The sequence below is a fragment of the Arachis ipaensis genome, chromosome B1 (genome assembly GCF_059453495.1).
Source record: "Arachis ipaensis isolate K30076 ecotype BB chromosome B1, ASM5945349v1, whole genome shotgun sequence".
Lineage (NCBI taxonomy): Eukaryota > Viridiplantae > Streptophyta > Magnoliopsida > Fabales > Fabaceae > Arachis > Arachis ipaensis.
In genome coordinates, this window is record NC_142436.1 from 18696340 (window position 1) to 18757287 (window position 60948).

Genomic DNA, 60948 nt, shown 5'->3' on the forward strand with positions numbered 1-60948 from the left:
ATTTTGTAGTGTTTATATTGATGATTATTCTCGTTTTTCTTGAGTATGTATGATTATCAATAGATATGAATTACCTCAAATTTATATCAATTTTGTTGCTAACAAAAAAAAATCTATCCATTGGCCTTTTTCCTAATGACGATGATAATACAGGGACTCCGACAAGTACTCCTGTTAAGCTTTGTGACTAGGCACCTTATTCCACTCACATAGTAGAGTAAGGAATTCATCTCCATAAAACCTAGATCTTACAAAAAAAAAATTCTCCACAAATCCAACTTGATGGCAGACAATACATGAAAAAATCCATGCATTAGATAAATGAAACATTTGTGACTTAGTTGATCTATCTTTTTATTAGAAAGTTCTGGAAAGTGAATGGGTATACAAAATCAAGACTCACTTTGATGGTTCTATTGACTAGTATAAGACACATCTAGTTGCTCATGGATTCTCCTAGGAATATGGTGTTGATTATGAAGAACTATTTTTTTCTGTTACTTGACTTACATCTGTTCAAGCTCTCCTTGCCATTTCAGTATGAAAATAGTCTCTCAATCAAATGGATGTGAAAAACTCCTTCCTCAATAGTGATTGAAAAAAAAAAGTCTACATGAAACCACCTTTGAAATAATCTTATTCTTCTAACAGAAGTTATCTTTTTCGTAAGACACTTTATGATCTCAAGCAAACTACTCGAGAATGGTTCAGAAATTTAGCACCATTGTTTATAATATCAATTTCATATGAAATTTTCATGAGAATATTCTCTTTTCTTCACAAGACTAACTACAATGTTGTCCTTTTGTTGGTGTATATTGGTGGCATGATCATTAACAAAATGATGTTACTGGTGTCAATGATCTTAAAATTACTCTCCATATTCATTTTGAGAAGAAAGATCTTGGATCTATTAATAATTTTCTTCTCTTGAAATTATTTCATCGGATGATGACATTTATCTTTTTCAAGTGAAGAATGCACCTAATTAATCTTCTTGCTTGAGTTGGGCTTATAGATAGTTGCACATAATTTATACCTATTGAGCCTAATGCTCGTTTACTTCTATGGTTGATACCATATATGTTGAGCAATCCTACTCTCGTTTACATGCTTTGATATAACTTATCTTGTTCATATTATTAGCCAGTTTTTATTAGTCTGATCCCCACACTACTCATTATGCTATTATTTTTTAGATTCGTCGTTACATTAAAAGCATTATGTTCCATGTCCTTCATTTTTATGCTTATTCTTCTTTAATCCTCCAAACGTATTTTGTTGTTGATTAGATAGGCAATCCTATTAATATGTGTTCTACTACCAGCTTTTATTTGTTTCTTAATTACAGTCTTATTCTTGCGATCCAAGAATGACATTTATCGTTCAATCAAGCATAGAAGTGGACATGGTGGTCATTCAGTCTTCTCTAACTGAATTAATTGTGATATTAAAAGTGCTATTTAGATTGCTTATAATGACATTTTTTATAAGCACACCAAACACATTAAAGATAATTGTTTCTTTGTTTCACAATAGTTTTTTATTGGTATTATTTGCCTAATCTCTATTGAAATTTTAGATCAGACAGATGATATTTTCGCAAAATTTTATTCTCATCCTCCTACTAAATTTTAGAATTTAGTGTTCAAATTCAAGATAATTTCATTAGTTTTTACCAAAGATTAAAAGGGTTTAGGGTCTAAGAAAGAATATTAGAACTATTAAAATATTGTTATATTTATTAGCATAATATTCTCGTTAATAATATAATATTATGTATTTATTATTTTGATAATTCTCTGATTTATTTATCATCCACAAATTGATAGGTTATACTTTATACATATTTTTTGATACAATAAAAATATATAGACCCCTTTTTCTAATCACTTTTTTTGGTTTCTAACGTATTTATCGTTAAAATATGAAAAAAAATTTAATATTTATGTGCATATTTTTACTTAATTATTTAATATATTGAATGAGATACTACACCATGATATTAAAATTTTAAGTCTAAAATTCGATGGTTATTATCTGAGTTTTTTTTAAAATACTTACTATTTCAAAGCATTCTAAAAAGAGTCTGTAATTTAGAGGAACATATTAAACACAAAATTATTTTTTATCGCTTTTTAATAAATTAAATTTTTTTGAAAAATAATTTCAATCTAAATAATAGTCCCTTGAACAAGAAAAGAGAAACTAAAAATTAATTTATTTTAACATGAAATTAAAACAAAATGTGTCGCCATAATTATAGTGGCGGAGCTTGAAATAAAATTTTTGGAGGGCAAAAATTTAACATAAAAATTTAATAATAATATTTATATTAAAATAAAATTTATAAATACAATTATTCTTTAAGTTTGTTATTAATAAGATAATAAAATAATATAAAATAATTGTATAATAGTACTGTTCGAGTCTTTAGTGACTTAAAATCTTCAATAATTGAATCAGAAGTAAATTTTTCAGCAACTTATAATATTTATTAAATTTTTTTATCAATTTATACAAAGACAATAATGTCAATACTTATTGAATATTTTAATATTTTTCATCATATAAAAAATTAAATTAAATAAACAGTAAAATATAAAATAATATTAAATTAAATAAATAAAAATTCCTAATTTTTTATATTTGAACTCAAAGATAAATGGAGTGTTCCTTGTTGAATAGAAAGCTGCGAAATGCAACATGTTTTTAATGTTTAAAATTAAAAATTATTGTGCAATAAAAGTAAGAGATGAGGATCAAAGTTTGGTGTTTTAAGTCATAGTAAAGTATTTGAACCAATTGAATGATTTTTTAATTTTTTAAAGTACTACTAATTTTTTTATAAAAAGTTTGGAGGTGCCATGGCCCATTGTCTTAACTAAATTTCGTCTCTGACCACAAAAATATATGATTTTAAAAAGTTAATTATTTTGTATTTTAAAGATATATTTTAATAGTATAAAATAAAAATTTGAAAATTTTAATATATTTATTACATTAAAAAATAAGTTTTTGCAAATTTTTTGTAATAATTTTAAAATATATTTTTTTGTGACTTTTAAAATATGTTATTAAAACAGATAATAGTGGGACCTTAAAAATAAATAAAAGAATAAAATCACGTAAAAAAATTTGTATAAAATAGACAAAGGCAACGTGTAGTCGTGTAGCAAAAATCTAATAATCTATGCACCAAAAGTAGAAAGTGGGCTCCAATTTGTTTTTTTTTTTTCTTTTTTTTCTTTTTTGTCTATAAGTGAGCTACGTTCTATTGCTTCTATAAATATGGAACCTTCTTCTCAACAACAAAAGCACTCACTAGTCCCTCCAAAACTCAGCAGCAACTCCCTTCTCATTTTCCCACCAACCAAAAATAGAAGTTAAAAGGAAGTTCTCATTCGAATACTGTATTATTGCATATATATATATCTCTCTGTTCCACCAGCACACTAACAACACAAAATTACTCAAGAAACTAGCTAACTCCACTACTAACAATGGTCGACGTGGACCGGAGGATGACGGGTCTGAACCCGGCTCACGTAGCCGGTCTAAGGCGACTCTCCGTCCGAGCCGCCGCCCCTCTTTCACCATCCGCCACCCTGCGCAACGGCCTGCTCTCGTTCTCTTCCCTCGCAAACAAAGTCGCCACCCATCTCCGCAACTCAGGTATCCAGGTCGAGCCGGGTCTTACCGACTCTGAGTTCGCCATCGCGGAGGCGGAGTTTGGCTTCACCTTCCCGCCAGATCTCCGCGCCGTCTTGGCCGCCGGACTTCCCGTCGGCGCCGGATTCCCGAACTGGCGCGCCTCGGGCATCTCCCGCCAACTCCTCCGCTGCTCGCTGGAGCTCCCAGCTGCTGCGGTATCCGTCCACGTGGCAAGAAATGCGATGTGGGCCAAGACGTGGGGCCCAAGGCCCAACGAGCAAACGAAGGCGTTATGTGTGGCCAGGAACGCGCTCAAGAGAGCGCCGATTCTTGTCCCAATCTTTGACCATTGCTACGTTCCATGCAACCCTTGCCTCGCTGGGAACCCTGTCTTCTTCATCGACGAGGAACGCATGTTCCGATGCGGCTTCGACCTCTCGGATTTCTTCGAGCGGGAGTCTCTGTTTCGAATCTCCGACGCTGGGAATATGTCGTCACGGCGGAATTTCAATGTTTCCGGCGGAAAGAAGCCGCGGTGGATAGATTTCTGGAGCGACGCCGTCACGGATTTTCGTAGAAAATCGTCGTCGTCGGCGACGATCGCTTCGCCGAAGAGGTTTTTGGACATTCGGCGGTGGAAAGTGCCGAAGGGCGTGGAGCAGTATATAGAGCGAATCGGGTCGTGTTTGAAGGACGGTGGATGGAGCGAATCTGAGGTATCAGAAATGGTTCAGGTTTCAGGTTCCGGTTTGGGTTTGGATTCAGGTTCGGATTTGTGTTCGGGTTTGGATAATCAGGGAGTATTAGATGCTTTGTTGTTGAAAGCAGATAGGTTCTCAGACTCGCTCCGGAATTCTGGGTGGAGCTCCGAAGAGGTTTCGGATGCTCTGTGGTTCGATTTTCAACCGGGGAAGGACCAGAAACCGGCTAAAAAGCTGTCATTTGAACAGGTTGAAAGGATTGGGAAACTGGCGGAATCGGTTTCCCGGTCACTATACGTGGAAATAGATTTAGGATCAGTTAAATAGTGGGATTTTTTTTGCCCCTTTTTTTTTGTCTGAGGCAGCGGCCAACGGCCAACGGTGGTATGCATATTTCCTTTTGTGAATATTTTTCGGGAATGCGAATCCATTGTTGGGCAACCGGGGTGTGTCTTCAAAACATACGTGGAAAGGAAAAGTATATGTAACCAAAAAGTTACCGGCCAAAAACTAAATAAAATTACATTAATTTATATTAATAATTAATTTTAAATTTTTTAAATTTAAAATTTAAAAAATTTAAAATTAATTAAATAAACCTAATTAAAACCTATAAAAACAATCTTCCTCTTCTCTCTCACATTAACCTACTCACCTCCAACAATCACACACACAAATTTCTCTCTCACCGTCAGGCCCTCTCCGCTTCTTCACTGCGATCCACTCGTCTTCTATCACCGCGACCCATACCCTCCTCTCCTCCCCTTCCTCCGCCCTCTACAATTTCGTCATCCTCTGCCGCCTCTCCCTCGCCCCTGATTTCCACACCTTTCCTTTTGCGTTCAAAGCATGGAGAGAGGAGGCTAAAACAAATACCAAAGGTGATCCTTCTTTTTCTACCTAGAGAAATGTTAAGTGACCCAATAAATAGTTTTTCAATTGCTTACTGGAATTTGTTTTGGTATCACCATAGGTACGAGAAGAGGCACTCAAATATTGCAGCACATATATCTCCATGCTTCCGTGTGAAGGAAGGAAATCATGTTATCATAGGGCAATGTAGGTTGGTATTCGATACTTCAATCTTATGATTCTTTGTGGCTTAGGAAAGTTTTTTCTGTCATTTATTTTATCGAATTCTTTTAACAGGCCATTTCAAAGACAGTGAGGTTTAACGTGTTGAAAGTGATTCCTGCTGGATCGTCCTCTGGAGCTTTCACACTAGTCGCACGGTAGCAGCATTATCACGATGTTGCTCTCTGCGTTTTGGGATATTAGCCGCCGTTTCGATGATTAAAGAGATTGCAAACTACACAATTACAGAAATATAAAAAAACATTCATTTAATATGAAAAAAAGCATCCTAATACTTAACAAAAGAAATATCCAGTTATATTTTAGCAAAAATAATTAAATATCTATAAAATTTTAAAAAAAATAAAATTCTTAAAGAAATAGAGATTCACATTTACAATACAAAAAAAATAAAAAAATATATAAAAGAACATCCATTTAATATGAAAAAGAAACATCCTGATACTTAGCAGAAGAAACATCCATATATATTAACTCAGAGATTTTAGATTCATCCAAAGATATTTTGGCTGATTTTTGGCTAATACCCTTTTGGTTCCCTAGCATTGCTCATGTGGAAAATGATATAGCAACGTATATGATCATCTTTTTTTTGTTGGGGAATTATAAATAATTTTTAGAAATTTTATGATGGAAATATCATATGCTTATGTTTTTAAAGTTTGAAAAGTTATTTTTAATTAAATTTAATTTTAGAGAATCAAAATACTATCATTTCAATTTTTATATTTTTTTTGGATATATTTAGGTTTAATTAATCTGTTGATTCCTATAGTTTTGTGAAATTTTTAATTAGGTCCTTATACTTTTTTTCTTTTTAATTGAGTCCCTGTACTAAATTTTTTTTTCAATTAAGTCTCTCTTAGTAGTAATTGGCTTAATTTTATAGGGACTCAACTAAAAAAAAAGAATTAGTATAGGGACCTAAATAAAAGGAAAAAAAGTGTAGGGACCCAATTAAAAAAAATTTTGGTGCAAGGACTCAATTAAAAGAAAAAAAAGTATAGAGACCTAATTAAAAATTTTACGAAACTATAGGGACCAACAGAATAATTAAACCGTATATTTAATTCCCATGAAAATGAAATCATTATAACAAAGTAATACTTAAACCATACACAACTTATATGTAACCTAAATGAAAATGTTGATACTCAATAATCAATGGCTAGAGGAGCTTAAATAAGTACTAGTGTAAGATTTTAATTTAATACATACTTTTGACTCTTATTCGGTAATTTTGGACTAAATTTGTTCTTATTTAATAGTATTTAGATAATCAATCATGTAAATATATAAAAGATGTAATAAATTGATCTTTAAATAGTCTGGTGAGTTTTTGAAACGAGAAATAGAATCTGCAGATAAAGAGAAAACCACTTAAGTGTAGGACCATCTAAAAAATAGAAAAATAATGACATAAGATCATATCAGAAACACCGTTTACAATCATTATTGAGCGAAATCTTTTGATGTATTTTTTTGGATTACCCATGCCATCATAGAGAGTCAGAATTATTGGTAATGCAAAATTTTTAGGCAGTATGAAATTCATGACATTTGCCATGAATGATCCAACTCCGTTGTCCGATTCGTCATCTTCATTGTTTTGTTGATCTCCCTTTGATTGCTGAGTTTCAGAGACATGCGCTGGATCAGAGTTTTCTTCTTCGTCATCTTGTCGTTCATTGTGGTCATCGTTATGAGCAATCCGGATATTGATTTGTTCAGCTATCTAATTTGCCATTTTTTGGTTTTCTTCTGCCATGCACTGATTAGCTTGTTGTAATTCTGTTATCATCAGAAGAAATTCAGAAGGTATGGAAGGAGGTTGACCAGCCATTAGCAGATTTGAACATTTTAGGACCTAAAGAAAAAAAGGGCTTTTGTTTCTAGGCCTCATGGTGGGCGCCAACTATTCTTATGGAGGTTGGCCGCTGTATAGTTCGTCTGGCGATGAGCATCTGCAAGCTTCCATCAGGATGAGTTATATTTCGGCAATGAGAGAATAGAGAATGGATACTTGCAAAAAACACTCCAACGCTTAAATTAGTGAGTGAGTAATAAACTTTACAAATTATAATGTGTCTTAACGATTTTCTTACCTTTCTTATATTTGGAATGAAAATATATTCAGTTATATTTTCGAAAATTTCGTTTTTTTTATGTATTTTTCTACTATATTTATATATTTTTACTTCTTTTAATCTTCAATATCAATTTATTTTTTGCTTAATTCAAAATATGAAAGGTTGGAAAGAATATGATTAGTTTTTAGAATATGATTGGATTGAATATTTTTAAATTTCACCATATTTTAAAGATTTAACTAACTTCGATTCAAAAGATACATATTAATATTATAAATTAAAAAAAGTATTTTATTAAAAATATTAAAAAAATTAAAAGATAAAATACTATTTTAATCTTTAAAATTTGAATCAAATTTTAATTTTGTTTCTAATATTTCAAATATTTTATTTTTGTTTTAAAAAATTTTAAACAAATTTAATGTTGTGATACAATTAAATTTACATAAATAATTAATAGAATGAATGACGTGAGCATCAACAATATTATTGTTAAGTTATATTTGCTTCCTCTTCTCAATTTTTTTCTTGTAAAAAATTTTAAATCTTATCAGTCAATCATCAATGCTCCAGAAACAAAAAAAAAATTGTTTAAAAGATAAAAATTTTTAGAATTGAAATATAACGTTTAAAATGTTTTGGGATAACACTAAATCAATTGAAATTTTTGGAATTGAAATATAACGTTTGAAATTTTTTGGGACTAAAATATGACATTTATTTGAAACGTTAGGTACTGAATTAAAATTTCTTTCAATCATTGGAGATCAAAATAATACTTTACCCAAATTAAAATTTTTATTACGTTTTTAAAGTATATGTTAGTTAAATCCTATTTTAAATATAAAAAAATTAAGATATTGTAATTAAATTATCTTTAATTTGAAAATATATTATTTGGTTGAGGTAATTATATTAATTTCATTTTAAAAAAAAAGTTGTTTATAAAAAATAGATAATTTATTTATTAATTTTAAATGTTAGTTGATGTATATAAATACGTTTTAAAATAAGGTAAAAAAATAAAATAAAATTAGGTAACAATTAAAATTCCATAATTTTTGTAATTAAATTCCTCTTGAAATTTCTTAAAATTTAAAAATACTTTCCGATAACACAAATTTTTTAGTTTTAAAAATTTTAAATGGTCTTAAAAGAATACATGGTGTCCTTAAAAATACTCCGTCTAACCGGTGCACGTGTATACAGGGATCTCTGTAAATTGCAAAAGCTGAAGTTCCCGATCAAAACATTCATGGTGCATGCTGCTGCTAACTATGCGCAACACGACAATCCACATGATACAAATCTGGGGACATGCCACCAACAAATACAAATATTTTTATGCATTATTATGTTTTCGGAGAAACTTCCAAGTTCTTTTTTTTTTATTATTTATTTTGATCTGTGAATTGCCATTCTCACCACTCAAAAGGGATAAGAGAGACACAACCGAAGGGGGAAGGTGTGAGGGAGCAAAGGCTATTCTTTTGATGAATTAAACTAAAACAAAGATGAAAATGCACATTTGGAATTTGGAAAGCAAAGGCTCTTCCAAATTCACATTTAGCCTTAATAAGCTGTTCGATTTTCATGAATTCCTTTTTGGTTTAAGTTTAATGGAAGAAAGTCATAATAATAAGTATTTAATAGGATAAATTAATAAATAGATCTAATTAAATAATTTTTAAATTTTATTGTACTAAAATCAAAATATTTAAGATAAATCTAAAAAAAAGTCAATCTTGTTACGTTAACATCTTTTATAATGGTCATTGTTTTGATACTAATATTTTTTTATAAAAATATTATTCTTACACCAAAATCAGCACTAAAATCAACTATCAATATATTTGTATATAAATACATGTGTAGTTTAATTTATTTTCAATTTAATATATATTTTATACTGATAGCTAATTTTAGTAGTTGATTTTGGATATACGTAGCATAGTTGATTTTTTGAATAACCAAATACAAGTTTTTTTTTTTTGTTTTATTAATTAAAAATAATTTAAATATACAATTAATTTGTAATAACTCTAGTTTTGTACCAGTGCCAAAAGTGTTTGGTATAATTATATTTTTATAAAAATATTTTATAAAAAAATAAAAAAATTATTTAAATCCGAAGATTATTATTCTTTTTGTTTTGAATTTCTCGAAGCTGAAACAATTTCTTTGGAATATGAGAAAGGAGTAGCGTACGGCATGCACGGTGTACTTGTTTCTGGACGTTCAGCTTTAGATATTTAATTTGTTGTCTTGCCGCTGAAAACTTGACATGCTTTTGCAATTCGATCGGTGTTTTTTTTATATTTGATTATCGATGAACAACACTATCTACCACTATGATCGAGAGTGGAATATGGTAAAACATGGATCAAAACAATCCAAAAGCAATTGAAATCAGCAAGGAGTAATTTTTTGTATGAGTACAAATCTAAGAATTTCCACTCTCCTTAGTCTATTTCCAGTTCCATTCCTTTTATCCTAAACAAAAATGTAATTATATATTCATATATGAAATAGGTAAGTAAGAAGTCTCAAGTACTGGTCCCTCAAATTAATGTGTTTGCTTAGTTAAGTGATAAGTAAATAGTTTTTAATTTGTAGTTTGTACTGGTCCCTCAAATGATGACAAGTTCTGGAATTTTTATTTTAAATAAATAAAACAAATATTTTATTTACTGAAATAGGTAATTTGTAGTTTTATTATCGAAATTTATTTTTTTACTTATTTCATTTACAGTGTAAACAATTTGATTACACGTGATACGTGGGATAGAGTGAGATCCACGTATCTCGTTTACAGTGTAAACAAGATATAGTACGACACAAATCAATCAGCTATAAAAGAATATACAAACCATTGGTATTCTCCACAAACATCTCAATCATTCTTCTCATCCGTTTCTTCGATAAATTTAGTGGAAATGTCTAGTGTTAGTAGTTATTTTGTTGTGACGTTGTATTCTAACTGTTACATGAGAAACAGTGATACTGGAGTTATATTTGAGTGTGAAAATTCTATTCTGCTGCGCACTCGGAGAGCATATTCTTTGTCTGAGTTAAAGAGTTTGATATTGATGCACGTCAATGGTAATGACAGAAAAGAGGTTAGAAGAGTTGGTTATCGGATGCTAGTACCGATGGAAATAGAGTATTTCGGTTTTGTCTGTTTTGACTCGATAGCGATGAGCATGTGCGGCTCATGTCAGGTAGGGATGTAAAAGGATCATCCCAAACCTGATGCGTCTGTGAGCCTGGAAGTGGTGGTGGTAGTGGTGGTGAGTCCTCCGCTCCGGCTAGTATGTCACCATGGTCCCCTTGTCTCGCATACTCCGCCTCTTTCTCAGACTCAACATTTAGTCGCTCTGCAGCTGCTCCACGGTCCCTCACACCCCTCTCCTTCCTAGTCGGCCTCCGGGTGTCTGCTCGAATCTTCCTGGCACGCCTACGACGATCAGGAACACCCCGGGGAAGGTCAAGCACGTCCTTAGACTGACTGACGGTAGGCTGCATGTCATCAGGTAGTGTCGAAAGCCTAAGATCATCAAGCATGCTGGTACCAGTCCCAGTACTCCTATGTAAGCTAATAATCTGTAAAGGACTGAATAGAGATTATATGACCCTCATCAAACTTATGCCTCCATCCATTGTACCACTGCTCATGACGCTTAGGCCACCACATGTGTTCCCCCCATCTTAAGGTCGTCAGGAACCTGTCGACATTCACCGGGTCTCCAAGCACTGGCTGCTCCCTAGCGAACTGGCGTTTCACCGGATTAACATGGTGAAACTCCACAATGTTAAAGCAGACGAGGTGAACAACAATCATTCATCGGAAGACCTTCTGCTCGTACTAGTCCCAACTTTGTTGGGCCATACCTATAACCTGTTCACATATGCAACAACCACATTCTCTCTTTTTATGCAATAAAAAGTTGAAAAATGTTACCTCACAGCCAGAGGAACTGTCCAGACCTAATATCGGGTAGACACCACTGAGGAAACCTATGGTATATCCACGAAACTAGGAGCGGAGTGCATTCGGCTATGTTCATGGTATCTCGATGTGCTGCATGGCATAAAGAGTGGTACATCCATGCAAGCACAGCGAATCCCCAAGACGTACCACAAAACCTCTGGATATCTGCCAACAGTGGTAGCCATCTTATATATGCACCTGATTGTTTGACTTGTCAGTCATAAGGTAACCACCAATTAGCAAAAGGATATAACACCTCGTGTACTGTCGGAAGGTGGTTGCATCGGCAATAGCTGCAATATGTCAGACTCAGTCTCGAAGCCATGTCATCTTTATGGAAAACGATTCCTTCCTCTGCGCACTCTGTTGCTAAGCATGAGGAGGTCTGGCACCTAGGAGCTCCCCTACCCACTCCTAGGTGAGGTGCTGGTACCACATTTGAAAGTCAAGCAAGCACGCACCCACTGGATCTTCTTGCGTAACCCTAGATGGTACGCAACGTCCTGCAGGGTGATCGTGCACTCATCCCAAGACAGGTGAAAAGTATGAGTCTTCGGACACCATCGCTCTACAGATGTAGTAATCAGGGAGTTGCTAAAGACAAAGTCCCTGAGCTACACCATGTTGCCGAAGCCAGTCTCCCTCAAGTAAGGGACAATGGCGTCCGGTGCAAGAGTGTGGCTCACTCACCTAGAGAGTAGTAGGCGTGGCCTCTATTAAAAGATAAATGTATTTCAATAACAAATCTATTTCAATTGTAAAGGATTTTATTTCGACATAAAAAAGATAAAAATTAATGATAAACAATTATTTCACATTTCAAAATAATTAACTATAAAAATTCAATATTTAAATAATTTATCAAACATCAATGCAACATATTGAAAATTAAAATTGACAATATAAAATTTGTTTTAAATACATGAAAAAATAGAATCATTTAATAAATAAATCAAAACTAATAATTACAATTAAATTAATTAATAATCTCAATTAATTTAATTAATTGACATTTACTAATTTTTACATTCCACACAACCTAACAAATTCTAATAACATGACAACCTAATCTACATGTATAACAACATTGAATCTATAAAAGCATCCTAACTATAATTACATGCTCAATTACTTAAAAGAGGAAAAGGATCAAAACTAACCTCGAAATCGATCGCTCCCACAATGTGCCAAGTCGTGTTCAGGCAATTGATGTCTCTGTCTTGTGCGTTCACGCACGCCATAAAGTCTGAGTATCTCACAAATATCTAGAGAAATGTTCGAGAAAGGGAGAAATGAAGGTAATAGACAAGAAAAGTGACCAAAGAGGCGCTATGAACGAGTTCCTTATTAGGCACGTCTAAGTCTTATCTCGTTTACAGTGTAAATGAAATAAGATTGTGCATATCTCGTCTACACTTTAAACGAGATTAGGCACGTTTCACAACACGTTTGCAAATGTGATACAGGCAACAACAATTGTGTCTCATCTTGTTTATAGTATAAACAATATATGCACAACCTTATTTTGTTTACACTGTAGACGAGATAAGTAAAGCAAAGTAAATCGGTAAAAATACTATAAATTATTTATTTTCGTAATTAAAATATTTATTTTATTTATTTAAAAAAATCAGTTGTGTGGTGCCACTTTTAAAATAGGGGTATGGTGCTATTGTGATAGTCTATCATAGACGTTCAATGGTAAACTCTTTTTATTACTTATAACTTTGTGGTCTTCGATAACCATGCTGTGGATCGTGCGGAATGACTCCACTTGCAACACATAACATTGAAAAAATTAAAAAATGTGTCGTCAATCAAATATGCATCGCCAATAGGATACACAACTAAAATAGGAATTGTTACCTTTGAGCAACTGGTACGTTAGCCGCTGGAAGGTACTATCTCGGAACAGGCGCAATACACATGGCATTTGCTCCCATGCCCAAACAAACAAAAGATTAAGAAGGCTATCCATATTTTTGCAATCATACCATGATGCACAGCACAGTGCCCTGTAAAGATGCTGAGACATGCTTCCCCCAATTGTAAGTGTGGATCCACTAAAAATCGTAGAGCAATAGTGGATATTTCTCGTGGGCATAGGTCGTTGACTTATCTGCAAATAGGGTCAAACCTAGAAATAAAAAATCTGGTATCTGACGTATCTCTAAATAGAGTCCAAGTGTCCAACGGCTCTATGTCTCTGATACGGCGAACCCATGCCATCTTTATATAAGATTTGGAGAAACTACTCACAACGGGCCGGTTTGCTGCCAAAAATCGCAATGCTCTGGCTCTGCAAGAAGTCATGACTGCTATCTATTTAGTCGCTCACAACCTCTTCGTCAATCAGTAAGCCAAATATATGAGCCACGTCCTCTAATGTAATGGTAACCTCACCCACCAGTAATACAAAGGTGTGAATCTCTGACCTCCATCTTTCTGCGAGAGCAAATAGTAAAGGGTAAAATCTTCTGATCACCTCAATTCTTGAAACGTGGTAGAATTCTGTTACTTGTAAACCTCTAGTAATTAGTAAATAATCAACCAATAAGTTAATTATTATTTAAAGAAATTAGAAAATTAAATTTGACAAGTTAGCAGAGTAGAAATAATTAAAATATAAATTTTAACATTAATTTTAAAGATTTTGGCTCAAAATTGGGGCAAACGGACCAAACCGATTGGATCATGCCCAAACTGGGCCCATGGCCGAGCATATAAAATACTAAAGCAAGCTCTTTTCCTTTTCATTTCAAGGAAACATGGTGAGGAAGAGAGAGCTGCATGCCAAGAACACTCAAACCCTTGATTTAACTTCATTTCCAAGTAACTTTCAATTCGGAGCTCCGATTGATGAGCCGTCAGCGGCCACGTGTTCGTCTCAGAGTTCTCTTTATTTCTATTCGAACAAAGTGGTAAGAAAATCTATATATTATGCCCAGTTTCTTTCTCCCTTTCTGAATTCGCGTTTTAGTGTGAGTATTGAGTGATTTTGGTGATTTTGATGATTTAGGGGTGCTCTAGCGGTGGATATTTATTGGATTTTGTCCAATTAATCCGTGGGTAAGGTAAGGAATCATTACTTTCCTTCTAATTTGACAATTTCATGAGATTATGGTATTGAAGATTTGTATGTATATGGAATTATATGACATTAGGATATATATATATATATATATATATATATATATATATATGAAATTGAAGTCAAATTGGCGAAGTGGTATACTTGAATTGGAGCTTTTGGTGGCTGGAACCCATAGCACTTGATTTGGAACCTTGGAGGCTTGAATTGAAGTGGTTGAGCTTAGGGAGAAATTAGCCAAGGTATGGTTTAGATTTCTCGTATTTAATATGTAATGTCTTATGAAAACTTAGGCTAGATGACCATAGGATAAGAATGAATGTATGAGTATCATAATTGTTTAGTATCTTTAATAATAGTTGTTGATATGGATTGAGAAATTGTTGGTGTTTATTGAATGTGATGGAATTAGAAATGATGAGTGATGGTTTGATGATGAGTGGTAAGTTGGTAATAATGAGTATGTATATATGTATGATGGAATGTTGATGGTTGTTAGGATAATTGTGAAGTTTATGTATGATAGTTTGGTAAAAATGAGGAATGGTGGATGATGGAAGGGTGTGATATTGTGTTAATGTGATTGATATGTTGTGGTGCTGAATTGTGGTGAATTATATATGTAGAATGTTGAGGTTTGAGTGGATTGTTAATGAAAATAGAGGTGAGGGATTCTTGTGTAAAATTGATTTTTGGCCAACTTCGGCGAGTCATAACTTGGCTTCTGAACCCCCAAATTATTTCAAATCTATTTTATATGAAAATTGGGTCCGTGAAGTTTATGTCGTTCGAAGAACAGAAGAAAAATGACTTAAAACGAAAAAATTATGCACGTTGGAAGTTTAGGATTCAAAATTGAAATTCTGTAGGTTTTCAGACTTACCCAAAATTTTCGATAAAACATAGGCCTACGCATACGCGTGTCCCACGCGTACGCATGACCTGGGATTTCTGTGTATGCGAATCTCCTTTACGCGACCATGCGTTTTTGTTTGACATGCATGCGTGCGCGTAAAGGGGACTGCATATGCGAAATGGGTCAAAGTGCACGCCCACGCGTATGCGTGACTTTTCAGTAAATGTACTACCATGCGTACGCGTGACCCTGTTTTCAGTAAATGGGATTTTAGTATTTTAAACATGATTTTAAACCTTTAAACCTCTATTTTTACTTCATTAGACCCTAAATGGTAGTTGAGATATAGTGAAGAGGTTAATCTAGGAAGAAGTAGCTAACTTGGGATTGAAGAAAAATAATTAATAGTCGGAGAAGATGGTACTCGAATTGATAAGATGATGAAAGTGGTGTATGAAGCAATGAAGAGAGTAATGTAATATTTAGAATAAGGAAATATATGATTAACGATTAAATGATTATGATTTATTGAAGAATTGTGGTAATGTTACTTTTGTTAATCATCTTGATTAGGAAGTGATCAACATCTGATTCTTATTAAGTTCTTTTTTTTTTATGCTTTTTGTTAGCAGGTTTTGACACGTGGGTAGCTGCTACTTTTGTTAATCATCTTGATTAGAAAGCTACATTTAAGGTAACATACTAAAATGTAAGTTATTAACATGAGAGAAGTTCAAAGGATAATAACATAAAGCTATTCTTTTTTATTAATTTCTTTTTAGCAAGTTAATTAATTCAGTTTCACTGAGGTTGTATTGGCCGTGTGAAATTCGGTAATTTTTGTATTACTAAATTGTATCCAATAAAAAATAATATTAAGCAGATAATTTAAAATACTTTTAAGAGTAAAAAAAAGAAAATTATATTTATAATTTTTGAATATTCATTCTGGTCTTTTATATTTTAATATTGATCTAATTTTGTATATTTTCTTTTTTTCATATCGTTTGTAATGCATATTCTAATTAACAAGTTTATAATTCATGATTGTTTGTTTAAATTATTATTATTAGTAGTGGTTAGCTTTCTGAAACTTCTCAACATTATAATTAGCATTAGTAGAAATTTAATTTACTAGAATAAATAACGATATTTTTGTTCATCTATTTCTTCTTTTGTTTATCAATGGTTGCTGTTCCTTCTTTATGTTTGTTCTTTATGTTTCTGGATTCAATTTTATCACCTGTTTTTCTTGAATTTGTTGAAATCTCCTATTAGGGTTTACTTTATTATAATGCTCTCTTTTGCAGTAAAAGACAAGATATTTTCTTTGTTCTTGAATCTTTATACCAAGTTTCTCTATCTAATAAGGCTGAATGGCGATCGATGACAATAGAGAAGATCCAAACAGGTATATGGTGCTGAGCATTAGAGAAGATGTTTTCTTTGCTGCATTTTCAATTCCATTGAAGTCTCATTTACTTTTCCATTCAATATATTTCAGATTAACTTTTGAAAATTTTAATGTCAATTAAATATCGATGTTATGTCATTTATAGTTTTTTTTATAATTCTTTCTCAGATATTTTTCATGTTGTAATTTAATTTTATTGGCTTCTCATTTATATGTAGCCAAATTTCAGAAGTTGTCGTAATCTGTAAAATATGTTGTATAGTAGTTTTTCAAAGTGGTTTCTTGGGTATTTTTCATTAATATGCTTTTAATTTGTTACTTTTTTTGTTTACTTAGTTAGTTAGTTTCTTGGTTAAAAGTCTCAGTCTTAGATTCTAATCGTACCATTATGTACTAATAGGAGGTTTTTAGCAACCCAGCAATATTGGCCCAACGGAAAAGAACTGATTTTTAGATTTTGCCTTTTCAGTAAGAAAGTAACGAAATATATTATAGAATATTATATCATGCATGTTAACCGATTAAAGATGTGGGTTAAATCTTTAACTTCGAATGGTTTGTTTTTAATTTATATTCAGTTAGTGGTCTTTTCTACTTTCCTCCTCTTGATAGTTTCTTTTCTCTGTTAGATGAGTTTGATTAGCTAATTCTGAGTTCCTGATCTTTCTAATCTCAAATGGGTGTAGACTACAATAACTCTAAAAAGATTAGTTTTGATAAATTATCAATGTCCATTCAAAATAAATAATATAATCTTTACTAATCATACATATATTGATACTGACTTTAAAAATTCAGCATTTATTAATATATGAAAAGATGATTCGAAGTTCATGTACATGATTTGGTTTCAGAATCCATCAAGATAACAGCAATTTCTTTTTCATTGTTTCTTTCAAAACTTCAGTATTTTTTCTTGGACATTCAAAAAGACCTCATATGTGTTAGTTACTTAGTTACCTATTTTTGTGATGCTCATTATAATGTCAGTTCATTTACGTGATTATTGTTCTCTTGTGTTGCTCAATTGGTAATAATGGTAGATTTAAAATACCTCTCTTTGCTAAATAATTAGGTAAAATTATGTGAAGCATTTTTAGCATGTTTTGTTACAGATGAATTAACTTTGGAAAGAAACTTGAATATAGGGTGAGAGAGCTTTTCCCTCAACTTTTGTTTCAACTCATGGCGAAGGATTAGGGCCAATGTTCTATGTCATTGACGAGCTAGATAATTGTTTAGTGCTGGAGGTGATAAGAAAGAATGATCAGTTGCTCATAACTAACTACTCATTTGAACAGATTAGAACTTTCTATTTTATCGATAGAGGGGCATCTGTTCAATTTAGGTATGTCGATTTTGGAATTTTTTTTATTTCATTGTGGAATCACGACAACCAACCCATCCAAGTTCACCTTGAGCCTGACTACTATGTGCCTGAGCTAATGGACCCAGAGACACTTGATAATGTATCAAGAGTGTTTCACATAAAGTATACTAGGATTGATGAGGACTCATCAGCTGATGTGATGGTTCTATCTGAGTCTGAACCATCTGATGATCAGTTTTCATCAGATGGTGATAAAAACAATGATCAAGATGAGACACTGGTAGGGGATAATCCGCATAATCCGATAGATTTGTCTAGTGGAAGCACTTTATCATTGGAGGTCAACGAACAAAGTAACGCGACAAACGAATTGTCTGATCATAGGTGATGCTAAATGTAACTTTTTTCCTTATGTTTTGGATTTTAATATCATAGGATAGCTTGCTATTTTTTAGTGTGGTGACTAACATATTCATATTATCCTGAATTAGATACACTCCAGAGGTTTATTATGAAAAGATCATCACAGCTTCGGATCTAGGTCAATCTATATTGGTAACTTGATCTCAAAAGACTGAAAATAGTGATTTCTTTTTTTTATTTCTTGCAAGCTTATTGAATATTCTTCCTAAATCTGTTATTCATTGTGTATGAAAATATTATGTTTATCTTAACTATGAATTATTTGTTGCAGTATTTGGCTTTGAAATTTGCTGCGTATCTTAAACTATCTAGAGATTGTTCGATTTGGACGATCACTGGTCCAGATTCCAATGTAGAGAAGAATGTATTCTTTTTCCACTTACTGAAAAGTGGAGGAAGAGGCAGAGAATGGAAGTTTGGGGTCGGGTGGAATGAATGTTGTAGAGTATACAATTTAAAGAAGGGGGACATCATTACCTTGAAACTCGGCTCGATAGCTAACCGCCAGATAGAGTTGTCGATTCAATGATGTTAGGCTTCCTATGTATAACTCTATTTGATAGATATTTTGAAATATATGTTAAGTTGTTTTGGACATATTTTGTTTTTTGATTAATGAACAAATTTATATATGTTGTAAATATTTTGTTTTCGTATCAATAGGTATCTTGACGTTATGTGATTTTAAGATTATACGTAATAGTAAACTACATCTCTGTTGGACTTCTTTTTCCTATTTTTTTAGTGTCTAACAATTGTTATTATATTTTATTATCTTTTATTATCTTAGAAAATATGTTATACCATTTATTGACATATTGAATAATTTTTGTATTCTATTGTTTTATTTTAATGTAGTGATAATTTTATAATTTTCCAAATTTAATACAACATATATATTTTTAAAGAATACATTTTAGTTATATTCTTAGTATTTTTCTTTTAAAAAGGTTTAAGATTCGTGAATCCCGTGCATTGCACGGGTTATCACGCTAGTAAAATATTAAAGCAAGCTCTTTTCCTTTTCATTTCAAGGAAACACGGTGAGGAAGAGAGAGCTGCATGCCAAGAACACTCAAACCCTTGATTTAATTTCATTTCCACGTAACTTTCAATTTGGAGCTCCGATTGACGAGCCGTCAGCGGCCACGTGTTCGTCTCGGAGTTCTCTTTATTTCTATTCGAACAAAGTGGTAAGAAAATATGTATGTTATGTCCAGTTTCTTTCTCCCTTTCTGAATTCGTATTTTAGTGTGAGTATTGAGTGATTTTGGTGATTTTGATGATTTAGGGGTGCTCTAGCGGTGGATATTTGTTGGGTTTTGTCTAATTAATCCGTGGGTAAGGTAAGGAATCATTACTTTTCTTCTAATTTGTCAATTTCATGAGATTATGGTATTGAAGATTTGTATGTATATGGAATTATATGACATTAGGATGTATATATGTGAAATTGAAGTCAAATTGGTGAAGTGGTATACTTGAATTTAAGCTTTTGGTAGCTGGAATCCATAGCACTTGATTTGGAACCTTGGAGGCTTGAATTGAAGCGATTGAGCTTAGGGAAAAATCGGCTAAGGTATGGTTTAGATTTCTCGTATTTAATATGTAATGTCTTATGAAAACTTAGGCTAGATGACCATAGGATAAGAATGAATGTATGAGTACGATAATTGTTTAGTATCTTTAATAATAGTTGTTGATACGGATTGAGAAATTGTTGGTGTTTATTGATTGTGATGAAAATAGAAATGATGAGTGATGGTTTGATGATGAGTGGTAAATTGGTAATAATGAGTATGTATATATGTATGATGGAATGTTGATGGTTGTTGGGATAATTGTGAAGTTTATGTATGATAGTTTGGTGAAAATGAGGAATGGTGGGTGATGGAAGGGTGTGATATTGTGTTAATGTGATTGATATGTTGTGGTGCTGAATTGTGGTGAATTATATATGTAGAATGTTGAGGTTTGAGTGGATTGTTAATGAAAAAAGAGGTGAGGGATTTTTGTGTAAAATTGATTTTTGGCCAAGTTCAGCGAGCTATAACTTGGCTTCTGAACCTCCAAATTGTTTCAAATCTATTTTATATGAAAATTGGGTCTGTGAAGTTTATGTTGTTCGAAGAACGGAAAAAAAATTATTTAAAACAAAAAAAATTATGCACATTGGAAGTTTGTGTTTCAAAATTGAAATTCTTTAGGTTTTCAGACTTACCCAAAATTTTTGATAAAACGTAGGCCTACGCATACGCGTGGCCCACACGTACGCATGACCTGGGATTTCTGTGTATGCAAATCTCCTTTACGCGACCATGCGTTTTTGTTTGACATGCATGCGTGCGCGTAAAGGGGACTGCGTACGCGAAATGGGCCAAAGTGCACACCCACGCGTACGTGTGACTTTTCAGTAAATGTACTACCATGCGTACGTGTGACCCCTGTTTTCAGCAAATGGGATTTTAGTATTTTAAACATGATTTTAAACCTTTAAACCTCTATTTTTACTCTATTAGACCCTAAATGGTAGTTGAGATATAGTGAAAAGGTTAATCTAGGAAGAAGTAGCTAACTTGGGATTGAAGAAAGATAATTAATAGTTGGAGGAGATGGTACTCGAATTGATAAGATGATGAAAGTGGTGTATGAAGCAATGAAGAGAGTAATGTAATATTTAGAATAAGGAAATATATGATTAACGATTAAGTGATTATGATTTATTGAGGAATTGTGGTAATGTTACTTTTGTTAATCATCTTGATTAGGAAGTGATCAACATCTGATTCTTATTAAGTTTTTTTTTATGCTTTTTGTTAGTAGGTTGTGACACGTGGGTAGCTGCTACTTTTGTTAATCATCTTGTTTAGGAAGCTACATTTAAGGTAACATACTAAAATGTAAGTTATTAACATGAGAGAAGTTCAAAGGATAATAACATAAAGCTATTCTTTTTTATTAATTTCTTTTTAGCAAGTTAATTAATTCAGTTTCACTGAGGTTGTATTGGTCGTGTGAAATTCGGTAATTTTGGTATTACTATATCGTATCCAATAAGAAAAAATATTAAGCAGATAATTTAAAACACTTTTAAGAGTAAAAAAATCATATTTATAATTTTTGAATATTCATTCTGGTCTTTTATATTTTAATATTGATCTAATTTTTGTATATTTTCTTTTTTTCATATCGTTTGTAATGCATATTCTAATTAACAAATTCATAATTCATGATTATTTGTTTAAATTATTATTAGTAGTAGTGGTTAGCTTTCTGAAACTTCTCAACATTATAATTAGCATTAGTAGAAATTTAATTTACTAGAATAAATAACGATATTTTTGTTCATTTATTTCTTCTTTTGTTTATCAATGGTTGCTGTTCCTTTTTTATGTTTGTTCTTTATGTTTCTGGATTCAATTTTATCACCTGTTTTTCTTGAATTTGTTGAAATCTCCTATTAGGGTTTACTTTATTATAATGCTCTCTTTTGCAGTAAGAGACAAGATATTTTCTTTGTTCTTGAATCTTTATACCAAGTCTCTCTATCTAATAAGGCTGAATGGCGGTCGATGACAATAGAGAAGATCCAAACAGGTATGGTGCTGAGCTTTAGAGAAGATATTTTCTTTGCTGCATTTTCAATTCCATTGAAGTCTCATTTACTTTTCCATTCAATATATTTCAGATTAACTTTTGAAAATTTTAATGTCAATTAAATATCAATGTTATGCCATCTATAGTTTTTTTTTTTTAATTCTTTCTTAGATATTTTTCATGTTGTAATTTAATTTTATTGGATTCTCATTTATAAGTAGGCCAAATTTCAGAAGTTGTCGTAATCTATAAAATATGTTGTATAGTAATTTTCTAAAATGGTTTCTTGGGTATTTTTCATTAATATGCTTTTAATTTGTTACTTTTTTTTTATACTTAGTTAATTAGTTTCTTGGTTAAAAGTCTCAGTCTTAGATTCTAATCGTACCATTATGTGCAAATATGAGGTTTTTAGCAACCCAGCAATATTGGTCCAACAGAAAAGAACTGATTTTTAGATTTCGCCTTTTCAGTAAGCAGATAACGAAATATATTATGGAATATTATATCATGCATGTTAACCGATTAAAGACGTGGGTTAAATCTTTAACTTCGAATGGTTTGTTTTTAATTTATACTCAATTAGTGGTCTTTTCTGCTTTTCTCCTCTTGATAGTTTCTTTTCCCTGTTAGATGAGTTTGATTAGCTAATTCTGAGTTCCTGATCTTTCTAATCTCAAATAGGTGTAGACTACAACAACTCTAAAAAGATTAGTTTTGATAAATTATCAATGTCCATTCAAAATAAATAATATAATCTTTACTAATCATACACATATTGATACTGACTTTAAAAATTCAGCATTTATTAATATGTGCAAAGATGATTCGAAGTTCATGTACATGATTTGGTTTCAAAATCCATCAAGATAACAGCAATTTCTTTTTCATTGTTTCTTTCAAAACTTCAGTATTTTTTCTTGGACATTCAAAAAGACCTCATATGTGTTAGTTACTTAGTTACCTATTTTTGTGATGCTCATTATAATGTCAGTTCATTTACGTGATTATTATTCTCTTGTGTTGCTCAGTTGGTAATAATGGTAGATTTAAAATACCTCTCTTTGCTAAATAATTAGGTAAAATTATGTGAAGCATTTTTAGCATGTTTTGTTACACATGAATTAACTTTGGGAATAAATTTGAATATAGGGTGAGAGAGCTCTTCCCTCAACTTTTGTTTCAACTCACGGCGAAGGATTAGGGCCAATGTTCTATGTCATGACGAGCTAGATAATTGTTTAGTGCTGGAGGTGATAAGAAAGAATGATCAGTTCGTCATAAGTCATAACTAACTACTCATTTGAACAGATTAGAACTTTCTATTTTATCGATAGAGGGGCATCTGTTCAATTTAGGTATGTCGATTTTGGAATTTTTTTTATTTCATTGTGGAATCACGACAACCAATCCATCCAAGTTCACCTTGATCCTGACTGCTATGTGCTTGAGCTAATGGACCCAGAGACACTTGATAATGTATCAAGAGTGTTTCACATAAAGTATACTAGGATTGATGAGGACTCATCAGTTGATGTGATGGTTCTATCTGGGTCTGAACCATCTGATGATCAGTTTTCATCAGATGGTGATGAAAACAATGATCAAGATGGGACACTGGTAGGGGATAATCCGCATAATCTGATAGATTTTTCTAGTAGAAGCACTTTATCATTGGAGGTCAACGAACAAAGTAACGCGACAAACGAATTGTCTGATCATAGGTAATGCTAAATGTAACTTTTTTTCCTTATGTTTTGGATTTTAATATCATGGGATAGCTTGCTATTTTTTAGTGTGATGACTAAATATTCATATTATCCTGAATTAGATACACTCCAGAGATTTATTATGAAAAGATCATCACAGCTTCGGATCTGGGTCAATCTAGATTGGTAACTTGATCTCAAAAGACTGAAAAGAGTGATTTCTTTTTTTTTTCTGGCAAGCTTATTGAATATTCTTCCTAAATCTGTTATTCATTGTGTATGAAAATATTATGTTTATCTTAACTATGAATTATTTGTTGCAGTATTTGGCTTCGAAATTTGCTGCGTATCTTAAACTATCTAGAGATGGTTCGATTTCGACGATCACTGGTCCAGATTCCAATGTAGAGAAGAATGTGTTCTTTTTCCACTTACTGAAAAGTGGAGGATGAGGTGGAGAATGGAAGTTTGGGGTCGGGTGGAATGAATGTTGTAGAGTATACAATTTAAAGGAGGGGGACATCATTACCTTGAAACTCGGCTCGATATCTAACCGCCAGATAGAGTTGTCGATTCAGCGATGTTAGGCCTGCTATGTATAACTCTATTTGATAGATATTTTGAATTATATGTTAAGTTATTTTGGACATATTTTGTTTTTTGATTAATGAACAAATGTATATATGTTGTAAATATTTTGTTTTCGTATCAATAGGTATCTTGACGTTATGTGATTTTAAGATTATACGTAATAGTAAACTACATCTCTGTTGGACTTCTTTTTCCTATTTTTTTTTAGTGTCTAACAATTGTTATTATATTTTATTATCTTAGAAAATATGTTATACCATTTATTGACATATTGAATAATTGTTGTATTCTATTGTTTTATTTTAATGTAGTGATAATTTTGTAATTATCCAAATTTAATACAACATATCTATTTTTATAGAATACATTTTAGTTATATTCTTAGTATTTTTCTTTTAAAAAGGTTTAAATTTCGTGAACCCCGTGCATTGCACGGGTTATCATGCTAGTAAAACACTAAAGCAAGCTCTTTTCCTTTTAATTTCAAGGAAACACGGTGAGGAAGAGAGAGCTGCATGCCAAGAACACTCAAACCCTTGATTTAATTTCATTTCCACGTAACTTTCAATTTGGAGCTCCGATTGACGAGCCGTCAGCGGCCACGTGTTCGTCTCAGAGTTCTCTTCATTTTTATTCAAACAAAGTGGTAAGAAAATATGTATATTATGCCCAGTTTCTTTCTCCCTTTCTAAATTCGCGTTTTAGTGTGAGTATTGAGTGATTTTGGTAATTTTGATGATTTAGGGGTGCTCTAGCGGTGGATATTTGTTGGGTTTTGTCTAATTAATCCGTGGGTAAGGTAAGGAATCATTACTTTTCTTCTAATTTGTCAATTTCATGAGATTATGGTATTGAAGATTTGTATGTATATGGAATTATATGACATTAGGATGTATATATGTGAAATTGAAGTCAAATTGGTGAAGTGGTATACTTGAATTGGAGCTTTTGGTGGCTGGAACCCATAGCACTTGATTTGGAACCTTGGAGGCTTGAATTGAAGTGTTTGAGCTTAGGGAGAAATCGGCTAAGGTATGGTTTAGATTTCTCGTATTTAATATGTAATGTCTTATAAAAACTTAGGCTAGATGACCATAGGAAAAGAATGAATGTATGAGTATGATAATTGTTTAGTATCTTTAATAATAGTTGTTGATACGGATTGAGAAATTGTTGGTGTTTATTGATTGTGATGGAATTAGAAATGATGAGTGATGGTTTGATGATGAGTGGTAAGTTGGTAATAATGAGTATGTATATATGTATGATGGAATGTTGATGGTTGTTGGGATAATTGTGAAGTTTATGTATGATAGTTTGGTGAATGAGGAATAGTGGGTGATGGAAGGGTGTAATATTGTGTTAATGTGATTGATATGTTGTGGTGCTGGATTGTGGTGAATTATATATGTAGAATGTTGAGGTTTGAGTGGATTGTTAATGAAAATAGAGGTGAGGAATTTTTGTGTAAAATTGATTTTTGGCTAACTTCGGCGAGCCATAACTTGGCTTCTGAACCCCCAAATTGTTTCAAATCTATTTTATATGAAAATTAGGTTCGTGAAATTCATGTCGTTTGAAGAACGGAAGAAAAATGATTTAAAACGAAAAAATTATGCACGCTGGAAGTTTTGGATTCAAAATTGAAATTCTGTAGTTTTTTAGACTTACCCAAAATTTTTGATAAAACGTAGGCCTACGCATATGCGTGGCCCACGCGTACGCATTCCTGGGATTTCTGTGTATGCGAATCTCCTTTACGCGACCATGCGTTTTTGTTTGACATGCATGCGTGCGCGTAAAGGGGACTGCGTACGCGAAATGGGCCAAAGTGCACACCCACGCGTACGTGTGACTTTTCAGTAAATGTACTACCATGCGTACGCGTGACCCCTGTTTTCAGCAAATGGGATTTTAGTGTTTTAAACATGATTTTAAACCTTTAAACCTCTATTTTTACTCCATTAGACCCTAAATGGTAGTTGAGATATAGTGAAGAGGTTAATCTAGGAAGAAGTAGCTAACTTGGGATCGAAGAAAGATAATCAATAGTTGGAGGAGATGGTACTCGAATTGATAAGATGATGAAAGTGGTGTATGAGGCAATGAAGAGAGTAATGTAATATTTAGAATAAGGAAATATATGATTAACGATTAAGTGATTATGATTTATTGAGGAAGTGCGGTAATGTTACGAGTATGCTGGAGATGCATCTGTGAGCTAATGATTGAGTATTATTGAGCTTGGAGTATTGTCTCTCCCATGTCAGTTTGGGATTCGTCTCATGGATAATTTTGAGCTTGGGGTGCTGTCTGGTGCAAAATTTATAACCACAAACTAACCGGCAAGTGCACCGGGTCGTACCAAGTAATACCTCAGGTGAGTGAGGGTCGATCCCACCAGGATTGATGGACTAAGCAACAATGGTTAAATGATTTACTTAGTTAGACAAACAGAAAATAGTATTTAAGAGTTCAAAAAAGCATTAAACAGAAGACAGGCAAATAAATAAGTCGGAAATAAAATATGGAGAAGGCAGTTAAGGCTTCAGAGTTATCTATTTTTCGGATTGACTTTTCTTATTAATTTATTCTAATCATGCAAGTTTTAATTCATGGCAAACTAACTATATGTGACTAGACCCTAATTCCTTAGACCTTTTTAGTCTCCTCTAAAATTCATCAACCACCAATTTCTTGGTCAATTAATTCCAATTAGGGGGTGAAGTTTAATTCTAGTTATTACGCCACAAAAATCCTAATTACCTAAATATAAGAGGATTATATGTCACGTATCCCGTTAAATCTAGATAATTAGAATTTAGGAGAAATTATTTTCAAACTGTTGTTCAAGTAAAGAGCTTTTCCAAGTTATACAAGAACTCAATTAGAAAGAGGGTCATACTTCCGTTCCACCCAAATTCATAAGATAAAGAACGAAAACAATTCTTAAATTATAAATCAGTACATGAATTAAAATAGAAACACAATAGAATCAATCCATACAATAGACAGAGCTCCTAACCTTAACAGTGGAGGTTTAGTTGCTCATGATTCAGAGAAAAAATTAGGATTGTCAATTGGACTGAGGTGGAATGAAAAGTGGAATAATGTTGGGGTTCTTTTATATCTAATTCTAATTAATTTAAAATCTATCTTATAAAACTAAAATAATATATTTTCCTATTTTTAAATAAAAATAATGTTTAAATCAGAATTAATTAAATAATAAGCATTTTCTGCAGTTTCTGCATGTGGCGCATGTCACGCGTATGCGTCGATGGTCTTCTTCGCGTGTCATGCGTACACGTTAGGTACGTGCACGTGTCACTGAGCAAATCTCCAAATCACGCGCACGCGTCAGGTACGCGCATGCGTCGCTGTGAAAATCTTCAAATCACGCGTACGCGTCAGGTACGCGCACTCGTCACCCTCGCTGGTCATCTCCTTTAATTCTTGTGCTAATTCCATTTGTGCCAGCTTCCTCTCCATCCTCTAAGCTATTCCTGTCCTATATAGCCTTCTTCTCTTTTTCTGCGGAAGCTCCATCAAATCCAACCAAATGCTACCTAAAATAAACAGAATTGTACAAGACTCAAAGTAGCATCCATAGTGGCTAAAAGATAATTAATTCTTGATTAAACTCAACAAATTAAATGCAAATTCACTAGGAAAAGATAGGAAAGATGCTCACGCATCACTGTCTTCCCCCATGTCAGCTTGGGATTCATCCCATTGATAATTTTGAGCTCGCGCGTTGTCTTCCTCATGTCAGCTTGGGATTTTTTCCATGGATATTATTGAGCTTGGGGTGTTGTCTCCCCCATGTCAACGTGGGTTTCTTCCCATGATTTATTTTTGAGCTTAGAGATGTGCAATCTAGAGACAAATGTATGGGTTAGCTACCAGATGTGTCGGGTTTTGGCTACTTAACCGACACGTGAGCTCACGACCAGTAGGATAGACATTCATCATATGCATTTGTATGATTTTGTTTGATTGTGCATTAATTAGGATTGCCTAAGTGATTATAATATGCTATTTGTTATATTTGCTATCTGTATTACTTATAATCTACCTGTGTTTGCCATTGTCTGCTTGTTTGTCCTTATAATTTCACTGGAGATGGAGGAACAGAGGAAAGACTGGGAGATTTAGGAGTTCTAGTTAAGTTTTAGTTAGATTTAAGAAATTGGTTAAGATTAGAAAGCCTTAGAGAACCACCTTGCTTCCTGGTTTCTGTTTTAGTCCCTTAAGTTTTATAATTTGAGTGTCAGCATTCTAGGATTGCCTCTAGCATTCTAGGATTGCCTCTAGCATTCTTGGAGCCTTATATCTTATATATGTGGACACCTTAACCATACTAAGAACCCCCGGTTCTCATTCCATATAATATTGTTATTTTTCAGATGCAGATTGAGAAGCACCACTCTGTATTCTGGAGACGCTGATGAAGCGAAGAACTTTTGGGGCTCAGGATCGTATCTTTGTTTATATTTATGTATCTATATAGAATCTCTACCTTGTATTTTATGTTTGTTCCTCTTAAAGGTTGACTCGGAGAAACAGGTTGTCATTTTTCTACTATGGGTCATTTTAGGATCCTCTTTTATATATATATATATATATATATATATATTCTGGCCGGTTTTTCTTCGCGAACCGAGTTGGAAGCTCTGTTAATTATATCTTTGACACTCCCTTTTTATTATTCATACATATATCTTACGTTTCTTCGTACGCAAGTTTCTGTTTACGTGAGTGTTACGACTTTTGTTTTAAACTTTTCTTCAAAGGCTCCTAGATATAAAACTTTTCAACTATATTACATATATATTTTTACTTTTAGAGGTCGTAATACCTCACCACCTCAGTTTTATGACTTAAGCATAAGACTCTATGTAGTAGGGTGTTACATTACTTGTAAGGCTTCCTCTACCATCGAATTTCACGTCTCTGATGGATTAAATTTACAGACCATAAGATTTCTGTTAGGCTGGTACAACAAAAATATATTTATTCGTTAAATGTATATATTAGTTTAAATGAATGAAGATTATAACAGTTTATTTATTAATTATACTACTTTACATAAATAAAAAATAAAATAAAAGATATTATATTATACTGTTTATTTACTAATTTAAATACCTAACTAAAAAATTTATTTATTAATAATTATATTATTCGTTACTTTTAATAAACATAAAATAAAATATAAAATATTATTATCCTCAAATAATTATTATAACAAATAACCGAAGACAATTATTTGTTTTCGTAAATAAAAAAAATATTTATAAATATATTATGACAGCAGAAAATTAAAATACAAGAAAAGAAATTTGAAAAATAATAATATTTGTTTATTTATTTATTAATATTTAAATTATTTATTAAATCTACAAAAAATAATCACATTATGATAAAAAAATTCAAAAAAATTATATATTCATATTTATTTTATTTTTTATTTATTAATTACAAATATAAAATAAAATTATATTATATTAAAAAATAAAAATATTATCCAAAAATAATTTAATATTTATATTATTTATTAAATTTAATAAATAATACTAAATACAAATAAAAATAATAATACTAAAATAATAATGCTATATCATCGTATGATACTAGCACTAAAGAAAATAATATTAATTAAAATTAAAAAATATAAATACAAAAAAATTAAAATTTATCAACTTATATAAATTGAATGATTCAAATAATTAATAATATGTTCTTCGGATAGCGTATAATTACGTGCCATTTTTTATTAATACAAATTAATAATCTTTTTTTAAACATATAATTACTCTTTTTTTTCCACCTTATTACTAATTCTCTTTTTCTTCTTTAGTGCATAACTCCTCTTTCCAAATCCCTCTCTTTTTCCATAATCTCATTTTGTTGAATGCAGGGGAGGGTTGACCTCAATATAAAGAGCTTCAGCCTTGCGTTCCTTGTTCCCAAAGAAAGGAGATGTCTCCTGCATGCAGACACAGCTCTAAGTCTCTAACACGTCCTCCCCGTGTTAAAAAAACATTTGCAACTCCTTGAAAACATACGGTAAATCTCTACGAAAACAGGTTGGAATCTCTGACCAGCACGTCCCCCACATGTTATTCAGGAGCCTCCATGTTTGCAAGAAATTCTGAAAAAGCTGGTTGGAATCTCTGTGCAGCACGTCCCTGCGTATTATCCGGGAGTCTCTATGTCTATGACGAACTCTGGTAAACACTGACGACGCTGTGCTAACACGCCCCCCACGTGTTGAGCTTATCTGTATCTGCAAAATACCCCAATTGTCAATATTGGACAAATACACCATTACCTTTTTCATATAAAAAATAAATTATGCTATTTTGTATATTGAATAAAAAATTAATGATAAACATGTAGTTCAGATCTTAAAAAGAACTAATAAAATATTTTAGTCTTTTAAATATTTAATTCTAAATTTATAATTTTTTATACAATTAAACATAATTTTTAGAATCGGACTAGATCGGTTGATTCGATTGAAAAACTAATAAACCGAATCTTCAATTGGTCCAATCTAGTGTTATGACTGTTTGAGGACAAGAATTGGTTAAAATTGGTAGAAATCGAAAGACAACCGGTTCGATCGAACCGCTCAAAAAAAAATTTTTTAATTGTTGAAGATATAGTTTGAATCTGGATCTCTTTGTTATTACATACTCCTCTTGCCTACTAAGCTAAATTATTCCTTATTACTTTATATGCTAATTATTAATTATATAATAAAAATATACAATAATTTTGTTAATATTATTTTAATTTTATATTCACTTATATTTAAATTAATTATATTTATTATTCATAATTATTAATATAAATATTATTAAATATGTATAAATAAAAATATCAAATATTTTTATTAATTACAATATCATTATTCTTTTTATGATTATATGATATTTATTAGATATTATTTTTCAATAAATACATATAGTATATAATAATATAATAAATATAAACTAATTAGTTAGTTATTGAAATAAAAATAGTTACTTTAGTATAAAAATAAAATTAAAAAATATTTATTATAAAAAAATACTAGAATTTTATATACTTATTTAATAAGAACTGGATTATAACTTGTTAATTATAAGTTATTGAAGTTTGATTATTTTTAAAATATTAATAAAGATATGTATTTTAAATTTTAATTTTTTGACTATTTTAATTTTTTATTTACGTAGGACCACTTCTATCGGTTTAAATAGTAATTTATCGGTTGAACCAATAAATCAGTAAACTAATAACCTGATTAGTTCAATTACTAATTCGATTTTGAGAACTATGCAATTAAATACTCTTAATCCTAAAAATGGTTCTTTAGTCTTTTTTAAAAAAAAATTAATTGATCGAAAAATTAAAAAGTTTTTTATTTCAAATTTTTAATTTCTAATTCCTAATAAAATCGATTAGTTTCTTTGTTGTTCCACTCTTCTGAAAGCTTGCTAGCTTCTACAACAGACCCATCCTGCCAACATATTGACCTTGTGATAAAAAATTTAACATTGTTTTTGGATAAAAAATAGCATCTAAAAATATTGCTAGCCAATTAGTTTTTGAAAATATTATGGACCATGTTATAATATGCCCAAACAAGTCCAAAAACATGTTTATTATCCACAAAAATTCAGTAACCTGTTTTTCAGGTTGTCCATCACTCTTTCTAAGTAGATATTTTTATGACTGACCAAAAAACAAAAGTAGATATTTTTATGATGTAATAATTCTACATAGAACAACACAAATCAATGGTATCTACATAAGTGGCACGGTGCCACTAATTTAACGGTGTCACCACAGATTTCACCTCAAATGATATTTAAGCTTGCCAACAATGTATTTGCCTGCAATGACAAATGGCATGAAGTTAAGTCTCAAATAGTTCCTGAAGGGGAGTTTTAAAGTAATTTTTGAAATTAATAATTTTTAAATTCGTCCCTAAAATTATACTTCAGGATTTATAGTAGTCTTTAAAATAATTTTCATCTATTTTTACTATTGAAAAACTGAGCTAAACTGAAACGATATCATTTTGTATTTATTAAAAAAAAAATCTAATCCCCAATACGACGTCGTTTTATATTTATAAAAAAAAAATTAATCCCCAATTATCTTCACCAATTCTCTTTTTTACACTGTTGTTGTTCTTCTTCAATTTCATAGTAGCAACAACAACACCATCATCAGAACCAACAAAAATCACAGTTAAGAAAACTAATAATTACAAAAAATAAAAAAAAAGAACTAGCAACAATCAGAAAAGATCAATTAACCTAAATAGTAACAATCATAAAAAACAGAAATAATTACAAAATCAAAACAACAAAAAATCAACCATTGCAACTATATTAAAACACAATCTTCAGCAGCAATAATCATCCAAAATATTAAACAATAATGATTCAATAACTAAAAAAAAAAAATTAAAAAAACTCACCTTGGCCGCAGAGTAGAGAAGAAGGATGCAGAGGGAGACAGAAAGCAGACGGCGACAAGTAGGGAGGGGCTGTTAGCCGGGACAGTGAAGAGCGTCTAGAGCTGACCATGAGAGATATTCTGTTTGTAGTCTGGAGCGCCTACCTCGTTGTGGAGCTGTTGGTGGGCCTTGGAGTCGCCGGCGAGTGCGGCAGGCTCGAGAGCGATGACGATGACGATGGAATAGTGGGGAGTGGTTGACGGAGCGCTTGAAAACAGTGGAAAAGTGCGAAATCTGGACGGCGAAGTCGGAGAACACCTCGATTTTGTGGTAGTGAGGAGAAGTAGATTGGGAGTCTGAAAGACTAGGTTAGGAAGGGGCAACCGGCACGGCACCGAAATAGAGGCCGGCGACAGAGAGGGTTGAGAAACACTTGCCTCTGCAGTTGTGAGTGAGAGAAGGGGAAGGGAAAGAGCAGGTTGGGAAAGGGGAAGGGGAAGGGAAAGGGTTGGGGAAGGAAAAGGGAAGGCTCGGGAAAGGGTAGGGCTTTAGGCTTTAGCGTTTTTTTTTATTAGACACAAAACTACGTCATTTCTAATGTTTCTGGTTTTTTTTTTCCCTCTAAACGACGTCGTTTTAAGATTTCGATAAATGGAGAATGCTTCAACGTCTACTATGAGTTCCAGAGTGCAACTTCGATGATGAATTTAAGTAATTATTAACTTCAAATATTACTTTAAGACTCGAATGCAACTTCAAATATTACTTTGAAACTTAACTCAGTGGCATGAAACAATTTACTTTTAATATATTTGAAACATTTTATGCTTACAAAGTACATTATATATTTTTTTAAAAATGAATGCTAAACCTAAAAGCCCCCAACCTAGAGTTTCCAGTGCTTTGCTAAGGTAGAAATAGTGCCCGCTCCGGGGTTTTATTCTTTTGTTTCTTGTCACAAAAATTCAACTTTTACAGCACTGTTTCATCCAAATCCTAGCATGAGTGTGAAAAGAGTCGAGTTCTCTCAACATGGTCCTGGTAATTCTGATGAGGTGGAGGAATTGATTTGTTTGGATGAAAAGGATGTCACAAAAGGGGGTTGATGCTTGCTCTAAGAGTCTAATAGGGAGGCTTTTTGCTGATAAAGCCTTTTCTTTTTTCTTGGTATTAACTGATAAAGCCTTTTTTATTGATACCTTAGACAATGCTCTACGTGAAATTTGTTAGAGACTAGAGGGGTTCAGGATAGTAGATCTGGGTGATAATTAGTTTCAGTTTTTTTTTTTTTTTTTTTGATAAAGTGGAGTCGCTCAGAATTGGGAAAGGGTCTCTTTTGTTATTTAACAACTACGTCTTGCACACTCGTAGGTGGGCTGAAGTGGAGGACATAGAGGACAAGAGAATTAAATCCTTCCCCATAAATACCAAAAAAAAACCCTCCCCCATATGGATTCAATTCTGGGAGATGCTGGAGAGATTGAAAACAATGAAGGCTGGAATGAAACTGGGAGTATAATAATCAAAATCGAACGAGGATCAAACTAGTCAGATTATTAGATTACTGGATCATTGGTTCAATCATTAGGCCATCAGTTAAATCAATTGACCTGATTATAATTAATATATAAAATTCTACCTCTTCTTTTCATAAGAAGTATTTTTAGTTGTTTTTGTTTGTATCAAATTAAAATTTTGCACTTCAAGTATTTTATTGAAAAGAGATGTAGAAATAATAATAAATAGATAAAATATGTTAGTTATTAAGAAAAATAATAGTTTTTCTAAAATTTATAGATATAATTTAATCAATTTTATAAAAAATTGCATCTCATAAGACAAATGACATGCTAGCTAAGCTGCAAGTTGGTACTCTTCCTTACAAAAGGGGCTAGGTATGAAACTTATCAGGCATTGTATGACTCGTCGATTCGGTTTAAACTGAATTTCAGCTTTTCTTATTAGGTTTGACTAGTTCAATTATTGAAACGGTCTTAAACCTAAATTGGACTGATTTGAGATTTGGTTCACCAGTTTTTTAGTCGAATCAACCAGTTAAAAATCTTCATTTTTCATCCAATTATACTCTTTACTAAAGAAATTCCCGCTATTTTCTTTACCAAAATATAGATTTTGGCATTTTCTTTGCTACCCTTGTTATTAACTTATTATCTTCAGTGAGTAATGCTCCCGCTTGTAAACGGATAACCACAAAATTATAAGAATATGAATCTCTAAAAATACTGTCTTTTTACATATCAAAGTGTTGAACGAAGTGCCTATGGGAGGCAACAACCAACGACTACCTAAGAATTATTGAACAATTTGGTGCCGTTGCAAAATACTCTCTATTCTAAAAAGAGTGCATACAGAAGCTATACAATTCTAAGTATTTGGCTGTATAACATTTTCTTTGACTTACAAATATTTACCTAAACACAGCCATTCACACTTTCATGAGAATTTGTTCTCCTTTCTTCTCAGATATTCTTGGTACTGATCTAGTCACCTTAATGCGGAACGAAGCCTGCAAAATAACTTGGATGCTTAGATATGTCATAGGAAATTAGGTATGCACTATGCAACAGCTATACAAACTTGCACATTTTTCAGGCAAGAGTAATGTATTTGGAAGTTGGATACTCATATACACAAAAAGAATATGAACCTAATGGTAATTGGATCTTTGCTAGGCAGATGTAACATAATTATTTTAGAGTAAAAGTAACTATTGAAATTGGAACATCTAAATGGGAAAACTATACAATGGTCAATTTTTATATGAAAGAAATTATGCACTAAAACTTGGTAGGTTAAATACTAATATCACGGACTAATTGTCTAGTTTATTAAAAGATCAGAAAATTCACTTATTGATAACAAGCAGTTTCTGGTACTAGCCCCACTTAAATAAACCATTTTTAGACAGTATAATTAACTCTAATCTTCATCATTATGTTCAGTGATCTTAAATTAAATAAACTAAATAAAAATTACAGTAGCACAAAATGAAAAATAGAATGGAAGACCAAGTAGATGTAGGCAGGTGATAAGTGAAGAGAAGTTCTGAAATATATCAAAGTTGGACTAAAAGGTTGGATCTTTCTCAAACAATGATTGATGCAATGTAACATGAATTTTATCAAACTGCTGATGTCCAATATGAATAATGCAATGGCCTACTAGAACCTCTAAAGGGTTCATCAGTTACCTTAGTAGAACCAAATTCAATAACATTAGTCGGGTGGACACGTGCAGGATAATTTGGAGGTACCCGATATCGCTTTCCCTCGATGCTGAAAACATAAAGAGAACGACAGTCAATACATTTTTCAACTACCTAAGCTTCAAAATATAGTAACACTTTTATACTTTTACTTACTCTGTTATCCAGGTGCCATGTTCACTCCGCAAATCAGTCAAAAAGAATAGGCCATCCTTATAGTTAATTCGAGCATGGATTTCGGAAACCTTAAAAGTGGAGAAATTATGTTGCATGATGATCAAGATATCAAGTGGAACCATTTTCAATTGAGGTCATAATAAATTGTTTTACCTGTGGTGAAGGTATTGTAACCGAACAACCTAGAGATTCTTCTGGTGGTGCACTCCTGTAGTTACAGAAACTTATCAGACAATTGGTTTGAACTTACAATCTTACAAAGATGGGAGGATATGAGATCCTCCTAAGAGAATATAGTAAAACAGTTTTCGAATCTCTCAACATGTCCAAGGGAAAGTCCTCTAAAAAAGATTATAAGCTTTACACAAGACAGAGGCCAATCATCTAATCCTTTTAGACAATTGAGAATGGAACAATGCCTACATTTTCATCTTCATTCCAGTATGCATGATATAACGTACACAATTTAGCAACTATTATGGCAGTATGCAAAATATTGTATGTAGGTCCAAGACCTCAGGGCTCATGCATACCCGATTATACACGGCTTCATCTCATCTTGATTCAAACGTATAGGTTTTGAAAGACCTGTTTCATCTCCACATGGTAACAAAATCCACCTATTCAAAACAAGAATGAACATAAGAGTTATGAGATCTAAAAATTCCTTACTAAGTATAGTAAGGATGACACTCAGCATATTCAGTTAGAGACGTACTCTCCGTTAATAGCACGCTCAAGCGCATCATCATCTTCAAACCATTGCCGTAATTGGTCATTTGCCTGCATGATAATCAAATGACACTTTAGAATCCAGATCGCAACGAACCTAATAGATATGACTATATAAATTACCAGATAAAAAATCTTCTGAGCAGCAAAAGTACAAAAGTAAAATTTGAGCAACGTACTTTGTCTGAAAGCCTACAGCTTAATGGTCTCCCTTCAAGTTTAGAGCTGCAAAAGTGTTACAATGTCTTTATGTATTAGGTAATCAGTTGGCACAAATCAACAAGTAGTTGATAATGCAATATAATATTTTTCCTAATTAGCACCAAATAAAAACATGAACAGTTTCCAATGTTATCAGTTTGCAGGAACTCTCATCATCCATGAAGTTTTTCAATTGGCTCGCATACCTAACATGCAGTTATGCTGATTTCACCAAGTGAAGGTTATTCGAAAAAGGAAAGTGAACTCTTGGCATTACCTGTTGCCCCCTAAGACCCAGCTCAACATAGTAGGCATCATGATGTCGACGAAAAATCTTCCTCCAACCCTTCCAGGATGTGGTATCCGGAACTTGGTCAAGAACTGAAAGCGATAATGAGATAGAAGTGGCACGCATATATATCAATTTGAACTGTCAACTTCTCTGAATTCTGACTTATCTCATTAGTAAGAAATTCCTACCTCTAAAGGACCAAGACCAACACCCAAATATGCCTTGTAGGTGGAAGCCATCAAAGCAGCCATTCTTGCCATTCCGTGAATAATGGCAACTCGAAATCTTCTTTCTCTCTCATAGCTTGATGAAACAAAGGCACCATGAGTCACCAAAGAGATTTTGTTAATAAATAAATGGATTCAACAATGCAAGGAGATCAACTCATTTCGACAAAATTGCTATTTCAGTATTCATTTTCGTATTTGAAGAACAAACCGTAATTTACCTCCTTAGGGAAGAATCAATATCAATTGGAGACCCTGATTTTACACTTTGCTCCCATGCATTCTCCAACTCCCATGCTAGTTGATAACTGTCCTGTAATGACAAAATAAGCTTGTTAGAAAGAACTTTTGTGCCAATGTTCATGTTTCACTACCAGTTCCCTCTGAAGGAGCCAAGAAAAAGTAAATGTGGGAAATATATTTTAATTTTAATCATGTTTCATTAATTTCTGTCTATGTCCATCTCAGATCAAACGAACCGTGGATAACTGAATACTAGTTCTGAATATGAAGGGAATTGCTGGAAGCCTGTAACTTTGAAACAATAATGATAAATACATATTGTAACAAAGGGGGTGAAAGTAACTATATACCTCAATAGCCATGCATCCTCCTTGGCCCATATTTGGCTGCATAGCATGGACGGAATCACCAAGCAAAGTAACTCGACCCTTTCCCCATGTTAACGTTGGTATCCTGTCGTATATGTCTCGTCGCAGAATTGCCTCTTCTTCTGTGGCCAGTATCAGATCTAATGCATTGTCACACCAACCCTCAAAGATCTTTAGCAACCTTTCCTTCTTTCCTGCCAAACAGTAAGAGAAATGATATCAAATGTTATGATTTACAATCTTCATTTCAAGCCTGCCAGTCAATCTGATTCGCAATCTACATTAAAATACTACTAGATTGCTGGTACAAAGTTAGAACCATTCTATATCATGCCAAGCAGTGGAGTTCAGTCATCAGAATAAACAAGCAGTAACATTGATAGAACTGACTTGAGCATCAATTTAAGAGCATCTTTTTATTTGAAGGGGGGAAAAGAAAGCAACCATCAGATAGTCTCAATTAAAATATTGTGTTAATGATACATCCGTAAACGCAGAAGAGATGACAAATTTCTAAACACTTGAAGAAAGCATACCATTGGGACTATCAACGCCACCAGGTGGCTCTTTGTGAAAGGCATACCATTGCATCTTTCCAGCACCAACATCCGAAGATACAAAGTATTGTTTGTGTCCCAAGAATACTCGGTACCTTCCAGCACAGGGACAAAAATGCATAACCTTATGAAAATACATACCACAGCTGATAATATTAAAGTAGGATACCTAATTCATGAATAACGATTACCATACCCAACAGATTCGATGTCAGCAGGGACGAAATCTGCAATACCAGTATAACATGTATAGCCAGAGTAAACAGCTTCTTTTGGCCCAAATAATTGCTTCCTCACCTATCAAAAATTATTATAATAAGGTTATGTTTTATAAAACTAAAATGCATAGTTATGAGAATATGATCAGAACCAGAGAAAATTTTAGTAGGACCTTGGACCATATCCCATCTGCTCCAACCAAGAGATCTCCTTCGTATTTCTGACCATTCTCTAGCTCTACTGTTACCTGAAATTGAAAAATGCTGGATGAAAAGACTAAAATTCCGATACAACAATTATATCTGATCACAGTCCACTGATGCGGTTCATGAAGTAGAATAATTTTGTAGTTAATCTCAATATAAAAGCTTTCTCTAAATACCTTGCTTCCATCATCCACAAAATTAACAACATTACTTTCATTCATAATGACATCTTCCCCAACTGCGCGGGCAAGAATCTGCTGTAAGGTCATTCGACTAATAACCCTTGTGACTGGAAGTCCACGTTCCACTGCAGGAGTGAATGTATCGAATTTGACGTACCTGATAACCAACTATACATCAATCTATGGTCCCAAATGCTAAAATTTCATAAAGAAATTTGTTGGACTTGTCTGCTCTAACTTAAATATTCTTTCTTAAAATAGAAATTCTGACTTCCCCAACTATACACCAATTACATCCGTTCTGACTCGAGCCATAAATATAAAAAGTAGTTATTTTTGTTAATACGACCCAACTAATTGCATCAACATTAAATTGTTGTACTTTTATCAAAATTAAATTCTTAATTGCATAACAACTAAACATTTAAAAAGATATAAAGTAGAAAATACAAGTTCCGGTGTCGGTGTGACAGAGATTGTAGGAGGAGCAAATAACGTACCAAGAGCCAGAAACTCCGTCGACGAGGCCGTTAATCCTATCACCGGTGACGCAACCAACTCTCATAACTTCTTCAGCGACATCGGAATCAATGGCTTCCAAAGCAGCCAAAGCGTTACTCTGAATCTGAATTGGACCCCTATACTGCCCCTCTCCTCTCACAGCACTCAAATCTTTCTCAAACACCATTACCTCGAAGCCTTTTCTCTTTGCAGCCAAAGCAAAAACCAATCCACCGATTCCTCCGCCCGCCACGAGAACCCGAACCTGTTTCCTCCTCTGAGAGCCATAGCCTCCATACGACGCCGTTTCGTTCGCTTGAGTAGGAGTCGACGTAGTAGCGGCCTTAACTGTGAAACGAACCGTTTTGTTCTTGTTAAGTTTCCTTGTTCTTGTTGGGAGAGAAGGTGAGGTTTCTGGTGGAAAAAGAAGGTCTTTGTTTATTGGAACTGAGAATTGAGTGGTTCTTGAGAAAGCGTTAAGAGAGTTGTAACATAAGGTGGAAGAAGCCATGGTTGCTTAGAAACTAAACAATAAGTGTGTGTGCTGTTTCTGTGTGTTTTTATTATAACTTCTTTTGGCTCAAAGATTCAAAGCTTCAGCACTCACACTCTCATGGCAATAACTTTTGGGTTTTGCTAAGCTATTCAGATTAATTTCCATACACAAGTTTTTAATTCAGATAATTGTTAAATCTTAAAAAATATTAAATAATAAAAAAATGTTATGACAAATTATAGTCTCCTTAACGTATGCCGTATGAAATAAATATTTGTTTTTTTATTTTAAATATGAAATAAGAGTTTAAATAGTATAAATTATTTTACACCATCGTCTAATTATTTTTAGTCTTAACGACCATTCACAAAATAATTGTTGAAAGTAATTATTTGTATTGATATGGTAATAAATTATTGAATTGTAAGATTTTATTTATGAGAGAAAATATATTTAAAAAAAATATTAAAAAATTATTAAAATTTATTATTTTTAGTCATTAGTTAATTATTAATATTTAAAAATATAAAATAAAATATATTATTAAATTATTAAATTAAAAAAACTAAACTAAAAAAATTAAATTAATAATTAAATAATAACAAAAAATAATAAATTTTAATTATCCCTAACATTTCTCATACTTAAACATATGTGTACAAAATCTGTAAATTGAAAGGAAATGCAAATTCAATACATTTATATCAATAGAATATATACTTCAATATATGTGTAAAACAGTAAAAGAATGTATATTAAAATGAAATGCAAATCTAATTCATTTATAGCAATAGATAATTATCTGCTTGTCTAAAAATACTTCATCCTAAATAGTATGTGTTTAGTTAATATATTAAGTTTATAAATTAAAAATATAAAAAAATTTTAATAATAATAAATTTATTATGTGTCTTATGACACATATTAGCTAAATTCAAATAGTAAATATCGAATGTTATATTTATTATCTTATTTATTATTTTTAATAGCAGTTATTTTAAGGTTTTTTTTTTTCTAAACCTGTTAACTTTCGTCGTTATTGTCTAATTTAGATGTTTATATAGTTTCCTGAAAGTTCATAAAAAAAAATAGTTACTGAAATTTTGATTGAAATTGCAAAATTAGTGGATATAAAGGTTTTCTTCTAAGAGTTTTTCTACCAACTTTTATGATAACCTTTTGTCATTTTGTGTTGCTGTCGCTCAAGGCAAAAGTTAAAAAGTATTTATTATGGTGTCTAAAACATAATATTTAAAAAAAATAATAAATTAAACATCAAATAAAAATATCATATAAATTAAAAACTCGAGTAGCGTAAAATCAACCACAAATATAACTTATTATTATTATTATTATTATTATTATTATTATTATATGGCTAAAGTTTTTTGAAAAACTCGTATATATTTTTTTAAAATTAGAAAATTTTTTTTGTAATATCATGTAATTTAATAAAATTAATGGTTACAATAATTACATACTACTGATACACATTAGACTAAAATTTACACAATTTAAAAATTTTGTTGTGAAAAATCTTAGAATTCCTTGTCAAAGTCAAACTATGCATCAACTTCGATCATATGTGTGGCATTTCATCTACTTTGGTCTGAGATCACACGAGGTTCTATGTTACAAGTTTGGCCACGTAAGCATAATGTGAGATACCGCACCCCCTGCGAGATCAAAATATCAAATTTCATTGGCTTCAACTATTTACCTGTATGGATAAGGACGTCTATCCATTAGTTTTTGTTGTTTTATTATTATTAAATATCTAAAAAAGTTGTGCAGCATATTAGTCTCCGGAAATTTTGATGCCAAGTAACTACTCCTTTTGATATATAATAATTGTTTGAAAATAAAAAAAATATTGGTAGTCCTAATTAAATAACAGAGAGATAGAAGTTCATAAAACAAAATAAACTTTAACTAATATCATTATTATTCGAGGGGACAAATTCACTGTATTATTCATAATTTCAACATATACGTGATTTACTTTAGTACAATTATAATCAAGAATGGTGTGGGGGATGTATTGATCATAATATGGTATACATATTGCAGCGGCAGAATTTATATTGCATGCAAATGAAATCATATAGGAGGCCACTCAGATAAACACGCCTAAAACGTCTTTTTTTAAAGATGTCTTTATGTTGAATTTTAGTTGGTTTTGGTATAATTTATTCGGTGTTCCTCATCACATATTATTAAATTCCTCAAAAGATTTTCTTTCCAAAAACAATAAAAAACATTTAATTTGGACTAAAACAAAAAAGGTAATAGATTAACTATTAAATTTTTTTTTAAAAGATTATTTACATAAAAAATATATCACATTCATATATATATATATATATAACAAGCTCAAGCGTTTAAAAATTTTTATAAATAAAAAAAATAATTAATTTATATTCGTACAATATATAAAATAATTACTATATTATTATTATATTATAGATTAAGATTCACTAATTTAATTTTTTTTTATTTTTAATATAAGTATTAGATATAAATAAAATTTTTATAATTAAATGTAGTGTAACAAAATATATATAATATTAATTAGTTCTTAAAAATTTTAAAAAAATAGTTTCTCATTTTAGTAAAATAACTATTTATTAAAGTAGACAAATTAATTATTTTCTTCTCATATACGGTTTTTTTTTAAGACATAAAAGCAATTAATTAGGACATTGGTTAAGATAATTAAAGTCACTATTTCATTAAATTTTTAATTTAAAGAAAAATCCTAGTTAATTTTGGTATAAAAATTTCGAATTTAAAAACATTGATAAAAATTATGTTGAATTTTGATTTATTTGATTTTCATTTAAATTAATCACTACATAAGTTAAAGTTCTGTTTTGAAGTTATATTCGAGCTTTAATCTGATTTTTAAAGTTTCAATTTACTTAGTTTGATTTTTTAACTTAGGTATCCGTGACTCATATTAGGGTTTTAAGTGTTTAGTTGAAAATAAAAAATAAGGTAAAAAAATTTCAATTGTCACATCAAATAGTCGCTAGAATGTATAATGTAGCAGTCGTTAGTCCATTTCAGCATGTCGTTAACGATTTTGTGAGACAGTGACAAAAATAAGATTAGAAACCAATGTGAGTCATAACTATTAAGTTGGGAGACATAATTGTTAGAACTGATTAGGAACCAATTGGGAGACATAATTTGTTGTTGTTTGATTAGGAATCAATTGTGAGTCATAACTATTAAATTGAGTAAATCAAAATTTTTGAAATTAGATTGAAATATAATTGTTAGAACTGAACCAGTGATCGAACCGATCATCGATCAAGCTACTGGTTTACTGGTTTATTGGTTCAACTGATAAATCACTGGTTGAACCGATAAAACTGGTCTCACGTAAATATAAAATATAAAATAGTTAAAAACTTAAAATTAAAATTTGAAATACATATCTTCACTAACATTTTATGAAGAATCAAGTCTCAACTTCTAAAAATAACTAATATAAAAAAATCATAAAATTTTAATACTACAATAGTATCTTATTTTGACACAATAAAAAAATAATTAATTCACAAAGCCTATCATCTAACTATAATATCAGTAGATTTTAACACTAACATCAAAACAAATAACCTTAATCACAATACTAGCAATAAAATAGATCAAGTAAATTAATAAATTTTTAGTGAAATTTATATTTATATTAATAATGGTATATAATTAAAATATAATTAATTTTAAAAATAGAAAAAATAAAAATTAAATTAAATTAGATATTTATGTATACTATATAATTAGTATTTGTCAAATATAATACTTAGAAGTGCAATGGCTAAGTGGCAAGTAGAGGTTATTTTTGCTCCAAGGTTCTTGGTTCAAGACCTTGTGGAGACATTTTAAAAATTTTTTCAAGCAGACCAGTTTGGTTAGACCAGTTTGCACCGGTTCTTACCAGTTCACACCGATTTTATTCCTTAAACGGTCTAAAGAGTAAACCGAACTGGACTATAATCCAATTCTAATCCGGTTCACTAGTTTTCTGGTCGAACCAACCGATCCAGTTCGGTTTTTACAACTATGGATATAATAATGGTAATTAAGTTGACTATTCAGTTGTTTTAATGGTAATTAAAATCTAATAATAGTTTATAATAAAAGAAACATTCTTTTGCAACAATGAACCTATAGTAATAGTTAGGGGTGTTCATAGATTAGATCATATCCATATAAATCCACAGTATTTATCCGTATCTGATCTGTAATTTGAGAATATGATCTGATCTGTAAGATGATCAGATTGGATCGAATCGGATCCACACTCTAATCAGATAGAAGTAAATATGTTTAAAAAAGTAAACAAAAAAAATTATTGACTTTTTTTTTATAAAAATAAAATTTTTTTATATTTTTTATTTTATGGATATATTTGATATCTGATCCAAACATAAAAAGTGCGAATATCGAATTTGATCTAATGAGTTTAGTGCGGATTGGATCGAAATTTCAGTCATATCCCATCTGTAAACACCCCTAGCAATAATAACTAAAAAATTATAATGATTATATTTTTAACTAAGAGGAAGTGCAAAAAAAAGTACTAAATACAAGAACATTTAATCAAATATTAAAAAAAATTTTACTTTAAAACATTCAGTTAGACTTTTTTTTGCTCATATATAATAATAATAATAATAATAATAATAATAATAATAATAATAATAATATGATAATTGTTTTGTATATCACACAAATATAAACGTTTTTTTTCTATGATCTTAAGAAAGGTTTTGTAAGTCTCTAACTTTGTTGTCGATTTTTGTAGTGTTAGCTCTCATATTATCAATTTGATTCATATATAATTCGGATGATAAATTATTTGGTGACGTGCTTTCTTTTTTACTGTGATATACTTGTTTTTTATTATTATTATTATTATTATTATTATTATTATTATTATTATTATTATTATTATTATTATTATTATTATGTACATTAAAAAATAACAGGCCAAATTATTGCCATAACATAATAGAAGTATGGAAGTTTATCATTCTTCTCTAATGGAGGAAACAAAATTCTTTTCAATAATTTATTTAACGTTTAGTAGAATAAAAATAAATTTTATTAGAATAAATTTTAGTATGAGTTTAATATTTTTATTCATCATAAAATATTTATAGAATTACTCGTAGATAAATTTTGGAAAAAAGAAAAAAAAACCATGATTTTTAATTTTATTTTTAAATAAACTTTATTTTTAATTTTAAAATAAATTTTATTTTTATTTTTTAATAATATTAATTTTTTACCGTATATAATTATTCAATTATTTTTTAATCATATATAAATAAATTACTCTTAATAAGACTTTTTTGTGTTATTCAATTATCTTTTTTTAAAAAATAATTAATTATTAAAATAATTAAATTTTTTACAACAAAAATAATAAAAAATTATGAATGAAAAAATTAACCATCCTGATACTTTTTTGTATTTTTATTCATATTTTAATTATAAACATAAATATAATTTAATTATATTATTTATGAAATGTGACTATAGATGTAGATAAAATTTAGTTATATTACTTATATATAATTTCATTGTATTGTATTGCTTATAAAGTTAGATTATAATTATGATAATAGAATTGTTCTTGTATTTTTATATGTGTGACTAATTGGTGGTGTTAAAACATTACTCTTAATTATAAATAAAGTTTATAATTTAAAAAATCAAAGACTCAATTAAAAAGATACGAAAAAAATGATGTTAAAATATTCTAACTCTTTGAAATAAAAATATTCAAAATTTAATTAAAAATTATTTAAAATTTAAACTCAATAAAAATTTATATTCAATGTGTTTTGTATTAAATATATTTAATAACCTATTATATCATATTATATCATATTGATTGAAATTAGTTTTTATAATGTTAATTTTTTAATAACACTTTATTAGAAAAAACCATCTTTTCAGAATTTTTTAAAAACTAATTAATATTATATATATTTTATTACAATATATCTTGTTATAAAAAAATTATTTATTTCTAATGCTTATATTAAAAATAAAAACAAAATTTAAATTAGTAAATTTTAATCTATAATATAATAATAATATAGTAATTATTTTATATATTATACGAATAAAAATTAATTATTTTTTTATTTATAAAATTTTTTAAGAGCTTTTATATATATATATATATATATATATATATATATATATATATATATATATATTTTGATGAATGTGATATATTTTTTTATGTAAATAATCTTTTAAAAAAAAATTTAATAGTTAATCTATTACCTTTTTTGTTTTAGTCCAAATTAAATATTTTTTATTGTTTTTGGAAAGAAAATCTTTTGAGGAATTTAATAATATGTGATGAGGAACACCGAATAAATTATACCAAAACTAATTAAAATACAACATAAAGACATCTTTAAAAAAAGACGTTTTAGGCGTGTTTATCTGAGTGGCCTCCAATCATATAATAGCTAGGTGAACCATACTAAACAATCTCAACTTCAAAATCAATGACCGAGTATATTGCACAATCGAGAGATCCTCAAAAAAATCACAAAAATTGAGATTTGTGCAAGCAACAAACCAAATAATCTGAGTCTATGATAAACTCCACTAAAAACCGATGAATATCTCAACAAACAATCGTGGATGTTAGAATATAATTAGGATAAATTGAAATTGAATACAAAGAGAATCACTCTACTTTCTACCCAATTTCTTGACGCAATAAGAAAGAACTCCTCAACTTAACTTACCAACACCATCGTTTGGAAATTGAATAGAAGGGAAAGAGACTCCTCAACCTAACTTGCCAACACCATCATTTGAAAATTGAATCGAAGGGACTCCTCAACTTTCTACTCAATTTCCCGATATAACAAGAGAGGGACTCATCAACCTCAATTGTCCACACCATGGTTTCATCACGAAACCAAAAAGGGGTTTTAAAACCTCTAAAAATTCAATACTATAAAGACGTAATATCCTATAATAAATATTTAGATATGTTAAATAATGCTAATTTGATCCTAATTATATTCTAACAGTGGAGATTAACCTCGACCAACCCTATATAACATAGCCGAGCAAAACAAATAAACACAACGAATACAAAACATACTACTCCTATTGAGAGACGACAGCAGCCCACATAATATTAGCTCTACCATTTGATTTTCTTGTTCTTAAGGAAACTACTGACTTGAATGTCGGAGTCTTTTGTGCAGATTCCACGCCGAGGTCCAGAGCCCGAGGATGTCCCTTTGCAGAGTCACAGAAGTCTGGAAGGACGTTCCACTTACAAGCTATAAATCGAACGAATATCCTCCAATAGAACATTTGGCGCCCACTATGGGGCCATTGCCCCATTTTTTTTAATATTTATAACATCTCTGTACTCGCCTTGTACTCTTTTTTCTTTTCAGGGGCTGAAGCATGACAAACCGTTCAGAAACTCCGCAAGCCCACCGAACTAATGCCGACCTCTTAGCTGCTAATGCTGCTCTACTAGCGGAAAATCAACAGAAGACCGAACTGTTAGCAACAATGCAGAACAACGGCGAAGAAAAGAACGACAATAAGAAGGCAAACGCCGAACAACATGAGGAACATCAGTCAGAGTCCAATGCAAAGACTGGGGAAACACCCCCCAAAACAGGAAGACAACGAACCAATCCTTTTTCCGAAGAAATAATGAATTTCAAGAGGCCTAAAAATTTTACGCTCCCCATAACTTTGACACCATACAAGGGGATCAGAAATCTTAAAGTTCATGTCACAAAATTCGAATCTATGATGTTTCTCAATAGTGACTCCAATCCCATCTTGTGCCGATCTTTTCCAACTTTTTTAGATGGGCCCCCTACTATGGTTTTCTAACTTACCTGCAGGTTCTATATCCAACTTCGACGAATTCGCCAAGTTATTCATAAATCACTTTGCAGCATTCAAAATCTATGTGCAAGATTCGGATTACCTCAGAACAATCAAGCAAGGACAACACGAAAGCCTGAAAGATTACATGACACGCTTCAAAACAGCAGTCATGGAGATCCCTGACCTCAATCCAGAAGTGAAGTTGCACGCTATCAAGAGTGGTCTCCGACCTAGAAAATTCCAAGAAGCTATAGCTGTCGTGAAACCGAAGACATTGGAAGAATTCCGAGACAAAGCGACTGGTCAAATTGAAATAGAGGAGTTGCGCGAAACTCGAAGGAATGAAAGACCACCATTTCGGAAGGAAGAAGACAAGCCTTACAGGTCCCAGAATAAGGACCCTAAAAAACCTTTTAAACTAGCTCCGAAGTTTGATTCCTATACCAAGTTCAACACTAAAAGGGAGGACATCCTTAAAGAAATACTACACAACAAACTAATAAAGTTACCTAGCAGAGCCGGTTCGTACCAAGACCAGAGGTATATTGACAAGTCAAAGCACTGCGCTTTCCACCAAAAGTTCGGCCACACAACTAACGAATGCGTGATCGCGAAGGACCTTCTGAAAAGGTTGGCGAGACAGGGACACCTAGACAAATACATAAACAGCAGAGTTCGGCAGACCAAGCAGAACACGACCGACCTTCAACCAGAACAAAATCCGAGCACCACAGAGAACACCCGGTTCCAACCTCCACCGACGAGAGGAGTTATTAATTGTATATCTGGGGGATTTGCAGGTGGCAGACATACAAACTCAACGAGAAAACGCAGTTATAGAGCAATGTTAATGGTCTAGAAAGCAGAAAGAACGGCGATCTGGCCTCCAACCACCTATGCCTATCATATCATTTGAACAGTCTGACTACAAAGCAACAACCACCAATCTCGACGACTCCGTGGTCATCTCCATCCAAGCAGAAGACCTCCTAATTAAAAAAGTCCTACTCGACCCCAACATCAGTGTAGATGTCCTTTTCTATTCCACCTTCAAAAAAATAAAACTAGGAGAATTATAGTGTATAGATGAATGAGCATACAGAGATCCGTATATTCCCTCTGCTTTAGTTCGTGAGCGACACGTGATTATGGTATCGAGGCTGGGGGGAGGCGGCTTGACAAATTTGTCGCATAGGGGCCCTTGATGGCTGATGGCTGGCTTGAGGCAGCTCTTACGGGGACACATATAACGCCCGTGCAACGTAACGGTGGGTTGCTGTGGACCTCGTATTCCCTAAAGAATGGGCCCAATGATACGTTTTGTTGAGAGCATTTGGTCCGTGTTAGTAGTGGACTGAAAAATGATTTATTCAAGTCAAAAGTAAGGAAGTGGTGGAAAAAAAAAGAGTGAAAAAAAACGCAGGAGGAAAATGGATCAAAAGAAAAACTCTCCTTATAGTAAAACTGCTAACCCGATGGGGTTAGCATAAGGTTATTCCAAGACTAAAAAAAAAAAAAAAAAAGATAAGGTTATTAGATGTTGGGTTTGTTGGTTTTGAGTATAGTATTGAGGTGAGTATTGGGTGTTTTTAATGAGAAATAGTCAATGTAAAATTAAAAATTAAAGAGGGTTCAGGCTTTCGGGTTATTGCAGTTAATTGTTGAGGCCGAACCAAAAATTAAAGGAACTAGTTTTATCTCCCGTGCCAAGCACGGAAATTAAAATTAAAATTTTAAATAAATATTATTCAATAAGAATATAAATTAAATTATTTTAAAATAATTGATTATATAGAGATATATTATATAAATAATAATATTTAATATGTAATTTATTAAGAGTTAATTTAATTTTTAATTTTTTTTAAAAAAATATAATATGAGAAAATAGTAATTTTATTTTTTTAGTTAACGAATTATTTGTATTTTTATTATGTAATTAATTTAATGAATAAGTTTTATTATTACTTTCATACTAAAAAAAATATCAGCTTATATTATTCTTATATTTAAATTGAGGTCAATTAATTTAGTTTTTATTTTCATTTTAAATTTTACATTTCAATTGGTGAACTCCAAACTTGATATGATTAAGCTTAAAGCAACTTATTTTTATATGCGATTCATCATTTATATTCTATAAATATATATTATAAATATTGGTGCACTCTAAAAAATGCTAATTTAAATATTAAGGTCAGTTAACCTATCAGTTATGTTCAATTTTAATTATTAAAAAATATTTTTAACAAAAGACGTTTTAGTCATCTTTATCTGAGTGGTTTTCTTTTTATATAGGACATCTTTTGATTCTATTAAATACAAAAATAGCAAATAGTTTCATCTCTGAATTTAGAGATAATTACACTCAGGGACGGATCTATGTATTTGGTTGTGGGGCAACCGCTCCCACTACAATTTGAAATTTTTTTGAGTAATATATGATAATAATATTTATTTGTTCCACTAAATTGTTAAATTTGACCCCACAATAATTTTTTATTCAATTTTTGATACTACATAATCAATTTAAAAATTTCATATTAGATGTCATTAGAATGATCAATTATCAATTTAAATAAAATTTATGTTTTTTTTAGAAATTGACTTAAAAGAGTATTATTTATCTTTTTTATATTAGTTTTAATTATTTTTGTAACAACTGCATTAATTGAAAAAACTTTTTCAACTATGAATCTCAATAAGAGTTGGCTTCTAATTGTATGAGAAGTAAATTTCTAAATAAGCATTTACTGATATATATATATAAAATACTACACATTCAAGTCTTTTTATGAATTAAGCATAACCAAGTTAAACAATAAGACTTAAAATAATGCTAGTCATAATTGATTTTTGTTATCTTAGATTAATTTGGTTGGACTTATTTAACAAAAAAAAATACTTGAATGTGTAGTATTATTCTATATAAAAAGAAAGATATTTTGATTGTATTATTAAGAAAAAGATTACTCAATTTTTTTAAAATATAAAATCTAAATAATAAAATTCTAAATTATGTGTTATTATTTAAATTATTATTTTAATATTTTAATTTGTAAATTAAATATTTTAAAGACTAATCATATTATATGTACATAGAAAATAACCACCTATATACATATTGAAATAAAAAATACATATTAAAAATAAATTAAATAATACATGTATTTATATACAAATATATAATGATTAATGAATATTTTGATAGTTGATTTTTATGTATATATAATATTTTTATTATAAAAATTATTATTATATTATATATATTTTGCCCCTACTATCAAAATTTTTTGGATCCGTCACTGATTACACTCTCCTCTCCTGCGAGATGTTAAAATGAGACTCCCCTCCCCTCTATTTTATGAATGTATATTACCCTCCCTTCTAACTTTTAAAAAACATCCTCTTTGATATATTTTAAACTTTTTGTGTTAACTAATGTTAACTTTATTTATTTTTTAAGGAAAAAAATAATTTATAAAAAAATACCCATTAGTAAAAATTTTATTTATGATCATTAAATTTTGCTTACGAAAATATTCTTTAATAAATAATTCTTTTATTGATTACATTGTATTTTTTAAAAAACTTAATAATTAAATAATTTTTTGTAAAAAATACTCTTCAGTAATTTCTTAATTAATAAATTATAACTTTACCAAAATTTTTGTTATCAATTATTTTATATTTTATTATTAATTTTTCGATATCTATATATATTATTTTATCATTAAATAAAAAATTTTAGTAAGATTATTTTTTACTATCAACATATAATAATTGTTATACATATTAACAGTGGTAAGATTTTTTTATTTACTATTACAATAATATTTATTGATATAAAAAAATTAATAGTAAAATATAAAATTAATTATTAACAAAAATTTTGGTAAAATCACAATTTAATAATTAAAAAATTATTGAAGGGTAGGTATCTTAGAAAAAAATAATATAATTATTAATTTCTTAAAAAGTATTTTAATAAAAATACAATTTAATCAATAAAAAAATAATTTATTAAAAGACTATTTTGGTAAGCAAAATTTAATGATAATCAATAAAATTTTTGCTAATGGGTATTTTTTCAAAAAATAATTTTCTCTTCGTAAAAAATGAATAAAGTTAATATTAGTTAACACAAAAAATTTAAAATATATTAAAGAGTAGGTTTTTTAAAAGTTAAAAGGAAGAAAAATGTACATTTATAAAATAAAAGGGAGGAAAGTATAATTTTAGCATCTCGCAAGAGAGTGGAGTGAAATTTTCTATTGAATTTATTGTAACATACTCTCTAAGAATTTTACGTGTTGTTGTTGTTGTTATTATTATTATTATTATTATTATTATTATTATTATTATTATTATTATTATCGAGTAATAATAATCTTATTGTGTCATGTGATAACGTTGATGTTTTAGTCGTTGCTCATTGTTTCTTCAGAACCAGGCCCTATAGCAATAATCTTGGTGGACGCTGCTAGGGTATTTTTGGATGATAGGAGAAGACTGACCCACATCAACAACTAGAGTGGTTATCCCATTTTTTTTTGGAACAAACCTGAAGGCCCAACAAGCGCTAACGGAACCCTCTAAAATGAGAACTTCGTTCTAAATCGTGCACTCCAGCCGGCTGACCCGGCCCTTTGATCTGCCTCCTCAGCTTCTTCAGAGTTACCTGCTTTCAACCATACATAAACAACACGTGTCCACAGCAGATTTAATAAAAACAAAAATCAGTAAATATGTACGAATATGCATATTTACACTAGATGAACCCATAAAACTAACCGCAAGTACAATGCAGCCATCCTCAGGAGAACTGGTGAGGTTCTCAAATGACTAAAATATAGGTGAGTGGTTGTCAAATGACTAAAATGTATAAGCCTATTACCTATAAGGGAAGAACCGAAGAAGGGAACCCATGCCAAATGCCATTGATTTTCGTTTTTGGGCACTAGGATATTCATCAGGTGGAAACTCTAACTCTTTAGGTACTGTAGAAGCACAAAGTAAATAATTATCCCAAAAAAATAAGTTTCATTTCTTTTTTTTAAAATGTAATCAAATTTAAAAAAGATGATTAAAAGACACAAATCCTTATTCATATGTATAAATGCTTTTGATTTCAGTTTTTCATTTTACGTTTTTTTTATTATTTGGAAACGAGTTTTTCATTTTATTTTATTATTTTTTTTGGTCAGATGAGTTTTTTTTAATCAAATCTGGGCCGTAACAGCAAAGAGAACAAACAACAAAGAATGGGCTAAAATTCAATAAAATTAGAAATTACACTATATATATCCAATAAAGAAAGCATCTTCATTATCCAAAAACATAAATTCCTCAAAATACCAAAAACAAAGAAAAAACTTCCTCATGGTCTCATGGAAACCTTATATGTTTTTTGTTTCATTTGCATTTTTCTTCTTCTGTTTTATTTTCTTCTATTTCTCTTCTTTATTTTTTTATTAAAGTTTTGAAAAATATAAAAATAAATAAATAAAGAAGATAAGATGTGTAAACGGAGAAGGAAGAACAAAAGAAAAAACATAAAAAAAAAGACAGAGATGGAAAAGAAGACATAAAAAAAATAAAATAAAAAGACACGTAAACTCTATTAAAAAAATACGAACATAATAGAACTTTGGATTTAGTTACTAAAAAAATTGTTCCCCATCATTTCTGATAAACTTAGGAGTATAATGCTTACTGTTTTACAAATCTTCAATAATTTTTTAAAAATTTATTTTCAAAACATAATCTTTATTATTTTTCAGTAAATTTTTGGTAAATATCCAATCAACTGTTTGACCACTTTTACAAAAAGAAACTATACACTCTTAGAGTCATATAATCATAATTATTTTTTTATTAATATAGCATATTATATATATATATATATATATATATATATATATATATATATATATATATATATATATATAAATTGATTTTACACTCACGGCATATTAAAATTAAATTTCTTAAAATGACCAACCAGACATAACAATTCATTTTTTATAAGATATCTTAACAATTCAAATAATTTTTATGTTTTTACAAAAAGTCATATCGTCTTGGACAAAAAAAAAAGTTGTCATTTTTTTTAAAGGTCAAAGGATTTATTTTTTAAATAAAAGACACTTGAATATGTGATTTAACACGGTAAACTAACAAAGGGATAATTATATTTTTCATTTTTGTTAAAATAAAGGGGAAAAAAAGGTGATGATGTGAAAAGAAAGGGTGTGTGTTTTGAGAAGCGGCCCACTGCATGTGAGTGAGAGAGAGAAGATGACAAGTGGGAAGGATGGGTGTGTGGGAAGTGTACACAATGGTGTCTCTACTCATGTCCACTTCCTGTTCCCTGCAAAACCGACTTCTTCCCACTCATTATTCCCAGCTCAATCAATGGTTCTTGTCCTAACAAAAATTATGTTTGCATTCAATTACACTCAACTAATGTGACATGTCTCACCACATTGCTCCTATCTTGTGTCCACATTCTTGGCATCTCCATCTCTGCAAATATACTTGCAGTTACTACCTTACAAATATAACCGATTATCTAGGAATTCAATTCCGATGCTTTCAACTACAGTTAATTAATAAGTACTAGCCGATCTTGACATATTTCCTTTTCTGCCTCCAACTATGGTTAATTGTGTTTAATAATTAATAGATTGTTTCGTGTTAATTCAATACGGTTAATCTTCATTTTCATAGCTAGGTGTAAATAAACGTGTTAGTCATTTTAGTTTCAATAAATTTTATTGAGCTAAATTATTAATTTAATTCGCGTTAAGAAGTTGAATGTTAAAAGTATTTGAATACTATATAAATCTTAAAAATTTTGTATGCAATATAAAATATAAAAAATGGTAATTGTACATTGTTATAATATAATTAAGAGTAATAAAGATGAATTAGCATTAATTATATTTATTTAGTATATTCATATATTTATGATAAGATATTATGTTTTTATTATTTTGATTCTTCTATTATCTATATATATTTTTGTATATTGTATCATGAACAACACACTCAATAATGTACAATCATTTTTTTTTAAATTATTCTTTTGTTTTTAACATAGTATCAAGAGCACAATTTTTTTCTATAAAAAATTAATTCATAGTCCCTTGTTCTCTCTTCTTGTAATGTTTTGTTTCTATTTTTCGCTCACCTTTTTCGATGCTGTGCTTCGTTACTGACCATTTTATTGTCTTTATCTCGTCGTTACGAGTCCAACAAACCTACTCTGTCGCTAGAAACTTCCTGAAGCACCGCCGCAAGTCCTTGTCCGTTACTATTTTTTTTTCCTTTTCCAAATGCATCTAACGTCATTGGATTCGCCGCCATATCAACAGTTCAGAAGCTCTCCATGTGTCGCTACTCGCATCTCCCATCAATTCTCGCCCAACCCACGTCTAGACCCGATTCGACCCATTTTATTGACCCGCACGCTAGCTCCGCTAAGTCAACGTGACGTGTTCTCCTTATCCATTCAGGTGCTGCCACGTGTCTTTCATTGACTGACATGGCAACTAACGTGGCACATAGTTAGACCCCTCCTAAAATTTTTTTGTGAGTTTTTTCTGATTTTGCCTTCTTTTTTCTCATTCTTTGCTCCGATCTTGCAGTTTCTTCTCTCTTTTAATCTCATTATCTACTATTATGAAAAAATCGGATATTTTTCAGCCTATTCCTGTTATTCTTAATGGCTCCAACTATGCTCATTGGGTTGAAGTCATGAGAGAATTTCTTAAAGAACGCAAATTATGGTGCTATGTGACTGGTGATATTATTTGTCCTGTTAAGCCAACTGTGACAGAGAAATCAAAAGATGAGACTTCCAAATCCAAAGAGGATGCTAATGACGATTTTGCAGAAAAATTAGAAGGTCGGAATAATAAAAACCACCAGATTATCACTTGGTTTTGCAACACTTCTACTCCAAGAACTTATCTACAATTTGGGTGTTTTGAAACTGCTAAAGAGGTATGGGATAATTTAGCAAAATGTTATACTATTTTTGATCTCTCCCATCAGTACCAACTGCTAAAGGAGATTCATAGCTTTAAGCAAGAACGTAGACAAGCAATTTTTAATTTTCTTGCTCAAATAAAAATTATTTGGGATCAATTGATGACCCCCTATGAGCCTATTCTTAAAGATGCAACTGATGCTAAGGTATATGAGGATTATCAGTTTATCACAACCGAACGCATCTCATACAGTTCCTCATGGCTCTTACTGATGATTACGAACCGGTTAGAGCTTCGCTTCTTCATCAGAATCCCTTGCCTAGCCTTTGAGATGCACTTCTTTATCTTAAGTCTAAAGAATCGCGCCTGGGATTGACTCGTTCTAAGAGTGAAACTGTCTTTGCAGCCAAGATAGAAAGGGTAAATTTTGTCAAAACTGTAACTATTCTTGGCACCTCTTCTTAGACTATCCTTCTATTAAATGTCGAAAATATAAACGGAAATGTCACATTGGCTCCAATTTTCCAAAACTATTCTGCCATTATTGCAAGCTCTTGGGACATTTGATTACTGTCTGTCCTACTCGCCCACCATGTTCAAATCAAAACAAGTATTAATCTCATCCCAACTACTCTAAGAATGTGTCTGCTTTTACTGTTGTTGCTGCTACTGAATCAACCTACCTTATGTCTCTCCATTCGACATTGAGTCTCTTCTTAAGCAACTTCTCTCTTTTACTGGTAACACCTTTGCTGCTCTTTCGACTCATCCAGGTAATTGTAAATAGTATTTTGATTCTGATTACTTTAATCACATGTCTCCTTTACGTCATCTTTTTTCATCTTTGTCTACCACTACAAATACACCTTCTGTCAACACTGCTAATGGTTCCCTCTTGCATGCGACAAATAAGGGTTTTATTTCACAGTCAAATCTTAATCTCCCTGATACTTATTTTGTTTCAAAATTGAACTTTAATCTTATCTCTTTTGGTCAACTTGTTGATCTCGGTTTTGATGCCAATTTTTTATTTCTGGTTGTCGTGTGCAGGATCGTTGGACGGGACAAATCATTGAAATTGGATATAAAGTCAGAAGATTGTTTGAGCTCGAGAATCTTTATGTTGCTTCTATGTCAAATCTCTGTGCTGTTTCTTCTCCATCTATACTTTACTTATGGCATCACCGTCTTGCTCTTGCCTACAGCTCTTAGGAAATTGCCTCCTCTTTCGGGTGTTTTAGGTCAAGTTAATAATGAGTCTTTTGATTGTATTTCTTATCAAACTGCAAAACAACCAGTTTTATCTTTTCATAATAATTCATTTCTTGCTTACTCTCCTTTTGATCTTATTCACTCTGATGTTTGGAGTCCCCCTCCCACCGCTTCTATGAAAGGGGCTCGATATTTTGTAGTATTTATTGATAATTATTCATGTTTTACTTGGGTTTATTTGATGACTAATCGTCATGAGCTGCCTCAACTTTATGTTAACTTTGCTACTATGATTAAAACTCAGTTTTCCAAGGTCATTAAAATCTTCCGACGCGATAATGGTATAGAATATCGTGACTCCAAACTTTTAAATTTTCTCGCTGAATAGGGTACTTTGTCTGAGTTTTCTTATCTTGGTACCTCTCGACAAAACGGAAGAGCCGAATGTAAACACCGTCACATTTTTTACTATGTTCATGCAATGCTTTTTTCTTCTTCGTGTCTTGAGCGTACTTGGGGTGAAGCTATTCTCACTGTTGTTCATATTATCAATAGAATTCCTTCTTCTATCCTTGATAACACTACTCTCTTTGAGTATCTTATCATATTTCTCCACATTACGACTCTCTTTGTGTTTTTGGTGGTGTCTGTTTTGTCCTTCTTTAACCTCATGAACATAATAAACTTAAACCTCGGACTCGAATGTATTGTTTTCTTGGTTATGGCACTGAACACAAATGTTATCATTGTTGAGATCTTATCTCTCGACGTATTCGTATATCTCGTCATGTTGTATTGTGGGAGCATCACATGTTTTCTAGTTTCTCCTCTTTTGAGTCCATTCCTTCTACTCAGTCACTATTTTTCACTAACCCCAAATGTTGATCTTTTTCCTAGTGATAATACTATAGGTTCTATCTCAAGTCAACCTCTCGAGCCTCCTACTCTTCTGCCTTCTCTATCTTCCGATGATTTCAGACCGGACGATGATCCTACTCCTACTGTCATGCATCTTCGCTCTACTCGTTCTTTTAAGGTAAAAAATCCACTTCTTCATCTTCTTAATTATCATTATTTTCTACTATTTTTCATCACTATGAACTTAATTCATTCTGAGGAGCCTCCACAAATCCAATTGACAACAAACAATGCAGAATAAATTCAGGCACTTGAAAAAATACACACTTGAAACTTGGTTGATCCTCCTTCTACTCAAGAAGTTGTAGGTAATAAATAAGTATACAAAATCAAAACTTGCTCCGAAAGGCACGATGGGTAGCTTAAAGATATACACAAGAGTATCGTATTGATTATGAATAAACTTTTCCTCCTGTTGCTCCTCTCATATCTTTCGCGCTCTCCTTGCCATTGTTGTGGTAAAAAAATGGTCTCTTAATCAGATGGATGTAAAGAATGCGTTTCTTAATGAGGATTTGAAAAAGAAGGTCTATATGAAACCACCCCCGAAATATCTTTGTCTTTCTAGAAAAGTTTGTCTCCTTTGTAAAGCACTTTATGATCTTAAACAAGCTCTTTGTGAATGGTTTGAAAAAGTTCAGCACCACTATGTGCAATCTCAGTTTCACTTGCAGCCCTCATGAGAATGTTCTCTTTATTCGTAAAAGTGAATATGTGGTTGTTCTTCTACTTTTGTATGTTGATGACATGATCATTACTGGAGATGATGTTAATGGTATCTGTGATCTTAAAGCATCCTTTCACCACACTTTTGAGATGAAAGATCTTGGTTCTCTCAGTTATTTTATTGGCCTTAAAGTCATATCCTCAGATGGCAGTATCTATCTCTCTCAAGCTAAGTATGTTTCTGACTTTCTTGCTCAAGCCAGAATTACAGATAGTCACATTGAGTCTACTCCTCTTGAGCCTAATATTTGGTTTACTTCTATGGATGATACTGTTTTAGATAATCCTACTTTTTATCAACAGTTAGTTGGAAATCTCGTCTACTTGACTGCCACACGACTAGACATCGCTTATTCAGTTCATGTTCTTAGCCAGTTCTTGTCAACTCCTCGTACTATTCATTATGCGTCAGTTCTTCGCATTATTTGTTAAATCAAAGGCACTATGTTTCATGGCCTTTATTTTTATGTCCATTCATCTGTAACCCTTCAAACATACTAAAAAATTAGTTTAGTTTATTTGCGTATAAATTTATCGTTTTAAACTTAAAATAATAATCTAAATTATAGTAACCTCCCCTCGTGACTAACCATTTGTTGTGAATGAAAATTATAATCACGATTTGAGTAGAATGATGGATTGGGATGGGGAGAACAAATCGTAAAACATTGTGGCTTAAGGATGGCAACGAATCTTTATGGGAGTAGAGATTCTATTTCCATTTAATAAAATGCTTTCTATCCGAGTCTCTCATCTCCGGATATTAAGTTTTATTTATTTTTTTAAAAATTATAATTATAATAAAATTTTATATAATTTAATTAACTATATTAAATTAAATACAATTTAAACATAAATTTAACATAATAATATATACATAAAATTTTTAATATATAAATTAAAATAAAATGAATTAAAATTATGTATGCATTTTATATATAGAGTAAAGTATTGTTTTTGTCTAGGTAAATCTTATTTGTGTCCATAACGTTTAAATCGTTCTATTTGTATCTTTAACGTTTGTAAAAGTGATTCAATGTTATCCTGCCGTCAATTACACATCATGAGCGCTTTAGTTTGAGTTTTAAAAATCTCTTCTTGAAGTTAGAATATAAATTTCTGGAATAGAATCGATAATCTACTCCGAAAAATAGCTCATCAAATGTTGAAACTAATTCCTACAACATTTACATAATTCACTTTTTTTAGGGATATAATTGAATCTAAACACAAATAGTGGGTATAATATTAAAATTAAACACATTCAAGTGAAACCTAATTGAGAATGAATACATCTAAATGAGAATAATTGAAAAATATAATTTGATTTGTTAGTATAATTGATAGTAGGATAACATTGAATCACTTTTATAAACGTTAAGGATACAAATAGGACGATTTAAACGTTAGGGACACAAATAGGACTTACCCCAAACGTTGGGGACAAAAACAATACTTTACTCTTATATATATAATGATATTTAAGTAAATTTTTTTTACGAAAATTTCACAAGTTCCCGTGGAACCAATACCTCAATTTCCGTCTCCTTCGTCATT

General features: G+C 31.1%; 4 protein-coding genes across 4 annotated transcripts; 3 read left to right on the plus strand and 1 right to left on the minus strand.

The window, feature by feature from the left end:
- Positions 1-3317: 3317 nt before the first annotated feature.
- LOC107616943 (uncharacterized) lies at positions 3318-6633 on the plus strand. The gene is made up of 2 exons (XM_016318812.3): positions 3318-4839; positions 6552-6633. Exon 1 carries the CDS (start codon positions 3504-3506, stop codon positions 4680-4682), a length of 1179 nt encoding a protein of 392 aa, XP_016174298.1. The 5' UTR covers positions 3318-3503; the 3' UTR covers positions 4683-4839; positions 6552-6633.
- Positions 6634-16854: 10221 nt separating this feature from the next.
- Positions 16855-19174, plus strand: LOC148575860 (uncharacterized). The gene is made up of 5 exons (XM_088502590.1): positions 16855-16889; positions 17293-17368; positions 18041-18606; positions 18714-18777; positions 18917-19174. The coding sequence occupies exons 1-5, from the start codon at positions 16855-16857 to the stop codon at positions 19172-19174; spliced, it is 999 nt and encodes a 332-aa protein (XP_088358716.1).
- A 16040-nt stretch (positions 19175-35214) lies between these two features.
- Positions 35215-40808, minus strand: LOC148575861 (zeaxanthin epoxidase, chloroplastic-like). Its single transcript, XM_088501203.1, has 16 exons — positions 40134-40808; positions 39628-39790; positions 39418-39492; positions 39223-39323; positions 39006-39121; positions 38452-38663; positions 38080-38171; positions 37820-37934; positions 37617-37720; positions 37318-37363; positions 37125-37189; positions 36940-37026; positions 36560-36614; positions 36386-36474; positions 36215-36299; positions 35215-35530 (listed from the first exon to the last, which is right to left on the minus strand). The coding sequence occupies exons 1-16, from the start codon at positions 40643-40645 to the stop codon at positions 35450-35452; spliced, it is 1998 nt and encodes a 665-aa protein (XP_088357329.1). The 5' UTR covers positions 40646-40808; the 3' UTR covers positions 35215-35449.
- A 7289-nt stretch (positions 40809-48097) lies between these two features.
- LOC148575862 (uncharacterized) lies at positions 48098-49397 on the plus strand. Its single transcript, XM_088502591.1, has 2 exons — positions 48098-48470; positions 48553-49397. Exons 1-2 carry the CDS (start codon positions 48098-48100, stop codon positions 49395-49397), a joined length of 1218 nt encoding a protein of 405 aa, XP_088358717.1.
- The last annotated feature ends 11551 nt before the right edge of the window (positions 49398-60948 follow it).

Bases quoted from the DNA above. Each gene is read 5' to 3' on its own strand.
- LOC148575860 (XM_088502590.1), top strand. From the start codon at position 16,855: ATGGCGATCGATGACAATAGAGAAGATCCAAACAG. The intron at 17,369-18,040 runs GTAACGAAATAT...ACTTGAATATAG, and splicing joins TTTGCCTTTTCAGTAAGAAA to GGTGAGAGAGCTTTTCCCTC. The intron at 18,607-18,713 runs GTGATGCTAAAT...ATCCTGAATTAG, and splicing joins AACGAATTGTCTGATCATAG to ATACACTCCAGAGGTTTATT.
- LOC148575861 (XM_088501203.1), bottom strand. From the start codon at position 40,645: ATGGCTTCTTCCACCTTATGTTACAACTCTCTTAACGCTTTCTCAAGA. The intron at 37,935-38,079 runs GTAAATTACGGT...TGTTTCATCAAG, and splicing joins ATTGATTCTTCCCTAAGGAG to CTATGAGAGAGAAAGAAGAT. The intron at 37,027-37,124 runs GTACGTCTCTAA...TGTTTTGAATAG, and splicing joins GAGCGTGCTATTAACGGAGA to GTGGATTTTGTTACCATGTG.
- LOC148575862 (XM_088502591.1), top strand. From the start codon at position 48,098: ATGACAAACCGTTCAGAAACTCCGCAAGCCCACCGAACTAATGCCGAC. The intron at 48,471-48,552 runs GTGACTCCAATC...ACTTACCTGCAG, and splicing joins ATCTATGATGTTTCTCAATA to GTTCTATATCCAACTTCGAC.
- LOC107616943 (XM_016318812.3), top strand. From the start codon at position 3,504: ATGGTCGACGTGGACCGGAGGATGACGGGTCTGAACCCGGCTCACGTA.